We start from the raw sequence: 72,089 nt of genomic DNA, 5'->3' as shown, positions 1-72,089 counted from the left end.
CAGAGTTCTATTCTTCGCTGTCATGCGATATGTTGTCTGCGATAATTTTCGTATACGATAGCTGTGCAGAGTTGCCACGTTTCAAAATAATGTAACAACCAATAAAAACGAAGTTATAAGAGAATTTTTGTAGCAGACGTTTCAGGAAACTTTGTCATTTACTTTTAAATAACGCGTGGTACTGTGAGCCTTTCTTGGGTCGGAAATCCAACAAGAGCCTACTAAGAAGAATTTACTTTTAAAAATTACGTAAATATTATTTTAAACAATTTATTAAAATCTTAAAGTAATATTAAATAATATTAATTAAATATTATATAAATATATGTCCTATTATTTCAAATAATTAATTATTGTAACATAAATATTAAGTCAATATTAAATAAACATTTTTAAAATATTTTTTTTAATACTTTTTTAAATGTTTAAATAAATATTACATAAATATTAAATAAATGTTATGTAAATATTTTAAATGTTTCATTAAAATGTTAAATTAATATTAAATAAATATTAATTGAATATTATATAAATATTTGTCTTAAATCATTATTTTAAATAATTAATTATTAAAATATAAATATTAATTTAATATTAAATTAATATTTTTTAAATATTATTTTAAATATTCTTTTAAATTTAAAATAAATTTTGAATAAACATTAAATAAATGTTACATAAATAATTTTCTTAAACTATTATTTTTAATAAAAAATTAATAATTTTTAAATATTAAATAAACGTTAAATAAACGTTTTATAAATATTTTTTTAATCATTATTTAAAATAAATAATTAATATAAAATAAATGTTTAATAAATATTAAATAAATATTATTTGTACAATAAACGCTAATAATGTAAAAATAATCAAAAATAAATAGCTAAAAAAATTTATAAAATATTGCTTGCTGATTGGGTAATTGTAAAATCGCTTTTTTGTATTTTTAAAAACTTTTAAAAAATACAAAAATATAAAAAACAATGTAAAATAATAAAAATACATAAAATAATTTGATATGGCAAGTAATATTTAAAAAAATTTTCTATTTAAAGTCTAGCAATTTTTAATTCAAAATGCATTAAAACATTTATTAAAAATTCAAGGCATTTAAATATTTGAGATGAAATAGAGTTATAGTTATTGTGTTCAAAATAAGTTAATTTTGAAAAGTATAAAATTGCATTTTTGTATTTTTCAAAAGTACAAAACCGCGATTTTATACTTTTTAACATCAATTTTTATATTTTTCTGTTATGGAAATTAAAATGTTTGTTACTCACATGAGTTGAACTTTTGTGGAAAACCACCTTTGTTATTATATTTATCGTATGCGATATGCGTATCGCATAGGTTATACCCACTCGATATTAATCATTCGATATTTTCTCGCATACGATACATCTCATCTGTTCAAGAATACAATTTCTGCTATCGCATACAATATCGCATACGACATCTAGGGTCCTCGTTTCAAGAATAGACCCCCTGGTTCTAGTCTTCATATTCGGTCTCGAGAGGTGCGTTCTTAAATTCGCAACGAATGCAGCCAGGTACACCAGAATGTCATTCCATCTATGTTACTTACGAAAGTTGAACAAAGATAGAATGACACTCCAGTGCATCCGTTGCTTTGAGTATATATACATGGAGGAGAAATTGCTATGGTTTCGTGTAGACCGAAAGTGTGTCCAGGGGCTCAATTCTTGAATTTATTCGCAAGAGAAACGTATTTGCAAATTCTGTTCTTACAGAAAAGTTAGAAATTTATTGGCTATCGTATGGCTATTAACCAATAAACTTACAACTTTCTGTTAGAGCGAGTATTTGCGTATACGTTTCTCTTGTGAATGATTTCAAGAATCGGGCCCCAGAGCTTTGCCGCATCAACGCATTCTAATGCGGCAAAGCTCTGATTGGCTGCTTCTATGACGCACGTTCTATTCCACAGGGGCCCGATTCTTGAAGTCATTCGCAAGAGAAACGTATACGCAAATACTCGCTCTAACAGAAAGTTGTAAGTTTATTGGTTAATAGCCATACGATAGCCAATAAATTTCTAACTTTTCTGTAAGAACAGAATTTGCGAATACGTTTCTCTTGCGAATAAATTCAAGAATCGAGCCCCAGCTCTATTCCGCACCATGTGATTTCGGCCTTACTATGTAAGATATTGCATTGTGATTTATAAAGGCGTAAACAATTAAAACAATATTATTAAAATTAAAGTAAAGTATATAAAAAAAAGAAACATTGTAATGCATGATAAATACATAATCATAAAAATCACAATTTCTAACCTTTAATATTGTATTTAATGTTCATTATAAATTACATAAATTTTGTAGAAAATGCCTGGCTGCTGTGTGTCTAATTGTTTTTTGTTAACGAAGCAACCTACAATTATTTTTATAAAATGGAAATTATTATGAGGTATTTACTCTATATTAGAAACAAAAATTGTAATTTAATAAAATTCTTTATTTCCAAAATGGTTAATATTCGCTGTGTGACACGCTGGGAACTTGTTGCAATTTATTCAATAAAATAATGAAACATTTTATTTTATTATTTTGCATAAAAATTATTGCAAAAAAGGGCGAATAAAAAATACAATTTATAGCAGTAAAACTATGGCTAGGCATGCTGCTATTGAATAATATTCTTTTATTCAAAATTATATTGTTTTTATTTTTATACAAATAAAACTTTTAAAAACAAATTTATTTCCTATTGTTCGATTTCTACCAATTGAATAATACCGCGAGCAAAGTATTAATTCATCAAGACACCTTATTGGTTCCGCCATACTTTGTCGGCACCAATAAGATTACTGACAACGTTGACCAGACTCTTATTATAGGGACTCTAGGGGTCTGTTCGTGTCACATGCCCCAACATGCTCCTATTCACCCCATAGCACTCCAATACGTTGATTCCGATGATGCCAACCTATTAGAATGCGTTGGAGTGAGTAGGAGCATATCGGAGCATGGCGACGCGAACAAACCATAGATAGAGCACTCTAAGGCCGAAATCACATGGTGCGGAATAGAGCTGCGGAATAGAACGTGCGTCATAGAAGCAGCCAATCAGAGCTTTACCACATCAGAATGCGTTGATGCAGCAAAGCTCTGATTGGCTGCTTCTATGACGCACGTTCTATTCCACAGTTCTATTCCGCACCATGTGATTTCGGCCTAACAGCGCCAAAAGCGTGCTCTCCGAATCCAACCTATCTAATGTTCGTGGTTCCTGGTGTTTGTGACAGATTGTATTCTAACCTATTTCACGTCATTTTATGAAAAAAGTGTCGTAATTAACGTGAAACAAATTTGCACGATTCATCAGAGAAACCGTTTTAAAAAACTTCGATTTCTTTTTTTTCAAACTTTTAAAGGGAATTAAGGTATGACGGTAGCTTTATTGTAATAATAATTGTTACATTGTAAGCGTGGTCTACGATACATGGAGTAAGTGTGGGTAAGCTAGGAGTTAAAAGTAGGTGTAACGATTTACCATATAATTTTTTACGATTTTGTGAAACTAATGGTATTGTTTATATGGTTTGCATCTATTCCTGCGCTTTAATTGGCCGAGCGTAAGCGTAAAAGATGGAGTAGGAGTAGGAAATAAAATTAATTTATGCAAGGTCTACAATGTCAGCAGGAGTAATGGAGTAGGAGTAAGAAGTAAGAAATATGAAATGAGCCCATTTCGTTTACTCCTGGTTTTTAATTGGGCAATTGTTACTCTTACCCTTTACTCCATTACTCCTGCTGACATTGCAGACCTTGCATTATTTTGCTTACACCCTTACGCCTACTGTTACTTCTTACTCCACGCTTATGCCATGTATTGTAGACCATACTGTACACATACATATGTACAAATTATAATGAAAGAGAAAGCAAATTAAAAAAAAAGAGATAGTTATATAGTAATAATCTATAATGTACCCATTAAATGATAATTATTTAGTAATTATCTATAACTAAAGCCTTTAGGACATGATATGATTTTTCAGTCTAGATCGCATACAGACATCTTATTACGTGTCCTGATTAGCTTGAATGATTATATTACCAATCGTAAGATGCCTTGTATGTGTATTAGCATGAAAAATCGTATCGTGTGTTGAAAGCTTTAGTAACCAAGATATCATTAACACAATGATGTCATTATTACATATTTTATAACATGTGAAGCATAGTCTGCAATACATGGAGTAAGTGTGGAGTAAGAAGTAACAGTAGGCACAAAGGTGTAAATGAAATAAATTAATTTTATTTCCTACTCCTATTCCATCTTTTACACTTACGCTCGACCAATTAGAGCGCAAAAATAGCTGCAAACAGTGCAAACAATGCTGTTAGTTTCATAAATATCGTTACTTCTACTCTTAGGTTTGTTTTTTATTCCTGCACTGCTGTACTAGTGCAATAAGTTAGAATGAGAAAAAATATATTTGTCTTATTCTAACTTATTGCACCAGTGCAGCAGTGCAGGAATAAAAAACAAACCTCTTACTTCTTATTCTACGCTTACTCCATGTATTGTGGACCACACTTAACATTTTCAAACATGTAATTTTTATTGTTGTATATAATGTTATTAAAAAATGTACATTAATATTAAAATATATTTGATATTAAAATATTAAAAATTAGTATCAAAACAAGGTTAAAAAATATTTGAATAAATCATTAAAAATATTTCTATATTACAATTGTAATATTTAGGAATATTACATTATAAAGTAATAATTTATAAATGTTTATAAAATATTATGTCACAATGTTCATAAAATCCATATAAAATCAATATTTTAAAATATTGATTTAATATTCCTTGCTTATTATAGGAATTATGCAATAATTGACAACATTGCTAAAACATTAATATCTAATTGATTTTATTATATAATTGAATTACAGCGCAATGGGAGAACGGAAGGGAACAAATTTGTACTATCCACCTGATTATGATCCCCGTGCTGGGGGTCTCAATAAGTTTCTGGGCACTCACGCGTTGCGTGAGCGAGCCCGCAAGCTTCATATGGGTATCCTGATCATACGATTTGAGATGCCCTATAATATATGGTGCAATGGATGTGGAAATCATATTGGCATGGGTGTCAGATACAATGCAGAGAAGAAGAAGATTGGAATGTACTATAGCACCCCACTCTATCAGTTTCGCATGAAGTGTCATCTCTGTGACAATCACTTTGAAATAAAAACTGATCCTGCTGTAAGTTTCAATCAACAATAAAAATAAATTATCAATTGCCACAATGTAATCATGAAATTAATTGTTTATATATTGTAGGAATTTATTTTGTTACAAATTCGTAAATACAATAATTTTAGAAAAATTCAAAAAAAATTTTTGGTAGTGATACATTTCTATTAAAAATATCTTTGTAAAATAAAAAATAAATCACCAATGTCCTATATCTATATAAATAATTATATGACCATACATCAACCATGATAATCTGATAATAAAATAAATTATTGATAATTAAAATATATGAATTTGTCTTTGCAACATTTTCTATTGTTTTCTTAGAATCTGGACTATGTCATAGTGAGTGGTGCAAGACGTCAAGAAAATCGATGGGATCCTAAACAGAATGAACAAATAGTGCCTGAGACCAAAGAAGTATCATGCAGGTTGTATGATGATGCAATGTATAAGTTAGAACATGGTATGGAAGATAAGAAAGTAGCGAAATCTCGAGATTCAGCATTGGAAAGTGCATTAGCCTTGAATGAGAGTAACTGGAAAGATGATTACAGCTCCAACTGCGCTGCGAGAGCCTTATTTCGGGTATCAAATTTAATATATTGATAATTATATATTGATCATTTTTATCGAAATATATTTAAATAAATAAAAGATAGACTCTCCAAAATAATTAAAAATAATTTGAATAAAAAAGATGAAAGACAATTCAATGACATAATTACAATTAGTACTTTACTTAAAAAAAAAAAATATTTAATTTTGTTAATATTAAATTTGAATTTTTTCCGAGTGACTTGTGCATTTCATATTGCAGGAAAGAAAAAAAGAGCTTAAGAACAAACAAGCTGGAGATCATGCATTATTAAAAAAAACTGGATTAAATATTAACTTAGTAAATGAGCATGAAGACGACATCAAACTGGCCAAATTACTCGTTCATAAGAAAGGTACCTATTCAACAATTTTTAAATTCTTCAGCTTGAAAAAAACGATTGAGAATCACATGAAATTTTATTTATATATTTTTTTTAGCACAAGAGCTTTTGGCATTATCTTTAAAATAACAAATAATAAACAAAATTGAAGCAATAAAAAACGATTTTATTTAAAATTATTTTGTTTATATAAATGATATAAATATTGATGTAGAAAAAATTTTAAAAAATTATGATTTAAATGTAGCGATGAGCTATTATTGCCACATTTTTATTAATGTGAAATCATACTTAAAGAGAATTATGTATTTTGTGAACACCATACTCTTATACAAAAATGATATAAATTTTATTTTTTTTTATTCTGAAGTGTTCTCGTTCTTTCTTATGAATATTTTTTGCCAGAATTTTTATACCTTGTGTTTAAATTACTTAAAATTTTCCCTTTTTTCATAAACTCTCTTTCTGAAGACCATTTTAATAAGTTATTAACGCGTGCGCGTTGTGTGAAAAAACTGGAAAAAATCTATTTGAGTAAAATATACATTCCTTATATATTTTAATTATGTTTTCACGAGAGCTTTTTTTTTAGATGTAAGAAAAAAAGAAGATATGAAATTGAAACACCTAGTCTCGATCGTGCGATCTAAAAATAGGAAAAAACTGTCTTCATCAAACGATCGATTAAAAGTACGAAGTCCTGAATCGCCAAAAATACAAGAAACAGATAACGCTACCACTTCTAAAATCAGCAGCTTAAACACATCTTTGGTAAATTACGACAGTTCCAGTACCGATAGTGATACTTAGTACTTAATGTCTATCATGAGACGATATGTATTGTATGTATGTGTATCTATATATATATATATATATATATATATGTATGTGTGTGCGTGTGTGTGTGTAATATAATTTGTAAATAAAGAGTAAATTGTAACACAGGAAACAAATTATTAATTATAAGTTATAAAAATATCTTGATAAAAAATATATTTCAGAGCTGATAGTAACTATGTATAATTTTCATTAATGTTGGAAGAATGTTTTACTCATAAAGCCTATATTAAACTATGCATTATGAGGATTGAAGATTAAATTTTAATCAATCAAAATGAATCAAAATTAAAAATAATTGATCAAATTTTGATCTTCAATTTACAATCCTCAATCTCCAATGCATAGACATCGAACATAGGCTAACGGAGGTATGTAAACTTTCCTAAAATTACACTGCACTAATTTCATTCTTAGAATACATATATTCCTATAGACAACAGTGAATAGAGATTTCCACGATAATTGAAGAAATTGAACTTGTGTTGAATATCAAAGCTTACAAAGAATAAATTTATTGTTCTATGGGTATTAAGCATTCGTATCTAAACATCAACAATGAGCTGCTGCTCAACAATTGCCATAGTAGGAGATGGCAAACTCCTCTTCACTACATAAATCTTCTTGTTGGAGAGGCATACAATGTAACAATGGTCCTTGTACTTGATTGATATTTTATCAAAGGGATCATGTGAAGGAAATGCCTTGGAATCTATTTTAGTTGTTAGCGTGATCAAACTACTGATAATGTTTGCCACTCTTTCATCATTTTCTAAATCTCCTCCAGACTGCAACACAAACAAATTTGATTTACTGAAGAAAAAAAAAAGTATCATAAGAGCATCACTGCTTCTTACTGTTAGTACAGCACCATCCTCAGTTAATACTAAGTATCCGGTTTGATCAGGTATGCGCTCCAATGCCAACATTTTCTACAAACAAGAGATAGCTTTTTTTGTATTGTTTTGTTGTATTAATACAACAATGGATATAAAATTAAACAGGAAGAAAAAATAAAAAATAATGATATAAGATTAAAACATTAAAACATTTTTGCACACGACTATAAACTTATTTTTTAAATTTGATTGTGTGTGTCTGTGTTGTGTGAAAAAACTAGAGAGAATCTCCTAAAGTGAAATGGGCAAGGAGAAAGAAAAGATAATTAAAACTTGCACACTTTTATATAAACTTTTGTCTTTGGTTTAACTTATTTTCTATTAGAAAATATACTTAATATTGCTTCTACGAGTCAGCACTAGATGTTTGCATGTATAATTAATTACTTAAATTTAAAATTACCAGCATATACTACGCATCGATAAATTCATCAGTTTTAAAACAATTTTTGCCAGAATATTACAAAATAAAGTGACTAACAATTTAATGCTAACAAGCATCTATATGTTTCCCTTACTTAAGGGGATGCTAAAGTACCTGTCAAACTTAGTTGCGTTCCATTTCACGCATAATGTACATAATGCATCATTCATCTTTGTTATTTGTCTGATGTTAAACAAAGATGAACAATGCATTATATGCATCATGCGTGAAACGGAACACAGCCCTTGATTAGGGTTGATAATGTAGACTCATTCATGTATATCATTAATAAGATTTCATATATTTCTTTTATAGATTTGGAAATATTTTTCCAGAATTACAGTATTAATATCATCATATGAACTGGATTTTATACCAAGAATAAACAAAATGTTTTTCTGAGTGCTGTTCTTCTAACTTATATCTGAATTTGCAGTTATAAAAATTTATTAAAACTAACTTTTTTTTTAAGCAAATATTGTCATCAAGTGCCAGCTCTACATACTAAAAATGAATTTTTGTTTTTGATATTAAATCAACTGTACTTCACTAGATTTTGATGTGCACTTTAATTTTATAGTTTCGCAATTCTATAAAGCCAATTAAAATATTAATTAAAATAAAAAATGTCGGTAAAACAGACTACTTTAGGATCTCCTTAAATCTCAGAAAAAAAACGGTAAAAAAATTGCGAAAAGTAACATATTAGCTAGGGGCTCGATTCTTGAATTCATTCGCAAGAGGAACGTATTCGCAAATTCTGTTCTTACAGAAAAGTGGAAATTTATTGGTTATCGTATGGCTTTTAACCAATAAACTTGCAACTTTTCTGTTAGAGTGGGTATTTGTTGGGCATACGTTTCTTTTGCGAATAAATTCAAGAATTAACTCCCAGGGGCTCGATTCTTGAATTCATTTGCAAGAGAAACGTATTCGCAAATTCTGTTCTTACAGAAAAGTTGAAAATTTATTGGCTATCGTATGACTTTTAACCAATAAACTTGCAACTTTTCTGTTAGAGCGGGTATTTGCGCATACGTTTTCTTGCGAATGAATTCAAGAATCGAGCCCCAGAAACATTTTCTTTCTCAAAACTAGAAAAATAGGTGTTTAGTTTAGAACCCTGGGTTTAAACTAAACAATTATACCTATTTTTTTTAGTTTAGATTGATCTAGATCTAAACGAAACAATTACCGTATTTTTTTCTATGATTACGTTTACACGTCGGGTTTAACAACATCGGAGTTATAAAACTGGTTAACTACAGCCATTCCTCGGAAGAATGGAATGGTTATGATTGGCCAGCTCTAGAAGTATCGATGTTATTAAACCTGTTTAAGGGTGTCGTGTAAACGTAGTCTATGAATTATAATAATTACATGTTGAGTTTATCCTAACCTCTGTGCAACAATGATAGATAAAACGGAAGAGCTTACGTATGATCTCGTTAACTTACGTATGATGATAGCGTTAATGAACCACCAATATATGTCATGCATACGAGAAATTAAGATAAACACGCGTTTCGGTGTTAATAGTGTTAAAATTCTTAAAATGTAACAAAAATTTACTCGTAAAGTTCGTAGTCGTTCGTAGTATTATTAGTGATCTTGGTTGGATCTGTTCGCGACCAGTGCCGTCGATTCTGTAACTTATGAAGACTAGAACCAGGAGACCGAACTAGAGTCCTATAATAAGAGAAGCGCGACCTTGTTCCTACTTTCTGATTGGTCAATGATTTATAGCCGCCATGTTGAGCTTGCAAGGTCCATGCGTGTGTGTCACACAATGTAAATAAATGCACACGGTAAGTACCAGGGGCTCGATTCTTGAATTCATTCGCAAGAAAACGTATGCGCAAATACCCTCTCTAACAGAAACGTTGCAAGTTTATTGGTTAAAAGCCATACGATAGCCAATAAATTTTCAACTTTTCTGTAAGAACAGAATTTGCGTATACGTTTCTCTTGCGAATGACTTCAAGAATCGGGCCCCAGGCCTGCTCGGCTTAGGAGTGGGGGTATAGGCATACGTAGAAAAGGACAAACGTAGACGTTGAAAAGGGACTGACGATATAACATGTATTTTCTTCTCTCTCACACGCAGGCGTGTGTAAGAGAGAAGGAAATACCTGTTATATCGTACGTAAACCTTATCTCCACTCCTGAAATTTGGGACAATCCTCGATCTAGATATACTATGTCTATGGTAAGTACACATATACGCATAGACTTCTAGAGCTACATTCCAAAACGTCGTTCCCGAGGAAAATTTTACTCGAAATATATAGTACACGTAACGTATCCTAGGCTACATTCCAAAACGTCTTTTCCGAGGAAAATTTTACTCGATGTAATATAGGATACGTTACGTGTACTATATATTTCGAGTAAAATTTTCCTCGGAAAGGACGTTTTGGAATGTAGCCCTATATTACATCGAGTAAAATTTTCCTCGGAAAGGACGTTTTGGAATGTAACCTAGAGGTTTGTTTTTTATCCCTGCACTGCTGCACTAGTGCAATAAGTTAGAATGAGAAAAAATATATTTGTCTTATTCTAACTTATTGTACCAATGCAGCAGTGCAGGAATAAAAAACAGACCTTAGAATAGACTGCTTATGAGGTGAAAAAACGGTAGTAGGGGTATCCGTCATTGAAAAAAGGATAACTGTCTTTAACTTGGGTTGCTATTTTTTTCTAATGCAGAATAGTGGGGAAGCATAGCGACCAATAACGATGTCAGAGTATGCACGCTACGTATACTATGTGACAACACGCTTACGCTCTGACACTATTATTGGTCATTATGCTTCCCCACTATTCTGCATTAGAAAGAAATAGCAACCCAAGTTAACGACAGTTATCCTTTTCTCAGTGACGGATACCACTACTACCGTTTTTTCACCTCATAAGCAGTCTATTCTAGTAAGGGCCACCGCACAAACTCTTCTATAACGCGTTACGTTACGTTAAGTACTCCATACGAACCTAAGTTGTACTTAAAATTTAACTTAAATCAACGCACAAAGAAATCCTTAACGTAAGTTCTTAAGTTCTTACGTTAAGGATTTCTTTGTGCGTTGATTTAAGTTAAACTTTAAGTACAACTTAGGTTCGTATGGAGTACTTAACGTAACGCGTTATGGAAGAGTTTGTGCGGTGGCCCTAAGTCTATGCATATATCACGAAGTAAGACTAAGGCCGGTATTCATAGTCAAATCTTATTTCAAGATCGTCTCAAGCAATGTCTTAAGATGCTAATATGGCTCTGTGATTGGTTGATGGCATCTTAAGACAGTACTTATATTTAAGATGATCTTAAATATAAGACCCGACTATGAATACCGGCCTAAGAAGACCCCCACATAGGCCGGAATTCATAGTCGAATCTTATTCAAGTTCCAGTTTAAGCACGATCTTGAGACGTCAATGCTGTTATTTCATTGGTTAAGTAAGTCTCAAGTCGGCTCGAAGCTAGACTTAAGACAATGCTTGAGCTTAAGATCGGTCTATGAATCCCGTCCATAGAAATTGGCATCCAGTGGATGTCCAATGGACGTCCATTAAACCTCCATAGATCCATGGGACGTCTATGGTGGAAGTCAGATGGACATCCATTAGAGGTCTAGTAAACTTCCTTAGCTCCATTGGAGGTTTACCTCCATGGTGGAAGTTAAATAGACATCCATTAGGGATCCATTAAACATCCATAGCTCCATTGGATGTTTCCTTTCATAGTGAAAGTTAGATGGACGTCTATTAGGAATCCATTAAACTTCCATAGCTCTATGGAACATTATTTCCATGATGGAAATTAGATAGACATCCATTAGGGATCCATTAAACATCCATAGCTCCATTGGATGTTTTCTTCCATAGTGGAAGTTAGATGGACGTCTATTAGGGATCCATTAAACTTCCATATCTGTATGGAACATTTATTTTTATGGTAGAAGTTAACCCAGACAACACGCTTGTCAGAATGAAAACTTTAAGAGAACTTTTTTAAGAAAACATTTAGATATCTTGGAAATGATGTCCAAATGGTAACATTTATCAGAGACGTCTGCTAAGAGAGGTCTTTGAGATATCTCATGGAAGAATTTCATTTGTTTCTTGAAAATGTTATCCTTATAATATTAGCTAAATGATATCAGCTTAATATCTCATAAAAGATATCACAATGCTATCCGATTTTTTAGCCGTCCATGCGCGTCGTAGTTGACTCAGAAATCAGACAACACTATAACATCCTGAATGAGAGATCCATTTGATATTAAAAAAAATTATCATAAAGATAATGTTTCCAAAAATAACGGTTTGTCTACAATTACTGCGCACAAAAAAATGCACAAAATCTAAATTTATCATGTACTGAATAAAAAAACAGAATAATAAGTGTACTGTTCAATTTTTCTTAGAATATATGTGATCTATATAGTTAAAATTATCTAATTAACCATTTGAACGCTTCAAAGTATTAATGCTAAATAGATCGCAATTTCCATCAAATTATTAAGGTTATGGAAAAAGATAAATTTAACAATGAAATTAATAAGTAAATAAATTAATGCTATTTATTTTTAATGTTTTGCAAAATTTAATTGCTTTTATAAAAAATAATATAGTTGCGTCAGTTTATAACATATAGGTATATGTAGACAATAACAAGTACCCATATCAATGAGTCAAATTGGCGTAGCAGGTAGAGTACAAAGTTCATCATCCTAAGGTCCCGGGTTCAAACCTAGCAGCAACAAGTAAGAATAAAATAAAAAATTACATAATTTAAATTTATTTAATTAATAAAAATTTATCCTAAATTTAGTATGTGCTGTTGATAAAAATAATTTAAAAAAAATGAATTTTTTATTTTATTTTATTTTATTTTTCTTTGTAACTGTTGTGTGACGGTTAGGTAAATTATGTAATTATAACATGTTATATTGCTGAGTCGGAAATTGTAACTTACATGTAAGTTACGTGTAATTTCAGAGTAATGTAACCTGTTATATTCGGTTACGTTGCTGTTACACTGCTACTGTATTACTGTGTTCACTGGGTATATTGAAACATTTTTTCCAGAATATCGAACGAATTTTGCGCGTTACGTTAATATCTTTCTTGTTACGCGGAAATTATTTTGATCATTATTTTGATTTTGATGGTTTTGGTTTTGATATTTATTAAAGAATAATAAAAAACGCAGTTGCCATGTTGAACAATATAAATTAATGTCAAAGTAATTGTAGACAAACCGTTATTTTTGAAAACATTATCTTTATGATAATTTTTTAAAATATCGAATGAATCTCATTCAGGATGTTATAGTGTTGTCTGATTTCTGAGTCAACTACGATGCATCGTTCCGTAATAACATTGATACAAACGTGTTATGTTACGATTATACAATTTTTGTTGAATAACTGTAACGCCAAAACGATGTATAACAGCTATATCACTTGCGTATAACAAATATTACGTAACAGGTTATTTCCATGTCATATAACACCTACATATCACAAGAATAACAATGTTAAATTACTTGTAACTTCCATGTTATATTGCCGCTATAAAATGTGTTCACTGGGATAATACATCGCAATAACCTTTACAGTCTCAAAATCATAAATATCGTGTCTTCGTTTCATTGTCGCTTAAAGTTTGGTGTTTCCAAAGATTATTGACGTATATATATACAAAACATACCTAATTTTTCATGCTAGTTAGAAGAAAATTGGCGGACGTGAGAATACCCTCTTTTATAGTGCCTTAGTTGTTCTATTTGGCAAACTTGGCCACATACGGAACATTTTTTGTGACCACTTTCAATCTGTGTAGATAAGTCTCCTTATTCTTACTTCATGGCATATACGCAACCCACGCGGCTGTACGATCCCAAGATGGCGGCGGATGGCAAAGTGGGGGTAGAGTTCGCGCTTTTTTAAGGCTACATTCCAAAACGTCCTTTCCGAGGAAAATTTTACTCGATGTAATATAGGATACGTTACGTGTACTATATATTTCGAGTAAAATTTTCCTCGGAAAGGACGTTTTGGAATGTAGCCTAATTATAGGACTCTAGACCGAACTAAGCCTGATTTCGCCTCCAAAAATGAGGCTAAAATTTGTTAGAAATGTGTACTAAATGGTGGCGTTGGCGACAATGATTTACCGGAAAAATATGAAGTATAACGATAAATAATTGTAAGAACTCAAATATTTGACAATAAATGCAAATTTATAATAAAAATCTTAGCAATTTTACATTTTAGAGTACTTATCTCAGTTTTCTTATACCAATATTCTGGTGTAATTCCGGTGTATCAGCCAAGTTTCAATTGTTTTCACTACACCGTTTTAAAGAAATAAAATATAACTTGAGATAATTGTGCATTTTCACTGTCAAAAGTTTAAACTCATAAGTGAAAAAAATCGCAAGTACGTGAAAAATACCTTTGTAAAAATAAGACTCCAACTATCGTTCAAGTTTTTTACATCTAGATTTACTATGCGTTAGGCGTAGATATTTAAGTATTTCAAATTTTATGCACTTTTGTCTAAGATTATATGTCCGATACACCCTTAAGACAATTCTTGAACTTAAGATCGGTCTATGAATTCCGTCCATAGGCCGGTATTCATAGTCAGATCTTAAGTTCAAGAATTGTCTTAGGCCGGTATTCATAGTCGGGTCTTATATTTAAGATCATCTTAAGTACTGTCTTAAGATGTCATCAATCACAGAACCATATTAGCATCTTAAAACATTGCTGAGACGATCTTGAAATAAGATTTGACTATGAATACCGGCCTTAAGTCTAGCTTCGAGCCGACTTGATACTTACTTAACCAATGAAATAACAGCATTGACGTCTCAAGGTCGTGCTTAAGATGGGTCTTGAATAAGATTCTATTATGAATAGCGTTTTCGATTTGTTGACTCGACTCGACTCCGGGGTCAATGGTCTGTTCCTTTTATCTTCATTTCTTGCACAGTTTATCACTTTTTTTGCAGTGGAAAAGAACAAACCATTGACTTGGATTCAGGTCGAGTCAGCAAATTGAAAACGCTATCACTCAAAACCATGGAGATCGGTCTCCTGGGGGTCAATCATAAATCTTTTCCCTAGCGTGAACTTGTGAAAAGTGAAACAGTGAACCTCAATCAGTGAAAAATAAAAAGATTGACATTAATTTGTATTGTTCAACATGGCAACTGCGTTTTTTATTATTCTTTAATAAATATCAAAACCAAAACGATCAAAATCAAAATAATGATCAAAATAATTTCCGCGTAACAAGAAAGATATTAACGTAACGCGCAAAATTTGTTCGATATTCTGGAAAAAATGTTGCAATATACCCAGTGAACACAGTAATACAGTAGCAGTGTAACAGCAACGTAACCGAATATAACAGGTTACATTACTCTGAAATTACACGTAACTTACATGTAAGTTACAATTTCCGACTCAGCAATATAACATGTTATAATTACATAATTTACCTAACCGTCACACAACAGTTACAAAGAAAAATAAAATAAAATAAAATAAAAAATTCATTTTTTTTAAATTATTTTTATCAACAGCACATACTAAATTTAGGATAAATTTTTATTAATTAAATAAATTTAAATTATGTAATTTTTTATTTTATTCTTACTTGTTGCTGCTAGGTTTGAACCCGGGACCTTAGGATGACGAACCTTGTACTCTACCTGCTACGCCAATTTGACTCATTGATATGGGTACTTGTTATTGTCTACATATACCTATATGTTATAAACTGACGCAACTATATTATTTTTTATAAAAGCAATTAAATTTTGCAAAACATATTAAAAATAAATAGCATTAATTTATTTACTTATTAATTTCATTGTTAAATTTATCTTTTTCCATAACCTTAATAATTTGATGGAAATTGCGATCTATTTAACACTAATCTTTGAAGCGTTCAAATGATTAATTAGATGGTTAACTATATAGATCCTAATTTTAAGAAAAATTGAATAGTATACATTTATTATTCTGTTTTTGTTCAGCACATGATGAATTTAGATTTTGTGCATTTTTTGTGCGCAGTAATTGTAGACAAACCGTTATTTTTGAAAACATTATCTTTATAATAATTTTTTTTATTATCAAATACCCTTACGGAGAGTGTTTTTTCCGTAAGGGTATTTGATAATATGAGAGTTTACACTCAAAATTGAGTGTTAATACTCGATTTTGGGAGTTTACTCCCAAATTTAGATGTATACGCTCAAATCTTGAGTATTTACACTAAAGATTGAGTGTTTATACTCGAACATTGAGTGTGTACACCCAATGATTGAGTGTTCATATCAAAGTTTGGATTTAAATATTGAATATTTGAAAGTATACTCTCAACATTTGGATATGACACTCAATAAATGAGTATACTTCCAATATAAAGTGTGAACACTGAAACGTACACTCAACATTTATCGGTTGAAGGTATACACTTAATATTGAGTGTGCACTCTCAAACATTGGATTAGAAAATGTTAAATAAAAACAAAAGCAAGAAAAGCAAGTTCAACCGAGATTAAAATTAATCTGCATTGGTAGAAATGGACACAAAACGAATATCTAAAATAAACATTCAACTATAGAGTGTTCAGCTGGCTTTGAGTATTAATTTGAGTATTACTTTCAACTTGGATGTTTGCCATCTAATTAAGTGTTAATTTCAGTGTTATTCTTAAATTTAGGATTAACATTGAAATTAACACTCAATTAGATGGCGAACATTCAAGTTGAGAGTAATAACACTCTAATTAAAAATAAATTAAAGAGCAAACACTCAAATTGAGTGTTTACACTGAATTGAGTGTTTATCCCTTGTCCCAAATTATACTCAACTTTAGTATTTTTTTAAGTGTTATTTTCAGTGTTTTTTTCGTAAGGGTAGTTAGAAGAAAAATGGCGGACGTGAGAATACTCACTTTTATAATGCCTTAGTCGAACTTTCAGCGTGTTTTAGCTGATACAGTCATATTGTCAAAAATCGAAGAAGAGGGGGATAAATTTTAAAGGTGCAATTTCATGCGAGCGAAGAAAAGCTGGCGTTTACCCCCCTCTTCTTCGTAAAAAATTTTAAAGTAAACTTTTTATAATGTCATATAATTAAGTGAAGATTGCTACAAAATATTAGTCTTTGTTTTTAATATTATTTAAATAATATTAAATTTTTAGGTTTTTCTTAACAAACGAAAAGTGCATCAAATTTTCAATAAGTTAAATTAAAATTCAATCACTTACATATAATTTTGTAACAAACATTTTGCAGCAAATTAATATAAGAGAGAAATAAAGTAATTGTACCTATTGGAATATCTTCTAATTCTGGAATTACAATTGGTGTTGGTATTTCGTTTAATATATTTTGATTTCCTGATGTTAACTCTTTTATAACATTCCATGAGCATATAATATATTAATGTTTTGTTTTATACAACATATACATATATTAAGTATGCAAGTACCAAATAGAAAACCAATTTTACTTTTTATTTACACTATGTTCTTCGGGAAAACTATCAGGCACATTTATTATGCCTTCCACATATTCATGGCCAATAATTCCGAGAATTCTTTTCTCTAATTCTGATAAAGTTGTATATATAATAGGATTATTGCCTGTTGCTGTTCTTTCTTTTCTTAACTTTTGTACTTTATCTGATATTTTAGATTTAAGGTCTCGCCAGGTTTGGTAAGTACTTAGTAAACACATTAAAAGTTTTACAATTTGTGATTATTATGTTTGTGATATTTAAAATGTTTAACAATAAGTGAAAGAAAATTTTTCAAGGGTAAGTTTACATAATAAAAAATAAGACAAAAACCATGCATAACAAAAATGTGATAAAAACTTAATTCATTCTTTAATTAAAAACATTCAAATATTTACATAAAAAGTTTCTGAAACGCATGAATATTTAAACATTTATAATTAAAAAGTGAAGACATAATTTATTGATAAACATTCTGTATTATATTTACTTACAGTCTTCCATGATTTTACATCTTTTTCTTTATTCTTTGATCCTAATAAATTTAAAAAGGTGACCAATTCTTCCCAATTTCCTTACAGTTGTATATGACTATTCATCGTCATAAATTTGCCAGATGCTACATGAGGATGTTCCTCAAAGTAAGTGACTAGAGCTTCAATTTGGCGTTGAGCCCTGTAGCTCTGCCCTGACGACTTTTTCCAACTTTCCTGAAAGTGTTAATATTTTAGGCTATTAATATTTAGAAAAAATAAGTTGAGTAAATACTCATGCTGTCATTTAAATATTCTGATATCACCAATCTTAAAAATGTTTTTTCATTTCATGTGTACTCATTTTTATACAACATTAAAAGCACTATCAATAATACTTTTAATAATCAAAATAAATAAATATTTAAAAAATTAAGCAACTTTCATATATAACTAATTTCTTGTGCAAGTTATAATATTTATAAGTTTTACAAAATGTGCATATTAATTAATTAGTACCCCATCAGTATATATAATAATTAAAATGGAAATTTAATTATATTTTACTTTCCTTGCAAATATATACTTCTTGTAAATAAAGTAATATTGAGTTATATTTTACTACAGTGTAAAACTATACCGGTGAAATGTGAGTGTATAATTATAATTAAAATCAATTTCACAAGTATAAAATTTACTAATTTCTCTTTAATATATTATTTAAATTGCTTACATATACTTACTCTGACATTGTTTATGTTTTGTAGGCTTTGTTCTTTTATTAATTATTATTTCTATTTTACTTCGCATAATATCACAATTTATTTCAGCGTTCCTAAACTTATCGGAAAAATATTTTAAGATAAGAAGATCTTATTGGATGGTTACTACAGCGATAGAGTTATATGGAACTGAGTATACTCGTTTCGATAACGACGTCAAAATCATATTTTGTATCGATATCGTTTCGTTAGTTCATGTTACAGAATCACTTTATCGTTATAGTATTGTCAGCGCAAGCGACGACTATCGCTACGTAATGATAAATAATGATAAATAATGATATTGTCGTTAAGAAGTTAGAGAATAGGCATACTGTAGGCCTATTCTCTAACTTCTTAACGACAATATTACTAGCTAGAGGTATCGTTGCGCAGATATTTTATATGGTAAAAAAGCTGCGCAACGACAGTATAACGATACCGACAGCTCTTAACGAGTTACAGAATAGGCCTACTGGACCGCTATTCCGTAATCACTTACCGACAACTATCGATGTCGTTAAGTGTCGTTGCGCATATTTTTTTCATATATCAAAATACGTGCGCAAAGATACTTAACGACATCGATAGTTGTCGGTAAGTGGTTACGGAATAGTACCCCAGGGGTACTGGATAACATCGATAAGCATTGAAGGATTAAATTTGATTTTTGTTCTCCATTAATACCGTTAATAAAAAAATATCCGACTGCTATTTTCCAGACATCGTTAATGCCTACAACTAAAAATACAAGTATTTCTTTTGCAATATTATATTTTTCACTAGCTACATTATTGTTAATATCACAGTGTCCACAAAATTTTTGTCCATCAAATTCTATTTTTTGTCTTATCGCTATTTCGTCGATCATCAGAGCACCAAACAATAAGTGACTAGTATTCTTTACGCGATATTTGATGAATTCTAAAGTCTCTTTATTAAAACCTGGTTCACCATCAACTGACTGGTACCATTTACATAAAGTCTTTGGATGTAGCAGACATGAATTAAAATTTTCTCTTACATACGAATATGCTCGTGGAGAATAATAATGTAATGTAACAGCAAATGTTCGTATTTCAGGTGAATATTTTCGAGCCACCGGTTTTCCTTTAGACTTATAAACTAAACGCTTTAATAAATTTGAGCTTCCAGCTGTAATACCTTTTAAAGTAAACAATTGCTCTTCTTGTAATAATCCTTTTTCACCTAACGTTTTAAATATAGTTTTCATATTAGTCATTCTTTTTTTCATGCGTCTTATTTTCTGCGTTAAAACTCTAAAGCGTTTTGCGTGCTGTTCCTTTATTCTTTTCAATTCTTCTCTTAATTTAACTTTTTCTGGTGAGTTATAGATTTTATTTGGAGATACTGAAGTAGACTTTGATTCTTTCAAAAATAATTGTTTAGCAACAGCTAAAAATATTTACAATATATATTTATGATTGCTTTGAATAAAACGTCGTATTAAAAAAAATTAAAAAATATTGATATTTTGTTAAAAATACCCCTATATCATTTTGTTAAATTCATACCTATATCATTTTCTTTTGTACTTTCTTTAATAACTGTTTTACAGTATGAAGAAACAGATGTCTCTTTTACAAGTGGTTCAGTACATAGTTTTTCAGATAAAAATCTTTTTAATGAAGGAACAAGTATTCCTTCACATTTTCTCTTTGCACTAATAGTTAAAGAGTCTTGTTCAATTACTGAAGATATCTAAAAAATTGATACAATGTATATACATATATAATATACAAAATGCTATTTCTATAATTACCAAGTAAGCTCTTCTATAATTACTAAGTAAACTCTAGTATGTCAAGAACTGCCATCATATCTGGCTAATATTATTTTTTGTAATTTTCAAAAACATGAAAAATAAATTAAGAAATCAATACTATACAAACGTGTGTCTTACGTCAGGAATTGCATCTGGTTTTAATTTAACATACACTAGTGATGATGTATCAAAGTCTTCGGGATAAAAATGCATGGAACATATTACGGGTTTTTGTTTTAAGGAGGCTTCTGATATTTTCAATACTGTGCACTATAGCTGCCGTTTTATTTCATTTTTGGGAAAACTAAAATACATATTATTTTTACTATAGAATTTTAGGTATTACAATATATCTTACTTAATAATTCATAATGTATAATAGTTATAAACTAAAAAAAAAATCATTTTTTTAAACTTTTTATAAATTGTATAACTGCTCTAAAATTAAAAAAAAAATTTTCTATAAGAATTTTTATACATATAATACGCGCTTATACATTAATTGCATATACTTATGGAAAAAAATGGTTACATATGGATTTCGTCAATATCTGATGATCATGTCTTCCTAAATATACTCATATGATATTATATATGATATCATATATGATTAGATTTGGCAAAACATGATTAGATATTGACAAAATACATATATGCCCAATTTTATATGGACCTTTTTTCCCGGGTATATACATAAGCTGTGTTATTTCTGGGAATTGAATAAGGACAGAATGACTACACCCGAATGGTTACGAACGCAGCTATATAATATGCTTACGAGTGAAATGTTATTTTTTGTTCTTTTTCTATTTCTTCTTGTTGTTGCGATTTACGGTATGTTCTATTATTGCACCCTTTACCTGTACATAGAGGCATTTTGATAAAAAGAAGCAAAACAGTCTTTGATGTGTTTCCAGCTTTGAAAGATGTTGAACGATTTTTCAAATAAGTAGTACCATTATTATTGATTAGATGGCAGCACCAATGTCGCCTGACAAGATGGCCGACCCCCTTTTCCAAGGCTTCACTTTTCAACGTTTTTATTCCGTCCTTCAAGTCCGTGGTCTAAGAGGTATACTTGTCTTTTTTTAACTAACGCGTTCATGTGACTGTACAGTCTCGTAAAAAGTTTGTGAACAAGTAGTTAAAAAGGGACAAGGATAACTCTTAGAACGCTCTCTCTCGGATCACCTTTAACAAAGGAATTCTACCGCTGCACTTGTTCCGGTTATATTATATTTCAGTGACCCCGACATGCTCCTATCATATAGCCAGGGGGTCGATTTTGGGGGTCGATTCTGTAACTTTTATTGTGGTAAAAATGCGAGCTGACTCATAACTCATTCCGTAACTTTTATTATAAGTATTGTTTGTTTTATCTGGGGATATTCTGTATTTTTGAAGAAGTGAAAATATGAAAAGTGAACAACAGTGATTGGTGTATATCGTTTATCCTAAAAGTATTCACCAATTAATGGAGACAGTGCTACTTACTTTTTATATTTTCACTTTCTTCAGAAATACAGAATCAACCCCCTGTTCTGGGGCTACTCGGAGCCAGCGATCGCAGATTGTTGCTCCGGTAGCATACGGTCGCATGGAGAGAGGATGAAAACTAAGGGCAAGGACCAATCATATTAAAGAATAAATGATTGCTCAGTATATGATTTTATATTTTCACTTTCTTCAGAAATACAGAATCAACCCCCTGTTCTGGGGCTACTCGGAGCCAGCGATCGCAGATTGTTGCTCCGGTAGCATACGGTCGCATGGAGAGAGGATGAAAACTAAGGGCAAGGACCAATCATATTAAAGAATAAATGATTGCTTAGTATATGATTTTATATTTTCACTTTCTTCAGAAATACAGAATCAACCCCCTGTTCTGGGGCTATTCGGAGCCAGCGATCGCAGATTGTTGCTCCGGTAGCATCCCTCCCCATGCGACTGTATGCTACCGGAGCCGCAATCTGCGATCGCTGCTCGGAGCAAACCCAAGCAGACCAACACACTATAATAGGTTGGCGTCATCGGAATCAACCTATTAGAGTGCGTTGGTCTGCTTGAGTTTGCTCCGAGTAGACCCAAAACCATGGGCCTAAGGACCAGAAGGCCGTAGACGGGCGCCCTGATCCTGGAGGTCCCAGGCGAGGGCAGCTGTGACAAGGCGGCGCAGCTTGCCGACCGGCTGCGGGAGACGCTGACTGGTAGGAGCAATGTCAGGGTCCCTACCGGTCAAGATGGCGGAGCTGCGGGTACGTGACCTGGACTCCGCCACCCCAGAGGAGATAGTCGCCGCCGTTCGCGATGTGGGAGGATGCCCTGCAGAGGATGTAAGGATGGGGACCATTAAGGGGCCCTCACCTGGGTCCGCTGCCTGATCCCGGCCACGAATAGGATCGCCATGGCCGCCAGGTTCACGGTTGGCTGAGCGATTTGTCGGGTGCAGCTGCTCCCGGCGCGGCCCCTGCAGTGCTTTAAGGCTGGTATTCATAGTCAAATCTTATTTAAAGATCGTCTCAAGCAACGTCTTAAGATGCTAATACGGCTCTGTGATTGGCTGATTGCATCTTAAGACAGTACTTAAGATGATCTTAAATATAAGATCCGACTATGAATACCGACCATAGTGTATGAAGCGAAGGCACGTCGGGCTACGCTGCCCCAATCGAGGCGTCGACTGCACCGGACTTTGCTACCGACGCGGTCAGCCGGGTCATAGGGCGGCGGCCTGCGCCGAGCGCGCCAGGTGCCCACTATGCGCCGACGGAGAACAGAAGGCGGACCACAGGGTAGGCCCCCTGCAGGCCCCCCCCGTCCAGGGGCAGAAGTGGGGGACAGGGAATCGGACCGCAAAAGTCCCCGGCCGCAGAACCGGCGGCCGAGGTTGACCCCCATCCCAACGCCACCCAGTCCGTCGCGACTGGCGAAAGGGCGCTGTAGGAGGCGCCCAAGAAGCGGAGACCCTCCCCTGCATATGCGGGAGCGTCCCGTGTGCCCACGTCAATATTGGCCACGGTCCCGATTAACTACGTTAATATTGGCCATGTCAATATTGACCACGATCCCGATTGACCACGGGGTGGATTGGCCTTGTCAATATTGGCCACGCGTCAATATTGGCCACGTCAATATTGCCCACGTCAATAATGGCCACGCGTCAATATTAGCCACGTCAATAATGGCTACGTCAATACTGGCCATACGTCATTATTGGCCACGCATGATATTGCCCACGTCAATAATGGCCACGTCAATATTAGCCACGCGTCAATATTGACCACGTCATTATTGCCTACGCGACAATATTGGCCACGTCACTATTGGCCACGCGTCAGTATTGGCCACGCGTGAATATTGCCCACGCGTCAATATTGCTTACGTGTCATTATTGTCCACGCGTCATTATTGCCCACGCGCCACGTTATTACTGTATGTGGGTTTGCGACTTGGGCGGAGTAGGTGCGGGAGGAAGGCTGAAGGCTCCCCTTGCATCCCCCCCGCGTGTGTGTATGTGTGTGTGTGTGTGTGTGTGTGTGTGTGCAAAGCATTTCTTTGCACCACATAGGTTTGTGACTTCCCACGCTAAACAAAAAAAATTTATTAATATTGACGTGGGCAATTGTGACGTGGGCAATATTGACGCGTGGCCAATAGTGACGTGGTTAATATTGACGCATGACCAATAGTGACGTGGCCAATATTGACGTGGCCAATATTAACGTGGTCAATATCGACGCGTGGCCAATAATGATGTGGCCAATATTGATGCGTGGTCAATATTGACGTGACCAATCTACCTCGTGGTCAATCGGGATCGTGGTCAATATTGACGTGGCCAATCGGGACCGTGGTCAATATAGACGTGGCCAATCGGGACCGTGGCCAATATTGACGTGGCCAAACGGGTGCCACTCGCGTACGCGACTTAATTTCAAATCGGCCCCGGGGTTGAGGTGATCCCCATGGAGATCGAGGAAGAGGGGGTTGTCGGCGGTGAGCTCTCGGTCAGTAAATTCAACCGACCGGAGAGAATCTTGCAGGCCAACCTAAACCATGACCGACGCGCACAAAATCTATTCGTGCATATGATGTCGGAGCACATTGGGTTGCCGATGCCGGCGGATTGGTCGCTATTGTGTGGGGCGACGCGAGCGAGTGAGTCCCAGATGCGCACAGTAATAAACGGACACAGCAAACTGAGTGAAACGGACACAGTAACAAACGGACACAGACCAAACGGACACAGTAATAAACGGACACAGTGCGAAACGGACACAGTAACAAACGGACACAGACCAAATGCGCACAGAGCGAAACGGACACAGACCAAATGCGCACAGAGCGAAACGGACACAATGCGAAACGGACACAGACCAAATGCGCACACTGCACATGCGCACAGACCAAATGCATACACGGAAAGTCGCAAACCCATGTGATGCAGTGAATGCTTTGCACGCACACACACACACACACACACACACACACACACGGGGGGATGCAAGGGGGGCCTTCGGCCCCTTTCCCGCACCCACCCCGTCCAAGTCGCTAACCTATGTGGACTTTACTCTGCTTGCAATGTACATGGATTGCATTTGGTCCGTGCGCACGTGCAGTGTGCGCATGTGCAGTGTGCGCATTTGGTCCGTGTGCATTTGGTCCGTGCGCATTTGGTCTGTGTCCGTTTCGCACTGTGTCCGTTTCGCTCTGTGCGCATTTGGTCTGTGTCCGTTTGTTACTGTGTCCGTTTCGCACTGTGTCCGTTTCGCTCTGTGCGCATTTGGTCTGTGTCCGTTTGTTACTGTGTCCGTTTGTTACTGTGTCCGTTTATTACTGTGTCCGTTTGGTCTGTGTCCGTTTGTTACTGTGTCCGTTTCACTCAGCCTGCTGTGTCCGTTTATTACTGTGCGCATCTGGGACGCTCGCACGCGAGCGGCTCCCCCCCCTCTCTCGCGTCTGGGAGACGGTATGGGGTATGTTGGGGTATCGTTGAGTCCTGGGGTCCAGTGCTGGTGGTGGGGGTATACCTGCCGCCCAGCATGGACCTCGGGGAATTCGAGGACTGGCTCGCGGGCGTCGGGGACCATCTCCTTCGGCATACCCGCAAGCTGGTACTGGTCGCGGGGGATTTTAACGCCAGATCCAAAACCTGGGATCCCTCGTGATCAAACGCGGAGTCCTCGAAGACTAAACGGCTTCGGCGGGCCTGGTCGCCAACCGAGGCCGCATGAGCACGTGCGTGCGGCCGCAGGGGGAATCGGTGATAGATCTCATTTCAACCGGGTTTTCCTGCGGCCGCCCGCAGAATAAGGGGATGAAGGGTGCTAACCAGGATGGAGACACTCTCGGACCACCTCTACATCGAGATGTCCCTCCCGGTCGCCCCATCCCGCGTTGAGTCTGGCGCGGCGGGCCGGCGACGCGGGAAGGGTGAGGACGGTGGAGAGGGGCTTCCCGAGGTGGGTGCTCTCCCGGTTTGACGCGGACGCGCTGATGGCCGCCATCGCCGCCTCCGCGTGGGCCGCCAAGGACGAAGAGGGGCACGAGAATCCCGATCCTCCGGGCCCTCTCACCCGCACGTGGATCGAGGAGGAGGCCCGAGCGTTGCGGAGAGGTCTCCAGCGGGTGTGCGATCAGGCGATGCCTTGCGCCGCGGATCCTCCCGCCGACTGCGGACAACGGGCGGCCTACTGGTGGAACCGGGGAATTGCCTAACTCCGGACGAACGCGGTTGCCGCGCGCAGGGCCCTGCAAAGGGTCTGTCGTAGGCGTGGGCCCGACGCCGTGCTGGGCGAGGCTGTCGCGCAGACGGAGTACCGCCGCCCGCGCGCTGCCCTAGGGGCGGCCATAAGGACAGCGAAGGCCAGGGCATGGGAGGAGTTACTCGCCTCCCTCGAGACGGACCCGTGGGGGCGCCCGTATAGAGCGGCCATGAGAAAGCTCAGGCCGTTGACGGAAATCCTAGAGCCGGCCATGGTGGTGGCATAGCGCGCGCATCTATGTGCATTTACACGAAAACTGAGCAAACTATAGCAAGATTTTTTACATAAACAAAACATTGTATAAAAAAATAACAAGTATAAAAGTTTCTTATTTTTTCATGTAGAATCAGATAGCGCATTCAGTTTTTTTTTAATTAGCACTTTTTCACAATTTTTTAAAACAATTATTGTTAAAACAATTAATTTTGAAAAAGGAAAAACACGGGTAATTTCTTTTTCGCTTAAGCTATGAATCCTGTAATTAGTTTGGCGTTATCACGACTGTGTTAGGCATGGGCCTTAATGGATTAAATATAATGCTATCAAGTTGAAGAGATTTTAAAAGGCGCGATCTAATCGTTGTGCGTTTTCAAAATTTTTGCAGCGTTATTTTGTAGTAGAATATCTTACAAAAATTAAAAAAAAATTAATCAAATTTGGTGACGAATTGGCCCGTGGCTGGATTTTTATCCATAAAAGTGCCTTATTTTCCCCCTGTGCGGCGGCGGTTTTACGGGGACCCTTGTTCCCGCGCCCCCGCCCTCCCGACGAAGGCAGGGCATTTCAGGAGGGCTTCGCCCTCTCTATAGTCTCCGTCGTACGGAGAGTGGTCGCGGCGGGGGAGAGAGGTGGCCCCTCCCCTGTCTTTTCCCTTCGGGGAATGAGTCGTGTCCGTAGGGACAGCCCGGGGGAACTTATAACAGAAATGGGGGCATCTCTACCTCTCTACCCCCGGGCGTGAGGTGCGCGCCAGATAAATGGCGCGCGAGCGTGGGGGCCCACCGGCAGTTATGCTGGATAGCGATTCCCGGAGGGCCCCTAGTATCACGCAGTCCCGGCCACCCGAGGTGAGTTCAGTGGGTATTATGGGGGTGGCATTCACTTGGACACGGTTCAAATGGACACGGTGCTTTTGGACACGATACCTTGCGCACGGTTTAAATGGCCACGGTGCATTTGCACACTGTGCATTTGGACACAAAAGAAATGTTATTAAAAATGTACACCAGTTATATGTACACGTAAAATTTGACTACCGGATATTTGCACACGAAAAAATGTCCACTATTCACTTGGACACGTAAAAGTTGTACACTATTCATTTGCACACCGTTCAATTGCACACCGTTTAATTGCACACCATTTAAGGCGCAAACCCATGTGGTGCAGTAAATGCTTTACACACACGGACGCACGCACGCACGCACGCACGCACGCACGCACGCATACACGGGAGGGGGTGCAAGAGGGGCGTTTGCCCCCCCCCCCGCACCCAGCCTGTACAAGTCGCTAACCCATGTACACATTGCAAACGCAGTCATAATGTATGAATACTTAATATGCATTTGATTGTTTTTCCGTGTGCAAATGATCAGTGTGCATCTTTTCGTGTGCAAATGATCAGTGCGCATTTTTCCGTGTGTAAATGATCAGTGCGCATCTTTCCGTGTGCAAATGATCGATGCGCATTTTTCCGTGTGTAAATGATCAGTGCGCATCTTTCCGTGTGCAAATGATCGATGCGCATCTTTTTGTGTGCAAATGATCGGTGCGCATTTCTTGGTGTACAAATGAATAATGGGCAAGTGAACGGTGTGCAAGTGAATGGTGTGCAACTTTTACGTGTCCAAGTAAACGGCGGGCATTTTTTTGTGTGCAAATATCCGTTGGTCAAATTTTACGTGTGCATATAACTGGTGTACATTTTTAATAAAATTTTTTTTGTGTCCAAATGCACAGTGTGCAAATGCACCATGTGCAAGTGCACCGTGGCCATTTGAACCGTGCGCAAGATATCGTGTTCAAAAACACCGTGTCCATTTGAACCGTATGGAAGTGCACCACTCCCGCTTCGAACACCTATACATATGCAAAGTAAACAATTGGAAAACGGAGAGTATTATCACATTGGCTTAGCAAATAAATTAAAAAATTTTTTGGCACAAAATATTATGTTCTCAGCTAAGGTGCTTAAAATTAGATTTAATGTTGATGATTTACCTTTATTTCGTAGTTCAAACATTCAGTTTTGGCCAATTTTAAGAATAATTAAAAATACCACACAAAATAAACCATTTGTTATTGGAATTTTCTGTGGCACGTCAAAACCAATACCGTTAGAGAAAGGAGGATGTTAAAAAAGTCGATTTTCCGACTACAAAAAGAACTCAAAATTTGAGTTCCATGAATATCTATTAACCGTATAAGAAATGGAAATGACAGTCTTTTTTCCTGGAGACTTGTGAAAAGTGTCGAAAATCTATCAAATTGATTGAAAATTGCGTCTTTTGTCGAGTCTGTGGCATGGAAGAATCTTCAGTCAAACCACCTTCTGGTTAAATACTTATCCAATAGTTTTTGAGATTGCTAATAATGTTTCAATATCGGGATCCCAAAATTCAAAATGGCAGATTCAATATGGCGTGGCAGAATATCAAATATTGTCACGAATACCACACTTAACCGAACCCATGCAGAGACACGAACGAGGACGTGGTGGTTAATATCTCCATTTTTTAAACTTTTTTTGTTAAAAAATTTTTTTATTTTGTTTTTGTTTTTTTTTGTTTATAATAATTAATGTTTTTATAATTATTAAAAAAATAAAAAACAAATTGAAAAAGAATTTTAAGAAAAAAAGTTAAAAAAATGGAGACAACAACCACTACGTTCTCGTTTGTGTCTCTGGGTTTAGCTGAGTGTGGTATTCGTGACGATATTTGATATTCTGCTACGCCATATTGAATCTACCATTTTGAATTTCGGGATCTTGATATTGAAACATTATTAGCGATTTCAAAAACTGTTGGATAAGTATTTAACCAGAAGCTGGTTTGACTGAAAATTTTTTCATGCCACAGATTCGACTTGTCTCAGGATAGACGCAATTTTCAATTAATTTGACAGATTTTTGACACTTTCCATAGGTCTCCAGAAAAAAAGACTATCATTTTCACCTCTTATACGGCTCATGGATATCCATGGAACTCAAATTTTAGGTTTCTTTTGTAGTCGGAAAATCGACCTTTTGTAACATTCTCCTTTTTAAATGATCTAGTTTATCTATTAAAAAAAGGTATTGAATTTTGTAATAAAAAATATCGTTTGGAAATTCACAGTTTTGTTTGCGATGCTCCGGCTAAAGCATATTTGAAAATGATTAAGTCACATTGTGGCTATTCCTCATGTGATAAATGTACTGAGTCAAGTAATTATGTTCAACAAAGAGTTATTATAAGAAATATTTCGGCCCCAAAACGGACAGATGAGTCTTTTAAATTACAGTTATATAAAGAACACCATATTGGTAAATCACCTTTGTTAAAACTTGAAATAAGTTTAGTCACATCTTTTCTAATTGATTATATGCATATGTGTATGTCTAGATGTTGTAAGGAAACTTAATTATACATTCTTGGATCGATGGAAAACCATTACAAGTAAAACTTTGTAATAGATCTATAAATATAAGATCAGAACGATTAATATTACTAAAACATTATATTCCTGCAGAAATTAATAGAAAGCCTAGATCGCGTGTGTGAAGTTAGCACCTCAATTTTTTGCACCGCAGGTTTCTTCACAAGTTCTGTTTGCACCCGCAATAGTTCTACAGTTCTTGATAGTTCTTAACAATAGTTCCGCTAAAATAATATAAAAAACATAAGTTTAAAAATATGAGGTGTTAACTTCCCGTGGCATTCCAACCTTCTGCACCACAGGTTTTCTCGCAAGTTCCGTTTGCACCTGCAATAGTTCTACAGTTCTTGATAGTTCTTAACAATAGTTCCGCTAAAATAATATAAAAAACATAAGTTTAAAAATATGAGGTGCTAACTTCCCGTGGCATTCCAACCTTCTGCACCACAGGTTTTCTCGCAAGTTCCGTTTGCACCTGCAATAGTTCTACAGTTCTTGATAGTTCTTAACAATAGTTCCGCTAACATAATATAAAAAACATAAGTTTAAAAATATGAGGTGCTAACTTCCCGTGGCATTCCAACCTTCTGCACCACAGGTTTTCTCGCAAGTTCCGTTTGCACCCGCAATAGTTCTATAGTTCTTGATAGTTTTCAGCAATAGTTCTGCCGAAATAATATAAAAAATTTAAGTTAAAAAATATGAGGTCCTAACCCCAAGTTTCAAAAAAAATTTTTTTTACTATGAAATTTTATAGTTCTCAAACAGTTCTACAGTTCTAGATAGGTCTTATGAATAGTTCTGGCTTTTAATTAATTTTAAATAATTTTTTAACTTGCACGCTGGCACCGCACCCCAGCATAAGAGTAAAATGTCACATGACGGTGAGTTCTAATAGAATTTTTGGCATTTTCCGATAGACCTGCAATAATTTTGATCATTTCAGTACATATTACAAATAGTAGTTCTCTTAATCCTTTGCGGCACGGTGGTCGATATATTGACCACTTATCTTGAAGTCATTTTTTTAATTTTTCGGACACCGAATACTGCATTTTATTACTTTTTCTTGTAATTTTTACTTTAGTAAGATTTGGTAGGGTATAATTTTTCTTTATTATTAGTTAATTTTGTTATATAAATAAATATAATGAAAAAAATGTTTTTTACAAAAATGTATGTCAGAAAGAAGGAAGCTGTGAAAATCAGTATGCAGAGGATTTTTGGGTCGCTGATTACGAATCCGCTATCAGACGGTTCTTTTTTAAAATAGCGATCTAATATGGCGATTCACGATTTTGAGTATTTTTTATCGATTTTTTATGGAAATTGGTATACAAAGATTTTTCAGAGCGCTAATTACGAATCCACCATCCGATTTCGACGATTCTTTTTAAAAATGGCGAATCCAATATGGCGATTTACGATTTTGAGTATTTTTTATTAGTTTTTTATGAGTGAGGCTCGATTGCGCACATAAGCGATTGGACACAGTAGTATTTTCCGATTGGACACAGACCCGATTGGACACAGACTCGATTGGACACGGATCCGATTGGACACAAACCCGATTGGACACGGACCCGATTGGACACAGACCCGATTGCACACGGACCCGATTGTACACCGACCCGATTGCACACGAAACCGATTGCGCACCGACCCGATTGCGCACGACTCATTTGTACACGGATCCGATTGCACACGGACCCGATTGCGCACCTACCCGTTTGCACACGGACCCGATTGCACACGGACCTGATTGCGCACCGACCTGATTGCACACGACCCGTTTGCACACGGACCTGATTGGACACGGACTCGATTGGACACAGACCCGATTGGACACGAACTCGATTGGACGCTGTCTCGATTGCACACCATCCCGATTAGACACAGACTCAATTGGACACAGACCCGATTGGACACGGATCCGATTGCACACGGACCCGATTGCACACGATACGATTCCACATCGCAGAATAATGCAAAAACAACCTAGATGGCACAGAAAATTTAGCATAAATTTTATAAATATTTTACAAATTTATTTTTAAAAAACATTTTTTAAAAGTTATATAATCGTTTTTCATAAATTATTTAGAAATAATACAAAAATTATTATTAACAATGTATAAAATATATTTGTTTCATGGAACGCTGGTATAATTTTTTTTATAAAGGATGTTCTCGAAGTATCCTCGAACGCCTTTTTTGTAACAAAGGAGTTTTCATCGTTTTGTTGTGAGTGCGCGACACTCACACAAACTTTACTTGTAATAACGAGAAGGGTGTCGAGTGACACCTCGCGCGACGACACCGTCCGGCCTTGCTACCGGGCATCGCACCGGCCTTCACACCGGACATCACACCGAGCTACATATCCGGTTACTCATTTTGCCACCCGAAATCTCCTGATTTCCGGTGGAATGCGCCTAGCTAGCAATTGCTGGCTAAGCTAGTGCACGGGCCAAAGGCCCGTGACCGCGAGTGACATCCCTTGGTAACAAGCCGAAAGGCTGAGTATATAAAGACCGCGGAAAGAGAACGAGTGGGCTCATAATCAATAATAATAGCGACGAGTATATGTCGCTCGTCGAAATTACAAACTAGACGTAGTAACACATCTTTCGGGTTCGCTAACGAAAACTGTACAGGAAGAATAAATATATATCTCTTGTTATTAACTCTCGGCGTTATCTCTTGGAAACCTGATCCCGAGGAGTCATCGGCAGCGGTCCCGCACTGTATCCCGAGACCAGGGATACAACAGTTTAGAATAGCGTAGAGTGGGGAGCAAGGGTCAGAGCGCGTCTTGGCGGTCAAGAGCATATGGCTCATTCTATTCGTACTCTGGTTCTTACTCAGTGCGGTTGATTGTAAGAAAAGTCGCTATAAGTGTGCACATATATATATATATATATATATTTATACAGCGGATAATAATATCCTTGCGGTCCGACTGTACGGACATTGCTCGAATTCTTATAAATTGCGAGAGCTCGTGAGTGAGCAATTAAGGAAGCGGATTGCTTACGGGCGCCGCTACGCACGTTAAAATATACGGAGTCCCGAAGAAATCAAAACACATGATCGTGCGTATTGTAATCCAGTTGTGAATGTAATGGTGAATTCTTCTACCTCAAATTAAATATTTTCCAGAATAAGGAGTTTTTATGCCTCTAAGGCTTTTCCCCTAAAGAGCCAATAAAGGAATTTTCCCTTGGCTCAAAACAAGTGTATTAATTTCTTTTTATCCAACCCACAACCACAGAAGCTTCTCACGTTTGAAAAGCTTTCGACGCTACAATATTTATATTAAAAATTAAAAATATATTTAAAATTTAAAATGTACTGAAAAATATTTATGGTATATAAACTCGAAATATTTTTATATTTTTGGATTATAATAGCACAAATATTTATTTTTAATATTTTCATAAATATTTATCATAATTTTTTTATGCTTGGCAAACTCAGATATAAAAATACGTACAAAACATTTATTATATTTTTCTTTCTTATATATATTTTATAGTTGCAAACCCATGTGATGCAGAAAATGCTTTGTGCGCGCACGCACGCACGCACGCACGCACGCACGCACGCACGCACGCACGCACGCATGGGGGGGTGCAAGGGGGCCTTCGCCCCCCTCTCGCATCCACCCCGTCCTAGTCGCTAACCCATGTACTATCTGCAATGCGGAATCGTATCGTGTGCAATCGGGTCCGTGTGCAAACGGGTCGATGCGCAATCGGGTCCGTGTGCAATCGGGTCGGTGCGCAATCCGATCCGTGTGCAATCGGTTCCGTGTGCAATCGGGTTTGTGTGCAGACGGGTCGTCTGCAATCGGGTCGGTGCGTAATCAAGTCTGTGTGCAAACGGGTCGGTGCGCAATCGGGTCCATGTGCAATCGGGTCGGTGTGTAATCGGGTCCCCTGTGCAATCGGGTCCGGGTCCAATCGGGTCCGTGTCCAATCGGGTTTGTGTCCAATCGAGTCCGTGTCCAATTTGGTCTGTGTCCAATCGAGTCCGTGTTCAATCGCAACTGTGTCCAATCGGGAAATACTACTGTGTCTAATCGCTTATGTGCGCAGTCGGGACAGTCCCGTTTTTTATGGAAATTGGTATACAGGAATTTTTCAGTATGCTGATTACAAATCTATCATCAGATTTCGACGATTCTTTTTCAAAATGGCGAATCCAATATGGCGAATCCAAAATTTACGATTTTGAGTATTTTTATAGATTTTTTATGGAAATTGATATGTTGAATTTTTTAAGGTTGGAATGTTGAAAAATTTTGGAGTTTCTTACTTTTTTTTTACAAGAACAGATGTACAGAACTAGCTTTTCTAAGTTGATTATGTGTAAGTCATCAGATTTTTGAAATTTTAAAAGGAAAATTTCAAATAATTGGTAAGAAAAATTGTATTTTGAGATTTTATATTTTTTCATTTTTTTGACAATGGTACATAAAACATAAAATTTTTTCATGAAAGAAACCGCACTCAGTTTACTCCAGAGACACAAACGTGGACGTGGCAGTCATCGTCTCCATTTTCTTCTTTTTGTATTTTTGTATTTTAAAATTTTTTTTATTTTTTTATTTTTTTCCACAATTTACTTTTTTTATCACAATTAGCACAGCAAATTAATTTTTTTATTTATAAATGGTAATTGAAGAAACAATTTCTTTCAGATTTTATGCATAAAGGTACATCACAAGTATTACATTTATATGACGTTCTCAGAGGCTTACCTTTTGAACTGCAAAAAGCACAACGTCTTTGAGTTTTTAAATATATGCGCATGTGAGCTGATTGAGATCGCCTTTTTTCAATAGATACTTGAGGTTTGCCGGGTATTTTGGATGAAGTAACAGCTTGGCGTTTTTGTTCTTTTGGTGTCGTTAATTTATCTCCCACTAATTGATTTACTAAAAGTAATCTAAAATATTTTAATTTTATAGAAGGTTGTAATTTTTTTTTATTGTATATAATGAATGCATTGATTATGGTAACGTCCAAGAAATGTCAGAATAGTCTGTGCCACCATTTTTTAGACTTTCTATCAATTTTATATGCTGATACTAAATGGTCAGCTCTGTCGACATATCCCATATGTTTATGATAGTCGGAGCACATTACTGGACAGTTTATAAATTTCAATGAACCATCTTTCTGTCTTCGATTTGTAATTGTTACTTCGCAAGGGTTATGATAATTTGATAAAAAATAAACCGCTTTTTTGTCCATCCACTTCATCCAACTAATCTCTGCATTACAAGTACGGTATTCATATTGCCCATGATTCAATTTTTTATTGAGAATTTCACTTTTTGGTAAACTCGAACGATTCTGACATACAGTTCCACAAGCAAAAATTTTATCATCTTTTAGTTCGATCAGAAGGTTAACGCCGGTAATAAATTATCAAAAAATATACATGGTGATTTCCGCCTACAAGCTCACGCGTCAGATCTTTTACAACTCGTGCATCTAATTGTTTTTCAGTACTTTCCTTCTTATTGTATATACTTGAAACTCGCATACGTAACGTGATTCATCTACACGAATCCAGCTTTTATATCCGCGTTTTACAAGTTTGGCTGGCATGTATTGTTTCATACTATTACGGCCTTTGAATTTTATCATAGGTTCGTCGATAGTTTGATTTTCACTTGGCTTCCAGCGGTCGCAATTAAAAATTGTTTAAAAATATTTAATTAAGAGAACTATTATTAAAATGCATGAAAATAGTCGGAACTATGTAAGAACTGTCGAGAACTGTCATAAAAGTGATCGGAATTGTCTGCACCCCATACCTCTTTCGGGTGCAGTGCTTGTGGTCGCAATTAAAAATTGTTTAAAATTATTTAAATTAAGAGAACTATTATTAAAATGCATGGAAACGGTCGAAACTATGTGAGAACTGCCATAAAAGTGACCGGAACTGCATCTCATGCCTCTCTTAAGTACGGTGCCAGCGTCGCAATTGAAAATTGTTTAAAATTATTTAATTAAGAGAACTATTTGTAATATGTATTGAAATGATCAAAATTATTGCAGATCTATCGGAAAATGCCAAAAATTCTATTAGAACTCACCGTGATGTGACACTTTTGCTCTTGTGCTGGGATGCGGTGCCAGCGTGCAAGTTTAAAAATGATTTAAAATTAATTAAAAGCCAGAACTATTCATGAAACCTATCTAGAACTGTAGAACTGTTTGAGAACTATAAGATTTCATAGTGAAAAAAGTTTTTTTTGAAACTTGGGGTTAGCACCTCATATTTTCAAACTTAAATTTTTTATATTATTTCGGCAGAACTATTGCTTAAAACTATCAAGAACTATAGAACTATTGCGGGTGCAAATGGAACTTGCGAGAAAACCTGTGAAGGTTTGGTGGAACTTGTGAGAAAACTTGCGGTACAGAAAGTTGAGGTGCTAACTTCACACACGCGCCTAGATCACTGTCAGAGATGCAAAGATGGAAGGCAACTGAGTTTAGAACATTGTTATTATGCATATACAGGTCCTTTAGTTCTCAAAAATGTGGTTGATAAAGCAATTTACTAGGATTTTTTATTATTGCATTCTACAATTACAATATTAATTTCTAAAAAGCATATTTCTAAATTTACTTGTTTGCTGGTGAGCTATTAAAAATCTTTGTTAATCATTGCGAAAAAATTTACGGATTACAATTTTACGTATATATAATATTCATATGCTATCTCATTTGAATGAAGATGCATAAATATTTGGCCCTTTAGATGAATTCTCTGCTTTTGCATTTGAGAATTATTTAGGGCAGCTTAAACAAATTATTAAATCTCTTCACAAGCCACTTGAACAAATATACCATCGGTTAAAAGAACTTTCTATTTCCTCTGCTAATATTTTACAACTAAAAGTTTAATAATATATAAACTAGAACATACTTCTGGACCTTTAAGAGTTGGTCTGTGCGCATTTGTTCTGTGTGCATTTGATCTGTGTCCGTTTCACTCAGCCTGCTGTGTCCATTTATTACTGTGCGCATCTAGGACGCTCCTATTGCAGACGTCCTGGAAATATTATATGTGTTATTATATGTTATATTATTATATTATAATTTTTCTTGGCAACTAAACATTGCAACACTGCAACTAGTATGTAAGTTCAACATGACAACAATCGCCGTGCGCCGCGGCCCGGTCGCCCAGCCAGCGCGGCGCGACACGGCGGCGCGGTGTAAATTATTATTTTTAACCATGTTCCACCACTCCGATTGATTTAAAAAAAAAAATGTGTTAAAGAAGAAGATTTAGAGATGTTTTTGTGAAAATATAAAAGTGGTATCTCAGAACTATCACCCCCAAAAAAATTCATAAAAAACTCAAAAAATTTTTTATCGGGTTTTTTTACCACAAAAATTACTTAAAATTTTTGTCTAAATCATGTCTAAATCAAACTTGTCTAAATCATGTTTACAACATATATTTTTTTCATTAAAATCGGTTCAACCATTTTCGAAAAAAACCACTTTCTTTATTTTTCTTTCCCCCTCCATAACTCCCCCAAAAATGCAATTTTGTAACTAATATTTGGGGAAGTTTTACATCTCAAGGGTGCCAACTAATGATATCAATTTGAGCTCGATTAGTGCGGGGGCAGATTTCACCTGCTTATTCCGCTATGCCCTTTCCTGTAATATGAGCAAAATCCGAGAAAGCTCCTTAATTGCTTTTTATTATGCGGAACAGGCCATTCCCTTACAGCAGCTATCTTTTCGGGATCAATAGTAATACCGTGTTCGGAAACAATATGACCTAAATATTTAACATTTTTTTCTAGAAAATTACACTTCTTTGGGTTAACTTTCAAATTGACTTCTCGTAAACGCGAGAAAACCTTTTTTAAATTTTCAAGCATCTCAGAAAAACTTTTTCCATAAATGATAACATCATCGAGATAAACTACACAAATTTTATAGAGTAAACCGTGTAAAACTTTCTCCATTACAAGCTCAAAAGTCGCAGGAGCATTACATAAGCCAAAAGGCATCACCGTAAATTGTCAAAGCCCGTTTCCGATGGAAAAAGCTGTCTCTTCTCTATCCTCAGGCTGAATTTTTATTTGCCAATAACCACTTTTTAAATCTAAGGTGGAAAACTAGATGTTACCTGAGAGCTGATCGAGTATGTCATCAATCCTGGGAAGAGGATACGAATCCTTTTCAGTAACCCCATTTTATTTTTTATAGTCCACACAAAATCTTATACTTCCATCTTTTTTCCGGACTAAAACTGCGGGAGACATCCAAGGGCCCTGTGACTCCTCAATTATGCCTTGAAGCTCTCATCTCTTTAATAATTTTATTAACCTCTTCGCGCATTTGAATGGGAATACGCCGAGGAGCCTGCTTAATAGGAAGAGAATCTTTTACATTAATAACATAGCATACCTATATTACAGTTCCCCGCGACAAAGTTTTTAGAGAAAACATGAAATTCCTGAAATTCATTTAGGAAATTGGCAAATTCAGCTTTTTCCATCTCATTTAAATTATGAGAATTTTTCTCAACAAGTTCCTTCAAGAAAAGAGGATTCTTTTCTACAGATTCAATAATTCGAGAACAACAAAAAGAATCATTTTTATTTAAACTTTCTGAACCAAAAGCAGCATCGAAAATTCCCTGTAAATTGACAATTTAAAGAAAATCCGCTCCCAACAAACAATCATCTTTAATATCAGCAACAAACATTGGAACTTCCAAAAAAAATTTCCTCAATTCAATCTTTACAAAAACTCTTTAATTTACAAGGACCGTCTTCCCTGTGGGATATTTAAGAACATAAGATTTCTTTTTTAACTTTTTACTTTCTTTTTCTACAAACTTACAATTTACAATAGAAACATCGGAACCCGTATCAATCTTGAAGGAACAAGTTTTTTCTTCTAATCTTCCATAATAAATAAATTTTTCCTTTCTTACAGAATTAAAAAAACAATTTCCCATACGTCTAATCATCGGAGCATTTCTCGCGGAAGTTGAACTCGCTCCGGGAAGTTCAACTAAACCCGGTTTTCCCCTTTCATTGAGTATTCAGACCGGAAATGTTCGATTTTCCCACAAGTCCAACACTCTTTAGAAACCTTGTTCCCAAAACGTTTCTTTCCTTCCCCACTTTTTCTTTTTTCTTTTCTGTTTCCTCAAAAGCAGCTTTCTTTTCAAAATTAAAATTTCGCTTTTTAAAATAAGAACCTGCTCCTTCGCGTTTCTCTCCAAGGATAATCTTCAAAGTTTTTGCCCTTTTAATCGCAGCATAAAGAGAGGAAATCCCGTCCAACTGCAAAGTTTTTTTAATATTTTCATCTGAAAGCGCCGAAATAAATTGTACGCAAGCTATCTTCCCGCGCACCGCATAAGAACATTCAGGATAAGCGAATTGAGAGAGTCTCTCTAATTCTGCTCCTAGAGTAGCAAAATCTTCCCCGAATTTTTGTTTACGGTTTGCAAACTGCGTATAACAACTTTGAGAAGAACGCGTCTCCCCAAAGCGTAATTCTAACCTGGATTTCAATTCCGAGAATTCTAAATTTTCGAGATTCTGAACAGACTCCAAAACAGAACGTGCTTTACCCCGCAGACAAGAAGCGAGAGCGATGGCTTTAAAAGAATCATTCCAAAGATTCGCACGAGCAACTAAATCAAACTGCAAGAGAAATTCCCGTAGCGAAACTGTTCCATCGAAAGTATCGGGTTTTAACTTAAAACCGGGCTCTAAGCGTTTACCCGCGGAAACGCGAGCTGAATTCGCACAACCCGACCCCGCGTCACCCGCGTCACTACTTTCACGATTATTGGAAAGACTTAACTGTAATTGAGAACGAAGAATCTGTAGCTCCTCGTCCCGCTGTCTTTGTTGTGCGGAGAATTCCTCTTCTCTGCGCAGCCGCTCCTCGCGCAAAGAGCGCATCTCCACAAGCAATTCCTGAAGAACTTCCATTTGAGCCGCAGCAGACTGATTCCAATTTCCGCTGACTCCAATGCACGTGCTCGCTTCCTTGTAAAAGGCATTTCCTCCGCGGAAGAAGCCGCAATCAAATCCGAGTGAGACGGGGTCCTCGTAACCATAGCTCCTTTGTGTCGCCAGTCCGTTAAGATCGAACGAGCCCCCAAAAATGTTGCGTTCGCCTGGCAAGTCTGCCTCGCACTTCTGCGCGAAATGACAAAGGCACTCTCTTTCGTAAAACTCTTTAATGAGGCTTGAAAGATCGTTCACATGTATATATATATATATATATATATATATATATATATATATATATATATACATATAGCATGTATATATCATATATACATTTTGTTATAAAATATCCATCAGATGTATGTTATAATGTATTTAAATTACATATCAGTAATAAATAAATGTGAAATAAATATGTATTATATGATTTTTATTTTTCCCAAAATATTAAAATGACTTTTTTACGTCAAAATATAGTAAAAAAAAAGGTTATAATAACACGTCCTTTTCACGTCTCGTTATGACGTCTGTGGGCTGTGACTTATTCCGGTCATCTTTATATTATTATTACGTATTTATAAAAGGATAAATGACGTTACGACTGACCAAAAATTAACGTGAAAACACGTGACGTTGCTGCCTGGGTAACGACGAATTTGACAAAGTTTTGAAATTTAAAACACAATTTTTAATTGTGTTTACAGAGTCACATGCAAGAAGCACATCTTCCTTAAACGAAAATTTTTTCAAAATTCTATTAGCATAAATTGATTTTTTTGCATCAGTGTCAAAGGGAAGTTTACATTTGATTAGTTCAAAACGCATACACCAGATATTAATTAATGGTCCAAATTTCTTTATAACTGATAATACCCTGATAGCACAGAAAAGTTTCTGCAATGTTGTAGAGACATAACACTGAAATTAAAACTATTACAGTTACGTTACGTTATGTCTCTGCAATGTTTCTGTAAGGTTGCAGCAATGTCAAAATGTCCGCTTTGGTCCGCAAGAACGTTTCTGAAATATTACGGGAATATGACTATCCCAGGTAGTAAAAGTCGCCGTTATTTTGACGTTTTAGAAAATATTTTGGGTACATGTCCTATATATGCAGCACTTCCATTGTGAAAAATATTGAAATAACATAATTATAATGTAAAAAAAAATAGTCACCATAGTCACATCTAGCATTGCCTGACTTCAAAGATCGTACGCAACCTAGCACTTCGTGATGATCCATGAACACTTGATGCTCATGAATACATATGTGTTATAGATTAATAGATGTCAGAAACATGAAACGTATAGTTAAATAATATTTATAAATAAATATAAATGTGTATGTATAAATATACAACTTTTTAATGATTTTTACATATGCGAAATAACATGTGGAATAAATTATAAAAATGTTTTTGTTCTGTTCTTTTAATAAAACTAAATTATATCCCAGACAGCACACAATATTTATAAAATATTTACAAAATATTTATAATGATTTATAATTTATTTGAATATTTTATAAATATTCATCCAAATATTTTATAAATATTTTTGTAGTCTTAGATTTGACAGATCATAAAGATTTATCATAAATATTATAAAAATATTTATGAAATATTTATAAATATTTACAAAATATTACTTGTACAAATCTTTATTTTTTATTTACCATAAATAAATTATATATAATTATATATTTATTTACCATAAACACACCTATAATCCATATGCATACATGAGGATGCCATGACATGAGGCGTAACTTGCATAATGCTCTTTGGCGCTGTACCCGCGTTGCCGAGAATGTGCGCCAAACATATCATATAAATGGTTTCAGAAATTTTGTATTTGTAATATTACAAAATACTACGTTGCAGGTACATTTCAAATGTAAAGTTTCAATCAAGATGATTGCAGAAATGTTGCAAATGTAATGTTTAAAAAAAGGGTAGTCTCAGAAATATTACAAATGCGATGATACACAATTGCAACATTGAAACGTCTCTGCAACATAACTGAAACTCTTTGTGCTATCAGGGTAATGAAGCATATTATGATATTTTACTTTCAAAGTTTTTCCAAATAAATTGATATAAATTTCTAAATGTTCTGTAATCAAATGTTAAATATTCAATACCTGCAGTTGTTACTGATCGTGCTATGAGAATATCAATAATAGCTTTAAAGATACATATAAATCCCAATATTTATCACTCTTCGATATCAAATCACCAATTAGCAATCCAAAGTACTTTACAAAATAAATTGTCTCGGAAACCCAAACGATAATTTTTTAACTTTTGTTTTTTTAAAGAAGAAAGACTGTTTACTCCATTTTTGAGGCCAAAATCAAATATATGTAATCAATTATTTAGTTCGTCAAACGTCAAAAGTTTAGCTTTATATATGTAATATAAGAGTAACTGAGACAAATTATATTGACATACACCCTCAAATATATCATGCATAATATCGAATGACAGATTATCAAACAAATTGAAATTGTGTTAAAGAATTAAAAATGCATTCTTCATTTATGTCTGTCTTTGATACGTCTCCTAATCTTACATCTATTTCGTAATTTGTTTTTGTTCGTAAAAGGGCATCGATTTCAGTAGTCGTTTCTTGTAATAAATCACGCGACATTTTACAGACATGACATGGAAAATTAGCAACAAAACTTTCTACAAAACCGCAAATTTCATGTATTCCGAGATTGTCACCTGATCAACGTAAGACAAACGTAGATATCTTTGTTATCACCAGTTCTAAATACAGGATTATTTTTTAAATACTTCAATTCTTTTATAAGTGGTAAAAAAGCACTTTTGTTTCCAAATTCTGTTCTATCTTTTTCGTTACATAATAAAGTGAGAAAAATATTGTCTAATTTTAAAGAAAATTGTGGTGGAATACAAGGCAAAAAAAAGTAAGTTGCGACTATTTTCTGATTGCCTGCACGGAAAAAAGTTTGGCACTACTGCTGCATCATAGGTGGTAGTGCAGCGCCACCTCGCATTTAGGACTACAGAGTGCCAGTTTTGGGTAACTGGCAGCACTAAGCGGGAGAACTGTTCTCCCCACCCTGATGGGGCAACCACTGCACTTTAAGGTTAGGAATGCTGCGGTGCGAGATTGGGACAGCAGGGCTCCCGATTGGGACAGCAGGGCTCCCAAACTGAGAGAACTGCCGTGCCAAAGAGAAGTACAACAGCGCACTCTCATTTCGTACAGCTGTTACACTAGTTGGTGCTTCTGTAGTGCCAAACTTTTTTCCGTGTGCATGTCCACCTAAAAGATTCTGTGTTTCAAAAGCGTCATAAAATAGAGTAAGAAGTAGTACTATAGAATCAGCTGGATACTGTCTCAACAAGCATTTGTATACTTTACCTTGAATAACATTATAAATTACATTATTTTTTTCGACAAAATGCGCATATAATTTAATATTGTTATTAAAAATTCTGGAATATTAAACAATCCATTTAATACTTTTTTAATTGAAACAAATTGACCAATCGCATTCACAGGCGTAAGTGAAAATTGTCCTTTATGTTGGTTAGGAATGTTTCTTGTACCAATTACATAAGATTCAGCTTTTATAGAACTACCTCTATTTTTAAAAAACTGAAGCCCAATCAGCAAAAAAATGTTTTTTTAACGTTTTTTTTTCATTGCAAAAAACATTTAAAAACCGTTTAAAAAATGTTTAAAAAATATTTTTTAAAACGTTTAATCAACGGGATAGATCCTTTTTTATTCATTAAAAAAAATGTTTAAAAAATATCTTTCAAAACGTTTAATCAATGAGATAGATCCTTTTTTATTCATTAAAAAAAAAACGGTTTTTTATGTTAAAATAATATTACTTTAACATTTAAAAAACATTTTTTAAATGTTAAAGTAATATTATTTTAACATAAAAAAAAACGTTTGTTATTAAAAATAAAAAAAGTGTTTTAGTCTTAAAAAATTCAAAATTTTTATATTCCGAACTTCCAAAACCGCTTGAGTGTAAAATCTGAAAAAATATTAATCAGACTTAACTAGTTTTTGTATTGTATTTGCTAAATACTCATTTGTTTGTATAAACAATTTTTTTAATTTCAATTTATGAATACAAAAGCAACAACCGGTAGTGTCTCACGTTGCGAGTATTGCGACCATCAGCGTGCAATACATGTGCGAGAATATCGACCGACATATCGATCGACACATGAATCGATATGCGCCAATGCGCGCGACACACACTGCGCCTGTGCTAATTAATAAGTTTTGTCAAATCTGTATTGCGTATATATCGATATTAGCATATGTAATACATATATAATATAAATATATATAATAAACAAATGTAAAAAAATGTGTTTTACATAAACGTTTTAACATTGTTTTATCAAATATTTATTTTTTGTAATTATTAATTGACATTTATTTAATATTTATTTTACAATAAAAATTTAATTTTTTACATAAACATTTCAATATTTTGTAAATAACATTTTTCCCCATTTTACAATATTTAATAGTTACATTTATAAACATACATATTATATTTAATATTTTAAAATATTGTTTTAAAAATGTTATTTACATTAATTAAAAATTATAATTTTAAAAAACATTTTTTAATATTTGTTTCATATTTGTTTTACATTAAATTCACATTGGTTTTACATTAAATTTTTTTACATTTATTAATAATTTATAAATTTATATAATAAAATTAAAACAATTGTCCAAATTTATGTATTTAATATTTATCACATAAATCAAAATTAACTTCAGTACATATATCGATTATATTCATAGGAAATATCATATGTATAGCGTTGTAATGTAATAAATATTAACTTAATTAATATAAACAAGTGTTTTTTATATTTACGTTTTTAATTAGTTGTAAGTGTAAAATAAATATAAATTACATCTAAAATAAACATCAAATAAACGTAAAAAAATATTTGCTACATGTATGTTGTAAATGACTAATAAATATGAAATAAATGTAAAATAAATATAAAATAAACACGTTAAAAACGTTTATTTAACAAATGGATTTTAAATGTAAAATAGATGTTTTTTTAACGTGTAATAAATGTTTTTTTGGCAATGAAAATGTACAAATGTAAAATCAATGAAAAAAAACGTTTAAAAGATATTTAATAAACGTTGTCTGCTGATTGGGAGTCTTTTATATTCTGATTCTAAATCATGAAAAGGATTTTCATATGCATAAAATATTTCTTCTATATTTAAAATTGTTTCGCAACTATCGATATTTGATTTTTCTAGTACTTTTCTTACATTTTTTAAACTTAAAATTATATCATCTTCTATAAATTCTTTTGTTATATCTATTATTTTTTGAATATTACGATTATGTATAGTTTTATCATTATAAAAAGTTGAAATAAAAGAAGATTCTTTTAACTGATCCTTTTATGACTAATTATGATGTTTCCATTATCATTATTGTTGCTTACATCTCGAGTGTGTACGTTTTCAATATTTAAATCTGTGTTTTCTAAATTAAATTTATTTTGAGGAAATGCACTAATATTCTGATCAATAGCATGCTTATTTAATAAATGTTTTTTAAAGTTACTTAATTTATAAAATTCTCGATAACAACTATTTTGTTTACAAACAAGTCGATTAGAAGAATATTTATGTACATGTGATAAATGGTTAATAAAAAGATCAATTTTAGTATAAGAAAACGTACACAAAGAGCAATAAAACATCGATAAATGAAAGAAGTGCTTTTTATTAAATGTTAATAAAAATTGTTCAATTATTTACGCATTATCAATTTTTTCGTGAAAGTCTAGGACTGATTTAATAACTTTGTCATTTTTAGTTTGTTGCTTATAAATGTACAATTAAAAAAACAACCATACCTGTTCACATTCGGTAAGATTTGTGCATCTAATACCTAATAAATACTTTAAAGCAAATTTATTTCTCTTCTGTTATTCTCTTTTCTTATTTCTCTTCTGTTGAATTCCTATTTCAATATCTCCTGATGTCTGAAAAATAAGAAACGTTATGTTTTTAATATAAAATGTGTACGTGTGTGCAGTACATGCATGCACATTATTAATTTTGTGTATAAATTATTGTAATGTATTATACCTCAATATGTAAAATAAATCCTGAAATTGATTCAGCAATACTTTGCTTCCATAATTTCTTTTGATCAAATTTGACTCTAGCTCGAGGAGGATATACCACAGGCAATAATGACAAGAGTATAACTCTTCTTGATAAAACATAGTTTTATTATTAACCGTTTGTTATTAGTAAAACATTAGTTTTGATATTTTGTTATTAGTAAAAATAAAGAGTGAATATAGTACACATGGAAGAAAAGATTTATATGTGATAGTAAAAATACTAATTTTCTTAAATGTTTCAATGCACATCATACATATTTTTGCTTTACCTTCTGATATCTCATCTAAAGTGCTCTTATGATATAATGCAAAATAATATTTATCTTTCAGATTCTCTTTAATAACTTTTTGTAATTTTTGTGAGAATTGTGGCCATTCAGTAAAAATATTAGTCGTTTCCTTACAAGAAAAAAAAATCATCATTAATCTGTAAATAATATTAAAAGATAAAGTCCACGTGTGTGCACGCATACATACATACATACACATAACTAAAATAAAAAAATATAAAATATGGTAATCAATATTTATGTAAAATATAAAATACTTCTAGAAAAATTCTAGAAAAAACTCATTCTTTTAAAATATACGAATTTTGTAATCTTTTTATTATAGTATTTGTATAACACTTAACAATTAAGTGTTATACAAATAAATAACAAGTGTTATTTATTTGTATAACACTTGTTATACAAATATATTTATAAAACATTATTCTAAAACTTAATCGTGAAAAATCGTTAATTAAGAGACAAATTGTAATATAAAATAAGCGATGATGATTTTATTATTAAAATATTAAAAGACTGAAATCTTGGAAAGTAGACATTAATATTTTTAGGTATGTTTTTCTTTAAACTTCAAAATTCTTTTTTTGAGTAAAAGAAAAATTGTTTTAAAAAAATGTAAAAAGAGACAAATAATACATTACATTTTTACAGTAGATAACAGTTATATAAAGAATAATAAAAGAATTAATTAAACATTATTAAAAACATTGTTTACTTACAAGGGAACCTCGCGAACCCAAAAATTCTGATTTTAATAAAACTTGGCATAAATGTAAAAGAGGTAAATACATGAATTTAGAAATTTTTAGTTGGTGCTTATAAACGGTTTGAAGGGGTAAAACCACTCTTCAAAGTTGAGACATTTTTGCGTTTTCTCGATATATCTCGCAAACTAAACAAAATATAAAAAAATGTTTCATACAAAAGTTTTACAGTATAAATACTTTTGTTTAACTATGCTATTTATTTTTTCAAAAAAAATTTTTTTCAAAAAAAACTCTTAAAAAAAACTTTTCTCATTTTGTATGAAACATTTTTTTATATTTTGTTTAGTTTGCGAGATATATCGAAAAAACGCAAAAATGTTTCAACTTTGAAAGGTGGTTTTACCCCTTCAAGCCGTTTTTGAACCAAAATAGAGAATTTTCGAATTAATATATTTACCTCCTCTATATATTTATGCCAAGTTTTATTAAAATCACAAAATTTTCCGTTTGGTATTATAAACGGTTTGAAGGAGTGAAACCACTTTTCCAAGGTTGAGACATTTTTACCTTTTCTTGATATATTAAACTCGTAAATTAAACAAAATATAAAAAAATGTTTCATACAAAAGTTTTACAGCATAAATACCTTCATTTAAATACGCTGTTTATTTTTTGAAAAAAATTCTTTTTTTATTAAAATAAATTTTCAATAAAATTGACTTATATGTATATGTTGTGACGTGACAGCCGCAGGCTGCTGTCCGTCACAAGGTCCTGAGGGCCCTTACGCATTAACATCACGCGGGCCCTGCGTCCTCCCGCTCGGGAGCGGACGCAAAAGCGTGTTATCGCGTATTTTTGTGTGTGTGACGTCCCACGTGCTGTCCGTTCAATTAACTGTTAAGATTTTTGCGAGCGCTGTATCGCGGGTGCGGCGGAGATCGGTGGCTCTGAAGATCTTGTTGTAATTTTCGGACGTCTTGTCTCGACAGAGAACATTCCCGGAGGTCGCAGAGTAAATGGACATCGAGGGAGTAAAAGAAGACCCTTTCTAAGCAGGGATCTGCAGGTAATACCGCCCTTATCTTGCCTACAATTCGTGTTGTTCGAGAATTCCGATACTGTCGCCAAATCACGCTTTCAGGATCCAGCGAAGGCACGCGAGGCCGATGTTCCGACGGGGCACCTACGAATCCGATCCCGCGCTAGTCCCGGCGGAGATCATGACAATTGGACATCAACGAACGCCCTCGTCGAGGAGGAAATAACGTCCCGGTGGCGGAGAAGGCGCCCGGCCAGGAGAAAGGAACCTGCCAGAGGAAAGCGCCAGAAATTCCCGCGCACGGGGCCCAACAGTATCGACCACCGCGCCTGGATCGATCAGCTGGCGACGGCGTGCACGCGAAAATCGATTTTTGGAAAATCGACCAATAAGGGCCCGGAGTATCGGGGGCAAGGTGGGGCACGTCGCCGAGCAGCCCCCGCAGGATCCAGGATCCCTCACCATCCCTCACTCGAGCTGTGGACGTTGTATTGTCTTGTGCGTGCGATCCCGATCCCGAGCTGAGACACCATGTAAGAGGACGCAGGAGCCGGAGACCTCCCGATCCGGACGAGGCCGGGACGAAGGAGCCGGCTTGGTGAGACGAGCGTTGTAAATTGTAAAGCCACCGATTTCGCGATTGGGCGACTCACGAAAGAATTACGGATTTATTACGATCTTGTGGTCCTTAGATTAGAGTCGCGAATTTATTAGTGTGTCGCTGCTTCGCCCGATCGTGCCCGCCCGCGTGAGTTCGTTCCGTGCTGTTCGTTTCGTATTCTGATTACATTGCGTGTGCGTCCCGATCCGCAGCCGAGTCAACTGTGATTTCCTATAATTGTGTCGCGAGCTATTAATCGCGCTGTGAATTGTCGCGCATTTATGATTTATTGTTCAAAGAATTTGGTTTAATCTATTGCATTGATATCGCGAATCATTGTTAATTGCGCTTTCGTCCGATTTCATATTCTTGTCTTGTACTACTTTGTTGGCGAGCTCAGAATAATTATCGCGTATATTACTTGTGGGATCTTGTAACGTGCGGAGGAGCACGAGCCCGCCGCGTGTCGCGTGAACTCGGAGCTACTGTTCGTCCCGATTGCCCTTGGCGACACTGTTATTCCATCGGGAGTTTGGCGTCCACCAACAGCGCCGGATAAAAAGCGTAGACCCGTCGGAGAATTCCCGCGTACATCAAGTCATCCGTTCCATGATTATCCCGTATTCGCGACAGGTAATGTCAAGCGATCGTCAGCTTGTAACGCGCGCAGGTCACCATTGCCGCCACCTAGAGCCGTCTAATCCTGTACTACTTACTGTTAAATATATTTGTTAATTTTATTGTTAAATTTATGTCCCTCCAATAATTCTCTCGCCTTCCCGATTCCATCCGCCCGCGCCGAACCTCCCCCTCTGCCATTTTAGGGCTGAGCAGCTGGATATCGGAGCCGCTAACGCCCCGGTCGCTTAACGTGCGCCCGTCTTTCCCGCGATTCTGTTACCGTAACGTTCATTAGCGATTTGGTGCACACAGAGTGGTACGCTTAACGTACCTGGCGCCCAACTAAGCATTGCAGTGGAAAATTTCGAGGAGGCAGTTGCCCCGACACCCGGGCGGCTCAGGGCCGCGACCAGGGACGGAGGCGAAGTTGGCCGTCGCTCGCGAGCGACGGTTACAATGTATAGCATTTATAAAGTAATTATACTATTTTATACTACGTTTTATTTATATTATCTATATGTATATATATTATGTATGTTATATATTATCTATCTTATAATACTATACATTTATATTATCTGCATCCCCATCTTTCATTTATAGGCTTTCATTTATTGGTGAAATATGTATAATTTGAAATAAAATAATTAATATATTAAGAACATTCGCAACATTTATGTGTAACATTATGCTTCGCTTAATTAAAAACAATCTAACAGAAAAATCAAGCACACGTTAGATGTGATACTGATGTACTGATACTTTTTTACTGCACAGTAAAAAAATTTGTGTTAAATTTAACAGATATTGCATGTCCAAAACGCGGTCCACAGAAATTTTTCTGTAATTTAACATATTAAGCATATGTTAAATAGCAACATAAATATTATGTTATATTTTAACATAAAACTAAATGTAAATTTTATAATTTAACATAATTTTTATGTAACAATTTAATGAGAAAATTATGTCAAAGTAACACATGTAATATGTTACTTTAACATTATAATAACGTTAAAGTAACGTGTATAACGTGTAACAATAACATATTATATATGTTATTTTAACACACAATCATAATATTATTTTAACATGTTATATATATTAATTTAACATATTATATATGTTAAATAATAACACAGGCACACAAAAAAAAGTGGTGTCTGGCGGACTAGACTAGTCAATCCTTATATATTTTGACTCGCTGAATCCGAATCCAAGGTCAGAATTGCAAAGTTAGCTCGCATTTTCTAACCTCAAAAAAAATTTTTTTTTTAATGTTGGTCCGGCGAACCAGACTAGTCAATTCTTATGTATTTTGATCCGCTGAATCCGAATCCAAGATCAGAATTTCCGAATTGGCTCATTTTTTCCTAACCTAAAAAAAAAAATTTTTTTAAATGTTGGTTCGGTGGACCAGAATAGTCTATCTTTATGTATTTTGACCCGCTGAATCCAAATTCAATGTCAGAATTGCTGCATTGGCTCATTTCTTCCTAATCTTTAAAAAAAAAAATTTTTTTTAATCTTGGTCCGGCCCATTAAGCAATTCTGACCTTAAATTTAGATTCAGCGGGTCAAAATACATAAAAATAGACTATTCTGGTCCGCCGGACCAACATTAAAAAAAAATTTTTTTTTGAGGTTAGGAAAAAATGAGCCAATTCGGAAATTCTGATCTTGGATTCGGATTTACCCAAATAGCACTGGATGTTCCAAGGACGTCCATTTTAAGTCCAATTCAGGTCCGCATGTCCATGGACATAAAATGGACATTTATAGGATATCCATTATTGGAATTAAAACGGATGTTCTATTCAGAACGTCCTATGCTCAATATCTGATTTATGTCCGCACTTGGATCTTACTTTTATATAATCTATCTTTATTATTTTTATTATGTAATCTAAAAGAAATATTGTAAATTATATATATATATTATTTACAATATTTCTAATTAACATTAATTTATAAATAATAATAAATTATATTATTTTTAATTTTCAAAAGGTTTATTTTAATTGTTTTACTTTTAGATATAATATGAAATATGTAATATGAAATAATACGTATTATTTTTTAATTTATTATTAACATTATTAATTATTGATATTTTTTTAAATGTTTGTTATAATATATTATTGTTTCTTTTTCGTTTTTTATTGTTTCGTTTTTTAATTTTCGTTTCTTTTTCTTTTTCGTTTTTTTGTCGTTTCTTTTTCCGACCAAAAGAGGGATACAGCAATTGGTCTGAGTCAAGCGCTGTCTCTGACCTAGTTTACACCGAGCACTTGGTACACGTATCAAATAGTAAATAACTAATGAATGTGTTTAATCATTGGCTGATCAGCTTAAATTCACTACTTGATACGCGTACCAAGTGCTCGGTGTAAATTAGAACTGTCTAACCAGTAGCATAATGGGCGCTAGACAGAGAAAGAAATTGAACCGGACCATGTCTCCTCTTTGTCTTTCTGCCGGACACTTTTCAAGAGCTTTTTGCAGGAAATGCGCAGTTTATGCTTTATGTCGATGATTTTTACAAATTTTGGATTAACCCACTATTGCAGCAAGCTCTTTATGTGAAAAAGGCCCAAAAGAAATAATCAAACCATAATAGGTCCAAAATTTGGTTTATTTCGAACTTTCTATGAATGTCCGAAATTGCGACAAACGTATATCCCATGGACGTCCATTAAAGGACTTTCTATGAACGTACAAAGTTGTGCCAAACGTATATCCTATGGACGTCCATCGAATGTCCGACGGACCTTATTTGGACTTTTAATGGATGTCCGAATGTCCAGAAGGAGATATCCATTGGACATACAATGAATGTCCTTGTGCTATCTGGGTAGCGGGTCAAAATACATAAGGATTGACTAGTCTGGTTCGCCGGACCATTTAAAAAAAAAATTTTTTTAAGGTTAGAAAATGCGAGCTAACTTTGCAATTCTGACCTTGGATTCGGATTCAGCGGATCGAAATACATAAGGATTGACTAGTCTAGTCCGCCGGACCAACCACTTTTTTTTGTGTGCCTGTGTAATTATTCTAGAAATGCTGAAGAAATGTTTACAATTGCATATATAGATCGTTCCAGAATCATCGATAAAAACTTTGTGTGTATATTATTGAAATCAGTCCAATATTATAATATATGTGAATGCAATCGTACTTGGTTCTCTGTTCTTGGCGACCCCCTTTTATTCACCTAATAGGTGAATCTTTTTCACGAGAAATGCGCCATCTCAGGGTAGATAGTAAAGTCCTCAAAAATGAAATGGTTTTTGTTAAAACTCAATTATAGAGTAAATTCAACATTTTTTTCTGTCGATTTTAACAGCTAAATCCTATCACTAATAATAAAGAACATATTTATGGTGTAAAATTAAAAGTACGTGCACATTGTGTTACTTTTACACTTTTTTTAGTTATTCTAGTAATTTAACATTTTACTTGAATTAACACAACAGCAATATGTTAAAGCAAATATGTTAAATTTTTACATAAAAGTTTTAACCAGGATATTTTTTAACAAGAAAACACAAATTTTTTTACTGTGTGATCAAGCACACGTTAAACTTGATGCCGATGTGAAAATGACGCGTAACATCATTAATAAAGATACCAAACTTTTATTAATACGTGATTTCCATTTCATATATGATACATACCGTGACATGACAAATATGTATAAAATTTGAATGTGAAATATGTGACGTAGACAGAATGAACACTGTGTGAAAGCAACGTGACTACTCTAATATTGCGCAAGTGTTAGATAAAAACTAATACAGGGATGCAGATAGTATAAATGTATAGCATTATAACATAGATAATATATAACATACATAATATACACATAGATAATATAAATAAAACGTAGTATAAGATAGTATAATTACTTTATAAATGCTATATACATAAAAGTTAATTTTATTAAAAATTTATTTTAATTAAAAAAAAATTTTTTTTTTGAAAAATAAACAGCGTAGTTAAATGGAGGTATTTATGCTGTAAAACTTTGTATGAAACATTTTTTAATGTTTTGTTTAGTTTACGAGATATATCGAAATGTCTCAACCTTGGAAGGGTGGTTTCATTTCACTCCTTCAAACCGTTTATAAGACTAAACGGAAAATTTTCTGATTTTAATTAAACTTGGCATAAATGTAGAGGAGGTAAATACATTAATTTAGAAATCTCTATTATGATTCAAAAACTGCTTTTGCGTTTTCTCGATATATCTCGCAAACTAAACAAAATATAAAAAAATGTGTCATACAAAAGTTTTATAGCACAAATACCTCTATTTAACTATGCTATTTATTTTTTCAGAAAAAAAATTTTTTGAAAAACAGTTTAAAAAAAAAAAAATTTTTTTTGAAAATGTTACGTCCGGGGATTTCACATTTTATCATAGGCTGATCTTTTAAAAATAAATAAGTTAGAAATATTCTGAGGCTTATCAATGGTCAAGGGGTCACGGAGCCCAAAAACTTTGCGCCACGAGAGAGTGTCTGGTTCTCATAATGAGAAAGAGTCAGATACTAAAGTCATTAAAATTCGGTGAAGGTCAGGTCCCGTTGAAATAAAAGTTTAAATATTTACGGAGCGCCCCCCCCCCTCTGGGCTCTTGATAGTTTAAGAACATTTCGGGATTTTTAACGACCGCAGATAAGCGCCAGATGGAAGTTAGATTAACCGAAAGGGGCAAGGGCACATTTGGTTTCAAGGGTAATATTTTTTTTTTGTACATACGAACGCAATGTTTATCAAAAGAGGACCAGACCACCTCAAAACGTCCGAAAGCCATAAAAGATTTTCTGAAACCAGATGCGTCTATTAACCCTAAATCCACGCCTGGAAAACATAAATTTTCTTCCCCTTCCTAGATAAGAACGCCCTGACATTTCCAACCCCCCCCCCACCCTTACTAGATCCGAAAATTCCAGGTGGAGACAAAGCAAAGTGGGACCAATTGTCGAGGACCCTAATAAACAGTACCCTGAAACCAAATAACCACTCATCCAATAAAAACCATTTAGAACTAGTTTCCACGCATTCCTGAAAAAGAGTCCTACCAATTAGAATATTCGAACCACCTACATCTGGATCCTCCCCCCTGTAAGACTTTATATATATATAATACTAAGTGTAAGACGTGGCGGAAATAAAAGTTGGTTCAGCGCCGAATTTAGCCTAGGGTACACTAGGACGGCGCTCCGAGCACTGTGTTAAAGCGAATACCAGCGATAGCGAGAGTTAGGTTGGTAGTATGGCGAGACCGGCCGGCGACCATGCGGTGTGTATGTCGTGGTCCTAAATAAAGTATCACATAATTACAATTCAGAGAAGTTTTCATTCCCGCCGATATCCTACATAAGAGTCAGTTACGAGGTAGTTCAGTTCAGTTACGTTAAGAGTTCAGTTACGTTTAGGGTTTTTAGAATTACGTTTTTAGAGTTAGTTAAAGAGTTTTCTCTGTAGTTAGAGAGCAGTGAAATAATCATGTAGAATCAGTGCGCGAATAAACGTTAGTGCCGTTCATCCGATCAAGAAATCTATTCGATTCCGACAGATTTGTTCGAGAACCAGTAATGAATAAGTCCCACTATCACAATTTTTTTCTTTTGTTTTTACGTTACACATCTACTCCCTTCTGTTTTAATTCTTTAAGACAAGCTCCTATTATTTATAAATAATTCCCTCTTAAAGTTTTTTGTCCCCCCTTCTTTCTCCGGTTTGCGGATGCGAACCTGTAGCTCGAGAGTCCGATCGGCCGTTCCGGTGCGCGGATTCCGAGAGTGCCGCTTGAGAGTCCGACCGGCCTTCCGGTGCGCGGATTCCGAGGCTATCGCTCGAGAGTCCGACCGGTCGTTCTGGTACGGGGATCCGCCCTTAATGTTCGAGAATCCAAACAACAATTCACGGTTTCAATTTTCAAGAGTCTGCATTTCCTCACCTTCCCACCTTGAATTACTTAAAATATAATGTCACTCACAAGCAAAAAGCTGCCCATTAGTTTTACACTTCCGAAATTTATATTAATAACCTTTGTGTATTTTAAAAATTTTATTAATAACCTTTTGTTAAACTTTAAAATTTTTGTAAACTCAATCGAAAATTTATTTTTATAACCCTTTGTGTATTTTTAAACTTTGTTTGTAAACTCTTGCGAAATTTATTTAGAACCATTCTTGTAATTTAATCTTTATAAATTCATAGCCAACAAATTATGTTAAATCACGACTTCAGCGCCTATTTATATTCTTATAACATTTTGAAAAATTTAGAATAAATACTTTTTTTATTTTTTTTGTTGTTACATAAATTTCATCATTTATTTTAATCAATAACGACCTCTCTTCATCCCGAACAAAGACTGCACCTGATCTGATCCCGAGTTAAAGCGATTCAATTCGTTGACTCGAAACTTGAACCGACGTACGACTCGAAACGAGTTACAGCAGGCCTATCGCCACGTTGACCTATATTTTTGAGTCATAAAAAGTGCGTTCAACCTGAGGCACCTACCCTCTCTTAATCTGTGTACCTACGGGAATTCTACACGTTTTGTTACGTTCTTCTCTGCCTTACCTGTTCTCCCTGAAATATCCTTCCTACCAAATAAAGAGTTAAATTCTATAAGGCTGGACGTAACATCAACAAAACACAACACAACAAAAAAATAAATAACATAGTTAAATAGAGGTATTTATACTGTAAAATTTTTGTATGAAACATTTTTTTACATTTTGTTTAGTTTGCGAGATATATCGAGAAAACGCAAAAATGTCTCAACTTTGAAGGGCAGTTTTACCACTTCAAACCGTTTATAAGCACCAACTAAAAATTTTTTAATTCATGTATTTACCTCCTCTACATTTATGCCAAGTTTTATTAAAATCAGAATTTTCGGGTTCGCGAGGTTTCCTTGTTAGTAAAATATAAAACAAATATAATAAATATAAATCGTAGAACAAATATTGCCTAAGCGCACTCACGAATGTACTTATTTTTAGATAAAAGATAGTTATTAAAGTATATCTGAGTGGTTGCTTTAAAACAGGCCATTCTTCAAATAACGTACAGGGTGTTGCAGCAACATATAGGTCAGTATGACGGGTTGCTTATTCGTGCAGACGCGCACGGTAATCCACAACTGCGTAGGCTTCGATGCATTATGTCGCGAGAGTAGCAACAGTAAATTTGCACAAGCAGAACATGAAGTCATGATGAAGCCAAAATGACATCATAATGCGTCAAAGCTTACGCAGTTGTGGATTACCGTGCGCGCCTGCACAAATAGGCAACCCGTCATACTGACCTATATGTTGCTGCAACACCGTACGTAAGTTACCATGTAGCTTTGCAATACATTCTTGTCTAAGTACTCGCAAATGCTCCCAATGATTTTGTACCATAAATGGAGCTGTATTATATTTTAGCCAATTAAAATGAGTTATACATTTGTCTTTCTCTTTCTTTGTAAATTGTATACAAACTTGTTAGTAACATTTTTTGTAAAGTCTGTAAAAAAACTAAAAATGGTTTTATATACACGTACATGTAGAAAAAAAATATATATGTGACGAGTAGAATGTATTAAAAATAATTTGATAAATATTGACCTTACAAGAAAAAAATGAAGTACTATACATCTAATATTTATACCCTCTTCAAAATGATATAATTTGTATATAAAAAAGTCTACTGTATAATTAATGTTTATTATGTAATTTTAGATGGTGATCTAGGGATGCTCCCTAATATATTGTTTTGTGTGTGTGTGTGTGTGTGTGTGTGTGTGTGTGTGTGTGTTGGGGTATGCACGTGTATGCAGGTGTGTGATATGAATTAATATATGTATACATATATGTAGCATGAGAAATAGACTCTGCATCTACTTCCATTTCTTCTATATCTTCATCGTCCTGAGATTTTTTTTTGTTTATTATTCCACATTTTTGACACATTCTCTCAGTTTATTTCTATAAGAATCCACTAATTTTTCTTTAGAAATTTTTTGTTGAGGCTCTTCAGTTTTAGGCGGAACGTAATAGATACTGATATTTTCAATAGGAAATATTTTTACAATTTGACTCAAAATGACAACTCAAAATGTTCGTTTTTTAGAGATATCCTAGTTTATTTATAAATGTATAAATTATTTTTCTTTGTCAAATTAACTAAATTACAATTTTTCTAAAATATTATACTCTTGTTTGTTACTATAGAACAAAGATATAATTTTGTTATAATTACGTCAACAAGTTTGGAACGTAATTGTCCGTTAAATTTTACTTCTTTTTTGTAATTAGCAATAATAATTCTTTCGTCTATAGATTGTTCCATAATTTTTTTATAACCTTAAAAAGATGTATAAATAATGTATTTCCTTACGAAAAAAACATCCAAGATTTTGGTATTTACACCTAACTTTAAAGTTTTCACTTCATTTTTGGTATTAACGCCTAAATTTTTAGTGTTAACACCGACATTTAAGTATTGATACTCAAAGTTTTGGTGTCGATACCCAATTTTTGGTGTCAACACAAAAAATTTGGGTTTCGACACCAAAAGTTAAGTGTCGACACCAAAAGTTGAGTGTCGACACCGAAACAGTAGGAAGTCGACACCAAAATTCTAGTGTCAATATCGGTACTTTGGGTGTCGATACCAAAAGTTGAGTGTCGACACCGAAACAGTGGGTGTCGGCACCAAAATTCCAATGTCGACATCGAAATTTTGGGTGTCGACATTCGGGTTTCAGTGTTGATAACACCCAATTATAAAACAAAACATGAAAATTATAAAATGCAAAGTTAAAACTTTGACTTATTATGAGGCCACATTATACATATATCTAATTTTGAATTTTATATGTATATATATGTGTAGATATACAGATTTATATATATATATGTATATAAAATTCGAAGTTATATTATGTAGTTATATATGTAAGGTTGTGGAAGAAGATAAATTTAACAATGAAATGAATAAGTAAATAAATTAATGCTATTTATTTTTAATGTTTTGCAAAATTAAATTGCATTTATAAAAAATAATATAATTGCGTCAGTTTATAACATATAGGTATATTGTAGACAATAACAAGTATCCATATCGATAAGTCAAATTGGCGTAGCAGATAGAGTACAAGATTCGTCATCCTAAGGTCCCGGGTTCAAAACCTATCAAGTAAAAATAAAATAAAATAATATAATTTAAATTTAATTAATTAATAAAAATTTGTCCTAAATTTAGTATATACTATTGATAAAAATAATTTTTTTTAAATGAAATTTTTGTTATTTTTTTTATGTCTAGTTGCTTGTCAATTTCTACTCGATTCAGTGTTATTGTGGGTGTTAACACTATTTGGGTATCCGAAACGCTATTACCTTTTAGTGTTTTTTCGGTATCAGTTTTGGTGTTTTTCTTGGCGTTAACGCTCAAATGGTGTGAACGCCATTTGGGTATCCGAAATTACGCTGTTATATTTTGGTGTTTGTTTGGATGTTATTTAGAGTGTTTTTTTCGTAAGGGTTGATTTATAAGAATAAGAAAAACTGTATAAAAATGTTTTTTTATATAATACAAAATCAAATGAGTATTGATAAAAAATTTTATATTTTCAAATTATGCTACGTTTTACTAAAGTTAAAAAAAAGTCAAAATTTCAAAAAATCTTACTAAGAAATGCACATTTTTAATATCGGGATCCTTTGATTCATAAGCTACGGGATCTTCTATTTCTATTACTATTGCGTTTTTATTTTGTTCCAATGTTTTAAGTGATTCGACTTCTTTTTCTTGTTCTATTATTTCTTTGGATATATCTGCAGATATATCTTGTGTATTCGGAACATTTTCACATCTAGAAATATTCTATATAATATTTTAAATTTAATATACTTTAATTAAAATAAATAAAGAGATTTATGTAATCACACACACAATAAAGAAAATAAATAGTGAAATTTATTATCTTTATTATTAATTTTATTCCTTCTAACCTTTGCTGACTGTTCCTTTAAAAACTATTTCCTTTTTTCTATAAAAACACATCTTGCACCAATGATAGGTATTAATTCAACTAATGTTTGTTCCGAAATGCTTAACAATAATGAACGGCTTATTTCTTGGTCTATAAGATTAAAATCAATTTTTATACACTACATATTATACTCTTACAACATTGATGACACGTAATGTTTACCAATTTTAACAAGTACATTGAATATGCAAAATATCTTATTTTTGGAATATGCAAGAAAAGAATTTTGAAGTTAACATACACAAAAATTTTGATGTCCACTTTTCAAGACTCCATTCTTTTAATGTTTTAATAATAAAGTTGTCGTCGTTCATTTTATACTACGTTGCATACACTTGACAATATCAAAATAATACAGAGAAAGGCACACAACGCTCAGTTTACCTTCAAGGTTTGTATCGCAAAAGAACAGCCTGAAACAGTTTCACGATAAAATAAATTAAAATGCAATCAGAAAAAATTTCACAAAGAACACGGTATAAACTCTTTTGGATATACCGATACCGATAAGTTTCGGAAATTTCCTGGGGCCCGGTATTCCGTAAGCACTGTCAACTATCAGTATCGATAAACGTTGTTGCATAAGTTTTTTTATCGTATAAAACTACACATTAACAACATCGGCAGTTAATTGTCGGTAGGTGATTACGAAATATACGGCAGGGGGGAGGGAGAACTGAACCGAATATTTCTTCACATAGTAATAGGGATTCTTTTCATGGGCGACAAAATCGCGGCGATTAAGTTTTAAATTCAGTGACTGTTGCGCGCGCGATTTTTGGAGCGTCAAATAAATTCTAACCTAAAATGGAGTGGATTTCGGAAGATAATTATTTACAGTCTCAAAAGAAATATCAAGAGTGGTTATTACATATCTTGCATCTGGGGATTCAATTACTAGAAAAGTAAAAAATAAATGATAACAATTTTATTCGTTAACGTTAACATATAGTTGAGATTGATATTTTAGCATATTATATATGTATGTACATGTTTATAAACTATATAATCTGCAAATTAAGATAGAAAATAGTAATTGGCATGTAGCGAGGTCTGTTTTGTGGAAAGTGAGGTATTAAACTTCTTGGTTTCGCGTAATGTCAAAGTTTATTTGCACCTTTATTATGTACAACAAATTATTGTATAGCGTTTAATCTTAAACGGCGCGATTATTATCTACTTGTCCGACGGCAGCGAGAACACGTGGTGATCTGAAAAGACTCGGCTTCTCAGTTACTTTTTTTCGCTGTGCGGTTATCTTATTCGTGTTTGGCGGTAGCGAGAACACGTGGTGATCTAAGAAGACTCGGCTTCTAATTCATTTTCTTTCGCCCCGTATAATGTTTTATCGTTAATATCGACGGTTAGTGAGAACACGCGGTGATCTGAGAGAGCTCGGCCTCTTATCCACCTTCTTTCACTGCACGGATACTTGTTCGTTGGAATGTACCCGAGCACGTACGCGTCGTTCACGTTTTCGTCCCGATCTTTTGTTACGTTATGACTTGACCGGCGCCTTGACGGAGAATGAGAGTAAGGCTTACATCCAGAATGCGAGTTGTGGGGAAAAAACTTGCAAAAAACCCTAAGCATGAATAAAAGAAGAAGAGCTGAAAAATAAAAGCTGAAAATAAAATAATTAATAATAATTAGGCTGAAAATAAAGGTTTATGATTGAGTTTTACAAATAGTAAGTCGTATGAGTTAAGCAACAATTAAAGTTAATGTTACCATAGATAATGTATACTTCAAATAATAAGTATATATGTAATAATATACAGGGAGTCCCAGAGCATACTGGTCACTGTTCATAAAAAGGTAGATGGGATCGAGATGAACATAAAAGTTCAATATTGTTGTGGGTTTGGTCTGCTAATAATCAAGATATAAATTTTTTAAATTATGCGAATGAGAGCGCGCCTTGCGCGCCGAAGGAAGGGCTCGAGCCGCTCGAGCCATAGCACGGCCTACTGTTTCAAGCATTGGCTGCTGGCGGCGGCGGGGGAAAGAAGGAGAAGCGTGGCGTCGTCGCCGTTCCCACGTCTCGCCGCACCGCGCCCAAGCTCGCGTCGATGGCTGCTACGCACACTCGCGATTACATGACGAGATTATAAATTATTAATAAAAATAGGACAAATTTAAATCGTAATAAACTTTTGTAAATAAGAAAGTCGAAAGAGAGAAAGCGATGGAAACGTATGGAACCTGCAAATAATATAATATTTGCCGCATCAAATTCTCTCGTTTTTTATAGAATATTAAATTAACGAAGATTTATCACGATTGATTCTTTATACATTCTCCTTTCGTAACCATCTTATTAGAAAATTACGAAATGCACGAAATACTATCCCTAATATGCACTCTTTGTAAAATAACACGATAGAAAAATATTCACGTTTGATCTAACGACTTCAGGATAAATTATTCGATGCAACTTCTATGGTAATTATAAGTAATTAGAGATCAATGTTATGTCAAGTATCGTTAGTATGGTTAACTAGAAATGATTTTCGCTTGTATATGATAGAGAACTTCGAATTTCTTCTATCGTTAATACATTATAAGTCACTGAAAATCTGTCGTAATTAATAATGCAATTAAAGGTAAAAGAAACTCTGAATTCTTTTATTCATTATTGAATTTTTTATTTACTCTTGATTTGTATGTAAAATTGAACTTTGTACTTTTATACTTTGTAATTTAGCAGGAATATCTTTTCCTCTAAAGTATTTACAGAAACACGATAAACGTCATTTTCAACAACAGTTCCAATCAATATTATTAGAGTTTCATTAAATGTCATAAAATTTTTTTAACAAGATTACTATTTTTTAACATTTTTAACATTAAACACGATACGACACTCAGAAAGAAAGTATCGTGCTGATTATTCATCGCAGTTTTAGTGATAATTTTTGATATTTTTTTTTTTCGATCGTGTGTACACTAAAAATATAAAGAAATGATAATTGTTAAAATTTTATTCAAATTACACATAATGAAAGTAGAATAGTACAAACTAAAGATGTTGTTAAACGTGATAATATTTACTGTATTTGTGTGCTACGTAGTGCTTGAGAGAGAAAGAGGGAGGGGGGGAGAGAGAGAGAGAGAGAGAGAGAGAGAAAGAGAGAGAGAGAGAGAGAGAGAGAGAGAGAGAGAGAGAGAGTAAGAGAGAGAGGGAGAGAGAGGTGTCATACTAAAATGCGCAAAATGCTTATCCATAGTATGTTACACTCTTTGTAATAACACAGAAAAATATTTCCTCTTGATGTAACGATTTCACGATAGCTTAGGCGCAATGCTACGATAATTATGCTCAAAAATTAATGTTCAATATCATGTATTGTTAACACAACGAAGGATTTTCTTTTATAACCATAGAAAACTTACAGTTTCTTCTACCTTTAATTGCATTATTAATTACGACAGATTTTCAGTGACTTATAATGTATTAACGATAGAAGAAATTCGAAGTTCTCTATCATATACAAGAGAAAATCATTTCTAGTTAACCATACTAACGATACTTCACATAACATTAATCTCTAATTACCTATAATTACCGTAGAAATTGTATCGAATAATTTATCCTGAAGTCGTTAGATCAAACGTGAATATTTTTCTATCGTGTTATTTTACAAAGAGTGCATATTAGGGATAGTATTTCGTGCATTTCGTAATTTTCTAATAAGATGGTTACGAAAGGAGAATGTATAAAAAATCAATCGTGATAAATCTTCGTTAATTTAATATTCCATAAAAAACGATGAGAGAATTTGATGCGGCAAATATTATATTATTTGCAGGTTCCATACGTTTCCATCGCTTTCTCTCTTTCGACTTTCTTATTTACAAAAGTTTATTACGATTTAAATTTGTCCTATTTTTATTAATAATTTATAATCTCGTCATGTAATCGCGAGTGTGCGTAGCAGCCATCGACGCAAGCTTAGGCGCGGTGCGGCGAGACGTGGGAACGGCGACGACGCCACGCTTCTCCTTCTTTCCCCCGCCGCCGCCGGCAGCCAATGTTTGAAACAGTAGGCCGTGCTATGGCTCGAGCGGCTCGAGCCCTTCCTTCGGCGCGCAAGGCGCGCTCTCATTCGCATAATTTAAAAAATTTATATCTCGATTATTAGCAGACCAAACCCACAACAATATTGAACTTTTATGTTCATCTCGATCCCATCTACCTTTTTATGAACAGTGACCAGTATGCTCTGGGACTCCCTGTATAACATATAACATATCATATGCTATAAATTGATGTGTGTTTACTAATAATTAAATAATATAAATAAATTTGAGTAAATTAAATAATCTAGGGAAAAACCCAGTCAGAATTAATAATAAAAGATATAACAACATAAAATATAAAATATATAGAAAAAATATTAAATAAAAAAAAAATATTATATTTATTATTATATATATATAAAATAATATACATTTGAGTCAAAATAAATTGTTCAAATGCATACAAATATAAATAAATATAAGTACAATAATACAGGGTGTTTGGTAAAGATTTATGCAATTTTTATAAGCAGGTAAAGCGCATTAAGCTGAACATAAAATCCTCATCGTTTTTCCATTTTCACAATAGTTAATGAGTTATAGACTTGTAAAATTTTCTGTATTAGCCCGGCAAATGCAAGCACGCCGAGCGCCCGACCGCGGCGGCCGCCCCTCCCTAGCGCTTGAACCTTGAGATTGCTAGGCGCGCGGAGGGAGTTGTTACAACAAACGGCAATGGCTACGCACAATGTGTACGTGTACATACATGTGTACAAAAAAATATCAGTTCTAATGCTTAAAGAAGCAATTACTAAATTTTTTTTTTTTTAATAAATAATGATTATTTTTAATAAAAAATTTTTTTTGGTGATAGTCTTAAATGTCGTAAACTGTCATAAATTTTAAAAGAAGCTATTATCATGTGCTCAAAAACAAATTTATCTTTCTTTAAACAACATTAGAAAATTTTATCGATTAAAATGGAAATAACAACCAAATAAAATGTTTTAACTTTATATTCTTAATTAAAAATTAAATAACGAGGATATTTATATTTTTAATAAAATTAATCCTTGTGATAGACTTATAATACACGGAAAAAACTTTGTGGTAAAAATTACTATGGTAAGTAGTAAACGCGTGCTAAGGAGGAATTATGAAAATTTTTATTATGTTCTTCATCAAATTACGATAATATTTACACTACTTATATGATATAATTCTCTGAAATTTCTTCTTACAGTTCGTGGTTACTATCATAAATAATAAATCATACATAATTTTACTATAAAATTTTCTCCGTGTAGATTTACAAATATATGAATTTATTAAATGTTTGAAAACTTATAAACAATATTTATTTAATTCAAGAAAATTTTAGTATGTAATGTGTGTGTATTTGGTGTGTGTGTGTGTGTGTGTGTGTGTGTGTGTGTGTGTGTGTGTGTGTGTGTGTGTGTGTGTGTGTGTGTGTGTGTGTGATACATACACGAAAATGTTAAACATTATTTGTTTTGTGTAAAGTGAAGTGTTTATTATCAATATAATATTCTTTTCAACCATTAAAAATAAGATAATTATTAAAAAAGAATAAAATTAAAAATGAATAATTGATTTTCTTAAAACTAGAATCATATTTTTCTACGTGTGCGTGTATTGTATAGTAATCAGCATGAATAATAATAGTGATATAAAATCGCGAACTAAGGAATGATTATTCATTTTCCTGTCACAAAGTGATTATTCTTTTCTCGCGTATGTACGTACATACACCACACACACACACACACACACACGCACGCACGCACGCACGCACCGCACGCACGCACGCACGCACGCACGCACGCACGCACGCACGCACGCACGCACGCACGCACGCACGCACGCACGCACGCACGCACGCACGCACGCACGCACGCACGCACGCACGCACGCACGCACGCACGCACGCACGCACGCACGCACGCACGCACGCACGCACGCACGCACGCACGCACGCACGCACGCACGCACGCACGCACGCACGCACGCACGCACGCACGCACGCACGCACGCACGCACGCACGCACGCACGCACGCACGCACGCACGCACGCACGCACGCACGCACGCACGCACGCACGCACGCACGCACGCACGCACGCACGCACGCACGCACGCACGCACGCACGCACGCACGCACGCACGCACGCACGCACGCACGCACGCACGCACGCACGCACGCACGCACGCACGCACGCACGCACGCACGCACGCACGCACGCCACGCACGCACGCACGCACGCACGCACGCACGCACGCACGCACGCACGCACGCACGCACGCACGCACGCACGCACGCACGCACGCACGCACGCACGCACGCACGCACGCACGCACGCACGCACGCACGCACGCACGCACGCACGCACGCACGCACGCACGCACGCACGCACGCACGCACGCACGCACGCACGCACGCACGCACGCACGCACGCAGCACGCCACGCACGCACGCACGCACGCACTCACGCACGCACGCACGCCACGCACGCACGCACGCACGCACGCACGCACGCCACGCACGCACGCACGCCACGCACACGCACGCACGCACGCACGCACGCACGCACGCACGCACGCACGCACGCACGCACGCACGCACGCACGCACGCACGCACGCACGCACGCACGCACGCACGCACGCACGCACGCACGCACGCACGCACGCACGCACGCACGCACGCACGCACGCACGCACACACACACGCACACGCACACGCACACGCACAAACACACGCACACGCGCACGCACACCAAATACACACACATTACATACTAAATTTTTTTGAATTAATGAATATTGTTTATAAGTTTTCAAACATTTAATAAATTCATATATTCGTAAATCTACACGGAGAAAATTTTATAGTAAAATTATATATGATTTATTATTTATGATAGTAACCACGAACTGTAAGAAGAAATTTCAGAGAATTATATCATATAAGTAATGTAAATATTATCGTAATTTGATGAAAAACGTAATAAAAATTTTCATAATTTCTCCTTGTCACGCGTTTATTACTTACCAGAGTAATTTTTACCATAAAGTTTTTTCCGTGTATTATAAGTCTATCACAAGGATTAATTTTATTAAAAATATAAATATCCTCGTTATTTAATTTTTAATTAAGAATATAAAGTTGAAACAAATTAAGAATATAAAGTTGAAACATTTTATTTGGTTGTTATTTCCATTTTAATCGATAAAATTTTCTAATGTTGTTTAAAGAAGGATAAATTTGTTTTTGAGCACATGATAATAGCTTCTTTTAAAATTTATGACAGTTTACGACATTTAAGACTATCACCAAAAAAAATTTTTTATTAAAAATAATCATTATTTATTAAAAAAAAATAAATTTAGTAATTGCTTCTTTAAGCATTAGAACTGATATTTTTTTGTACACATGTATGTACACGTACACATTGTGCGTAGCCATTGCCGCTTGTTGTAACAACTCCCTCCGCGCGCCTAGCAATCTCAAGGTTCAAGCGCTAGGGAGGGGCAGCCGCCACGGTCGGGCGCTCGGCGTGCTTGCATTTGCCGGTAGGCCGGGCTAATATAGAAAATTTTACAAGTCTATAACTCGTTAACTATTGTGAAAATGGAAAAACGATGAGGATTTTATGTTCAGCTTAATGCGCTCTACCTGCTTATAAAAATTGCATAAATCTTTACCAAACACCCTGTATAATATGATGAAAGTCCGCAGCATGATCATACAATGTAATGTTGATGATACTTGTAACATATCATCCCATGCATAATTCATGAGCAAGCTTCCATATATAAGTATAATTAATCATTGGCTCTCAAGTATCATACAGCGTGATTGGATGGTTTAAAGTGCTTGGGAAGACGGCATCTGATTCTGAATTGAAGTTCATCAATATTATAATTTCCTAGAATATTAATGTAAGAATTTGGATGATTAAAATCGTAAATTTTATTAATATGTCTAGCAATGACTTCATCGACATATTCTACATTAGCCATTTTATGATTATCAGTGGTTTTAATATTATTCAATATTATACGTAAGAATTTGTTTTGCGTTCTTTGTATTTTTTGAAGTAATAAATTTGAAGCCGATGACCACACTGGGGCAGCATAAAGTAGAGCTGGTCTTGTGCATATTTTATAAAGTAGAATTTTATAATTAATTGAAAGAGAGCTCCTATAATTTATCAGCGGATATAAGTATTTTAGAGTTGCGTTTGCCTTCGCAACTCTATCTGCAACAGTATGCCACCAAGTTAGTCTTGTATCTAAATAGATTCCCAGATACCTTACTGAATAGATACCTTACATGATAATCATGTAGTTTGATCGAAGGGGGAACTCGGATTCTTCTTCTCGTGAAAATAATGGCCTCGGTTTTGTCCGCATTTATCGTCATCTTCCAGTTAGTGAAAAACTAAGAAACGTCATCCGCGTATTCCTGCAGCCTAATCATAAGCAACATAGGGCTCCAAGAAGAAATATATATCGCTGTATCATCAGCATACACCGCAAGATTTGACCTGTCAGATCTCGGGACATCATTAATATAAATGTTGAACAAAACCGGGCCCAGTATGGAGCCTTGAGGTACTCCAGTGGTTTGTGAGAAGAAGTCCGATAATGAGCCATCTAAGCTAACAGCAAAAGATCTGTCCAGCAGGTAACTGCGAATAATTTTAATAATAAAAGTGGGTAGATTAATTTTATTAAGTTTAAACATTAGTCCCTGGTGCCACACTGAATCAAAAGCTTTTCTTAAGTCGAGAAGAACCATTGCCGTATGTCTTCTTTTATTCATCTCCATCGCGATAAATTCCGACACTCTGAGTAATTGTTGTACTGTGGAATGTTTCTGTTTAAAACCAAACTGCTCATTAATGATAATATTATTTTCATATAAATGATTATTGATCGAAAATAACAAGACCTTTTCGTAGATTTTACTCAAGATACTCAATAGACTGATCGGCCGATAACTCTCCGGTAAGGTTTGTGTTTTTCCAGGTTTAGGAAACGCCAAAATTTTTGCTTTTTTCCATGATATTGGGAAATAATATATAAGCATAGAGGCCCTAATAATATAATAAATTTGTATAACAATTTTAAAAGATAAATTTTTTAACATTATAGTGCTAATACTGTCAAGGCCTGGTGCTTTGTTATTTGGTAATTTTCTAATTATCTCGAATATAAAGGTAAGAGAAAGAAAATTAATGTTAATTCTGGGAGATGAAAGATCCAGGTCACGAATGAAATTCTGAACCTCGGCTTCATAAAGAGAGTTTAATGATAAGGCTTTTAGATGAACGGAACTGAAATGTGAGGCAAGAGCATTGGCTTTCTGTTTAGGTTCAAAAATTGTATTATTATCAATAATAAATGGGGGAGTAGCATTTCTGGTGCGTTTAAGAGATTTGAGAACGTTTCAAATACTACAGTCCTTGGGATTCAAGTTTTTGAGCTTGTCATCCCAGTCCACAGTCCTCATCTCCTTAATCATGTTTTTAATTAAATTATTTAAGGTATTTCTATACCATTTATATCTCCAAATGCGTTTTTTGGAATTTACGCCGAAAATTGCGTAATTTGATCAGCTTATTGAGCTCAGTGTTATCATTATGTTTCGTACCAAAAAATTTTGGATGCATTTTGGTTTTGGAAGAGGATTTAAAGAGAGGTAATTTAAAAAATTTTTGTAGATTATATATATTATTATCTATTTGAGCAGGCGTGACAATACTATGATCAATTTTCCATTTATTAGTATGGAGCCCCTAAAGCTATCCCAATCAGTTTTATATTTAAATTTATGTTTTTCAAAACCTTGTATATTCTTAAGATTTAATATTACAGGAAAGTGATTGGACGATAGATCTTCAATTGTATAGCAGTCATGCAAGTAAGTTATGTTTTTTGCTAGAAAAAAGTCTATATTAGAGGGATATTTACCTGGAGCTTTGTGTGTCGTTGTATCTGAATGTATCAAGGTAACATTGTTTTTATTTAAGTAATGCAGCAGTTTAATTCCTCTTGGGTTATTAGTAAAATTATTCCAATTTTTGTGCTTAGCGTTAAAATCACCTGCTAAGATAATAGGTTCTTTAACATTTTTAAAGATAGTGTCAAGTGTATCTAATGAGAATTTGATGGATGGAGATAAATAAGTGGCACCAAGGATTAATCCACCTCGTAGCTGCAAATTAATGAATAAGAACTCTCCAACCAATAACGGAGGGGTAGGTAAGATGTTATGAGCGACACACTCATAACGATAAGGTGTCAGTAACACGATGACGATAAGTCGGTCAGCTGCAGTCAGCATTGAGCGCATCGCGCGAGGTTTTGCGCAATCCGCTCGACAATTAGCGCAATGCTCCTTAGACAGCACTTGCTGTCTAAGCAATAATTTGGAATACTGACCGATTTACGCCCTCACGCAATCCTCCCCTTCTTTCGATCCAACTACCGAATTATCGGATATATAAACCGACGAAAGAAGGTGAGGATTGGGTCAATCCGAAGTAAACAAACTAAGACTACACACGACACTCTGCTTTGCGGGGTCGTGTATCGCCGAGATAACTTATTGTAAATATACAACCACGACGCTCTGCCTTGCGGGGTCGTGGACAACGAGCTAATAGACGCGACACTCTGCCTTGCGGGGTCGCGATCTACCCATTGTAACTGAATACAAGAATAAAAGTGTTCGAGACAAATAACGGTGTCTGTGACGAAATACCTTCCTCGCGAGATCTCTGGCAGCGATCCCAAATCGTACTCACAACGAGGGGTACAACAGTAAGCTATTGAACTTAATATTATTTTTAATGAATATTGCCAGTCCACCGTATCTTATGCGAGCTCTAACTATGTTATAATTTTTTATTTTTATTTTACAATTAGGTGATAACCATGTTTTAGTGACTTGCTATGTCAATGTTATTAGAAAAGAGAAAATAACTGAATTCGTCTTCCTTTCCATTCAGACTAGTTGCGTTCCACACGCACAATTTAATGTCCCCTTGCAAGGTAGCCATTGGAGCTAACTAATCTGATTTGCAGCTTCGATGAAGGCTCGCAATTTATCATAGCCGTCTTTGCACGTAAGTAATTTTTTATTTAGATTTTTAATAATATTTAACATACTGTTTATATTAATTAATTGATTAAGTTTGCAGAGCTCTGACATAAGCGAATTATAATTTGAAAATTCATTGTCAACAGTGAGATCATTATTTTGTGTATGCTTTAACACAGCTACGTAGGTTTTATCGCACGAATTGCTATCTTGCAAAGGGACAGTAATAACATTTGTTAAATTACTTGTATGCTTAAGAGGAGAATTAGTATTATAATTTGAATATATACTGGTATTACCATTTTTATTTTGCAAGTTTTTATTACTGTATGTGTTTGTGTTGATGTTTGAGTCTTGAAGTAATGTTGAGAGATTAGGATTACGTTGCTTAGTATGACGTTTGTCCATAAATCTAACGAACGAAGGACATCCCGAGAAGCTAGCCGGATGTTCACCGTGACAGTTACAGCATTTGGGCGGAGTATCAAGAGTCTTAGTACATTCCTTTGTTAAATGATTGAGTGCGCACTTAACACATCGCGGAGTTCTATTACAGTTGGTGGAGGTGTGTCCAAATGCTTGACATCGGAAGCATTGTGTGATTGATTTATTGTTTATGTATTTGTCCCAATAGATTCGTGAATTGAACAAAAATTGAATTTTGCGTAAATGAGAGATAGTGTACTTGGAGCTAAGATTTATTCTGTATGTTGCATAAGTGCTGTCCTCGTTATTAATCTGTATGCATGTGTTAATATTAATGCTTGTTCGGGATTTCCACTCAAATTGAAAAATTAAAATAATAATATCACGCTGGCCGTCTCGAACCGCAGGTTCTTAGCTTCACGCTTCTTGGTGGAGGACCGCGTGATCCTCCCGGTGGAGGACTGCGTGATCCTCCGCAGATCAGTTGCGTGACGAATGATCATCACGCTCTGGAAGCGTTCAATCGGACCACGGAGGTGCTCGACTTTCCGGAGCAACCCTCCACGGGCAGTTTTGCGCCTGCTACCGCCCGCCAAGCTAAGTCTTCGCATTTCGCAGTTTTCAATTTACGTGCAGTAACGATCCCGCGCTTC

The 72,089-nt window shown here is 34.6% G+C and overlaps 3 protein-coding genes across 4 annotated transcripts; 1 reads left to right on the top strand and 2 right to left on the bottom strand.

Annotated features, from left to right (window-relative positions):
• Positions 1-3,238: 3,238 nt before the first annotated feature.
• LOC105829497 (coiled-coil domain-containing protein 130 homolog) lies at positions 3,239-7,137 on the top strand. The gene is made up of 5 exons (XM_012668391.3): positions 3,239-3,409; positions 4,938-5,253; positions 5,575-5,835; positions 6,068-6,200; positions 6,781-7,137. Exons 2-5 carry the CDS (start codon positions 4,942-4,944, stop codon positions 6,996-6,998), a joined length of 924 nt encoding a protein of 307 aa, XP_012523845.1. The 5' UTR covers positions 3,239-3,409; positions 4,938-4,941; the 3' UTR covers positions 6,999-7,137.
• A 27-nt stretch (positions 7,138-7,164) lies between these two features.
• On the bottom strand, positions 7,165-10,055 carry LOC105829498 (ragulator complex protein LAMTOR4 homolog). Of its 2 annotated transcripts, none has more exons than XM_012668395.3 (3): positions 9,921-10,055; positions 7,883-7,957; positions 7,165-7,813 (listed from the first exon to the last, which is right to left on the bottom strand). In XM_012668395.3, exons 2-3 carry the CDS (start codon positions 7,952-7,954, stop codon positions 7,571-7,573), a joined length of 315 nt encoding a protein of 104 aa, XP_012523849.1. In that variant the 5' UTR covers positions 7,955-7,957; positions 9,921-10,055; the 3' UTR covers positions 7,165-7,570. The 2 variants fall into 2 exon arrangements, with proteins under 2 accessions (XP_012523849.1, XP_012523848.1); XM_012668394.3 differs by having other exon boundaries at positions 9,806-10,013.
• Positions 10,056-18,347: 8,292 nt separating this feature from the next.
• Positions 18,348-23,459, bottom strand: LOC114254588. Its single transcript, XM_028191159.2, has 3 exons — positions 21,694-23,459; positions 21,609-21,624; positions 18,348-21,185 (listed from the first exon to the last, which is right to left on the bottom strand). The coding sequence occupies exons 1-3, from the start codon at positions 21,789-21,791 to the stop codon at positions 21,033-21,035; spliced, it is 267 nt and encodes an 88-aa protein (XP_028046960.1). The 5' UTR covers positions 21,792-23,459; the 3' UTR covers positions 18,348-21,032.
• Between the last annotated feature and the right edge of the window lie 48,630 nt (positions 23,460-72,089).

The sequence above is a fragment of the Monomorium pharaonis genome, chromosome 9 (genome assembly GCF_013373865.1).
Source record: "Monomorium pharaonis isolate MP-MQ-018 chromosome 9, ASM1337386v2, whole genome shotgun sequence".
NCBI lineage: Eukaryota > Metazoa > Arthropoda > Insecta > Hymenoptera > Formicidae > Monomorium > Monomorium pharaonis.
This window is presented reverse-complemented; position numbering and strand designations above follow the sequence as displayed.

Bases quoted from the DNA above. Each gene is read 5' to 3' on its own strand.
- LOC105829498 (XM_012668394.3), bottom strand. From the start codon at position 9,844: ATGACATATATTGGTGGTTCATTAACGCTATCATCATAC. The intron at 7,958-9,805 runs GTAAGTTAACGA...TCTTGTTTGTAG, and splicing joins CATTAACGCTATCATCATAC to AAAATGTTGGCATTGGAGCG. The intron at 7,814-7,882 runs GTAAGAAGCAGT...TTTGTGTTGCAG, and splicing joins AGGATGGTGCTGTACTAACA to TCTGGAGGAGATTTAGAAAA.
- LOC105829497 (XM_012668391.3), top strand. From the start codon at position 4,942: ATGGGAGAACGGAAGGGAACAAATTTGTACTATCCACCTGATTATGAT. The intron at 5,254-5,574 runs GTAAGTTTCAAT...TTGTTTTCTTAG, and splicing joins AAATAAAAACTGATCCTGCT to AATCTGGACTATGTCATAGT. The intron at 5,836-6,067 runs GTATCAAATTTA...TTCATATTGCAG, and splicing joins CTGCGAGAGCCTTATTTCGG to GAAAGAAAAAAAGAGCTTAA.
- LOC114254588 (XM_028191159.2), bottom strand. From the start codon at position 21,791: ATGCCTCTATGTACAGGTAAAGGGTGCAATAATAGAACATACCGTAAA.